The sequence below is a fragment of the Salvelinus namaycush genome, chromosome 20 (assembly GCF_016432855.1).
Source record: "Salvelinus namaycush isolate Seneca chromosome 20, SaNama_1.0, whole genome shotgun sequence".
NCBI lineage: Eukaryota > Metazoa > Chordata > Actinopteri > Salmoniformes > Salmonidae > Salvelinus > Salvelinus namaycush.
The window spans coordinates 37,929,088-38,001,176 of record NC_052326.1 but is presented as its reverse complement, the minus strand read 5'-3'; the positions used below and the strand labels follow the sequence as shown (position 1 = coordinate 38,001,176).

Genomic DNA, 72,089 nt, shown 5'->3' with positions numbered 1-72,089 from the left:
TGTGGAAGTTACCGTTGGTGCTGATGTTTAGGCCAAGATACAGTATATATATAATTGTTTTGTGTGATCTAGGGCAATGGTGTCAGGAAATAATTTGTATTTGTGGTCCTGGACACTGACTTTTTTTGGAACATTATTTTTGTCTTACTGAGATTTTCTGTCAGGGCCCAGGTCTAACAAAATCTGTGGATAAGATCTAGGTTCTGCTGTAGGACTTCCTTGGTTGGGGATAGAAGCACCAGATCATCAGCAAACAGTAGACATTTGACTTCAGATTCTAGTAGGGTGAGGCCGGGTGCTGCAGACTGTTCTAGTGTCCTTTCCAATTCGTTGATATATATGTTGAAGAGGGTGGGGCTCTTCACGGCCCTGTGGAAATAAATGTGATTTTTGCTAATTTTAAATGTGCCCTTGTTGTTTGTGTACATGGATTTTATATTGTCATATGTTTTTCTCCCAACACCACTTTCCATCAATTTGTATAGCAGACCTCATTCCAAATTGAGTCAAAAGCTTTTTTGAAATCCATAAAGCATGAGACTTTACCTTTGTTTTGTTTGTTTGTTTGTTTGTTTGTCAATTAGGTTGTGCATGGTGAATACGTGGTCTGTCGTATGGTAATTTGGTAAAAAGACCATTTGACATTTGCTCTGTACATTGTTGTCACTGAGGAAATGGACGAGTCTGCTGTTTGTGATAACGCAGAGGATTTTCCCAAGGTTGCTGTTGACGCATATTCCACGGTTGTTATTGGGGTCAAATTTGTCTCCACTTTTGTGGGTTGGGGTGATCAGTCCTTGGTTCCAAATAAGATGCCAGAGCTAACAATGATGAGAGTTTAAGCTTAGCCAATTGGAATTTGTGGTCTGTATATTTTCATCAAAATCTCCTATGGAAGAACTTTATGGTGGTAAGAGGATTGGAATCATTTCCCTGTTTGACCGCTAGGTTTTACGGGTATTATGACACCTCCGCTGTTGAGCTCTACTGTAGAGAGTTTTTGAGGCCCCCATCGTGGTGGTGTAGAAATATTTTAGCAGTTTAAAGTAGAGGTCGACCGATTTATGATTTTTAAGAGGACAATTTTTTGGGGGGGGAGGACAAAAAAAAGCCTGTACCGATTAATCAGCCAATTTGTATATATATATGTATATGTATATTGTGTGTGTAATAATGACAATTGCAACAATGCTGAATGAACACTTATTTTAACTTAATACATAAATAAAATGTATTTAGTCTCAAATAAATAATTAAACATGCTCAATTTGGTTTAAATAATGCAAAAACAGTGTTGGAGAAAAAAGTAAAAATGCAATATGTGCCATGTAAAAAAGCTACCGTTTAAGCTCCTTGCTCAGAACATATGAAAGCTGGTGGTTCAATATTCCCAGTTCTTCTATATTCCCAGTTAAGAAGTTTTAGGTTGTAGTTATTATAGGAATTATGATGCGTTGACTATTTCTCTCTATACCATTTGTATTTCATATACCTTTGACTACTGATGTTCTAATAGGCACTTTAGTATTGCCAGCCTAATCTCAGGAGTTGATAGGCTTGAAGTCATAAACAGCACTGTGCTTCAAGCATTGCTAAGACCTGCTGGCAAATGCAGTAACGTTTGAACGAATGCTTACGAGCCTGCTGCTGCCTACCACCGCTCAGTCAGACTGCTCTATCAAATATCAAATCATAGACTTAATTATAATATAATACACACAGAAATACAAGCCTTTGGTCATTAATATGGTAAAATCCGGAAACTATCATTTTGAAAACAAAACAATTATTCTTTCAGTGAAATACAGAACCATTCCGTATTTTATCGAACGGGTGGCAACCCTAAGTCTAAATATCGCTGTTACATTGTACAACCTTCAATGTTATGTCATAATTATGTAAAAATCTGGCAAATTAGTTTGCAACGAGCCAGGCGGCCCAAACTGTTGCATATACCCTGACTCTGCGTGCAATGAATGCAAGAGAAGTGACCCAATTTCCCAAGTTAATATTGCCTGCTAACATGAATTTCTTTTAACTAAATATGCAGGTTCAAAAAAATATACTTCTGTGTATTGATTTTAATAAAGGTACTGATGTTTATGGCTAGGTACATTCGTTCAACGATTGTGCTTTTGTTAAATCATCACCCGTTTGGCGAAGTAGGCTGTGATTCGATGATAAATTAACAGGCACCGCATTGATTATATGCAACGCAGGACAAGCTAGATAAACTAGTAATATCATCAACCATGTGTAGTTAACTAGTGATTATGTGAAGATTGATTGTTTTTTTTTATAAGATAAGTTTAATGCTAGCTAGCAACTTACCTTGGCTCCTTGCTGCACTCGCGTAACAGGTGGTCAGCCTGCCACGCAGTTTCGTCGTGGAATGCAATGTAATCGGCCATAATCGATTAATCGGTTGACCTCTAGTTTAAAGCAAATTTCTTGCAATTCTACACATTTTGACATGCAGCCGAGAGAAAATATAGCAGTTTTAAAGCTAATTTCCTGCAATTCTACATATTCTGACTTGGCTAATGCTGTGTTCTTTTGCTCAAACATAATAACAAAATCATTACTGCTAAATTCTAGGTCTGTTACAATACCAGTATTGCAATATTTTAAAACATGAACCAGACCAAACTCTTTGGTCCTTTATAAACCTGCTGTATGTAAAATAGAGTATTGCGACACTGGTATCGCCCTGGCCCTAGTATACTAATCAAAAATATAAACGCAACATGTAAAGTGTTGGTTTCGTGAGTTGATATAAAAGACCCCAGAAATGTTCCATATGCACAAAAAGCTTATTTCTCTCAAATTGTGTGCACAAATTTGTTTACGTACCTGTTAGTGAGTATTTATTCTTTGCCAAGATAATCTATCCACCTGAGAGGTGTGGCATATCAAGAAGCTGATTAAACAGCATGATCATTACACAGGTGCACCTTGAACTGGCGACAATAAAATGCCACTCTAAATGTGCAGTTTTGTCATACAACACAACGCCACAGATGTCTCAAGCTTTGAGGGAGCGTGCAATTAGCATGCTGACTGCCATCAGAGCTGTTGTCAGAGAATTGAATGTTAATTTCTCTACCATGCATTGATGTTAGAGGGACAATAGAGCCCTAAGTACCAGGCCGTTAGTGACCTGACCTGGCTACCACTACTAATGCATGTCCACAGTGCATAACAGGAGATTACCGTGACTGAACGGTCACGTAGAATTTTACTGCGGTGATAACTCGTGTGGCAGTAACATCCTAGTCAAGGGTAACTATGCTACTACTTAGCTTTGGTTTTCAAAACATCAAACAAAATGAGAGCCTAAGTGTAGGGATGCACGATATATCGGTGAACATATCGGAAATATCGGTATCGGCCGATGTCTAGTTTAACGGCCGATGTGCAGAACCGATGTCAAAGCTGACGTGCATACCTATATAACGAAGGTACATTACGTAATGACGCCACGTAAAATTTTGCGCTATACGTGCAACACAGCATTCCTAACCTAACCCACAATGTCTGTTGTGTGGATCAAGCAGTCAACAAGTCGAGCGGTCATTTGAAAGAGTAACAACATTTCAGCGAGACAACTCAAAGGCGAAATCCATTAAAGCCAAGATAATAGAATTCATTGCCCTTGACAATCAACCTTTCTCTGTCGTGGGTGATGTTGGCTTTCGCCGACTGGTCTAGCACCAGTTAACACTACCAAGTGCGCTATTTTTCCGATGTTTCCCTACCGGAGTTACACAGTAATAGCGTCAATGCTATTAGCTTCACGGCATACATACTATGGAACGCCCTTTGGGTCTTTGCGTGTCAAAAAAGAGACAGTAGTACTGTCGAAGCTGTACAAAAAAGTCCGCAAACACCGGCCACAAACGATGTGTTTACAATACCACGTTGGTAATAAAGCATCATTTGTTCGACCGCAACTTCTGGGGTAGCTAGCTTTAGCTTGGTACCTAGCTAGCACCAATACAACCAGCCTGAAAACGATGACCAAGAGAAACTGCAGTAATTTTCATTATTTTTAGCAATGATTTAGGAATCCTTGTAAGTATTAGCTGGGTTGCCACTTGTTGTTCTCCTATTGAAATTGAACTTCAGTTTGTGAAATTAAATAGCTAGCCAGCTACTTAACCCTGTTGCCCAAAGCTAAAGTTATAAGCAGCCAGCTAGCTTCATCTGGCTAGAGAGGCTCGACTGGAGCGGGTTATGTGTTGTGAAGCTAGCCACAATAAGGATTAGGCAAATAGTGGAATTTGCGGTTTGACTTCAAAATAAAAGTATGTCGTTGACAATAATGCAAGTTATTACAAATGGTAGAAGTATGCCATACTTTTATTTTGAAGGCTAACCGCAAAGTCCACTATTGTGGCTAGCTTCACATAGATGAGTCCGTCCACCATTAATCAAATATGAACTGTCTAATAAATTAGGGTTATTTTAGAGGATGACACCTAGCTATATAGATAGCTAGCTAACTATAGCTACTGAAACAGATTGTCGTTTTGCTATGTTTTTGAGAAGAACATTGTTTGCATCCATGAGCTAGCTAGCTTTTTTTATGACAGCACTGTAGGTGTGCGAGACAACTTTACCAGCATCATAGCATACGTATTGATGAATCGTTGTGACATATGAAATACGAGTGATAGTGTGATCAATGTGTAATAACTACATAACAAAATTATTGAACGCGTTAAATTATTAAGTGACGTGCAGTCACATTCAGGTCCTGATTGCTCAACAAACTTATTTGACACATCAAATAGTTTTATTTGACACGTCAAATAGTTTAAAATAGTATATTTTTTGACATGCAAAGACCCAAACGGCGTTCCATAGAAATCCTGGTTGAGAATGAAATGACTGAACAAATGAACAACGAAACAGCACAGCAAGTAAGTGAAAGAAACAGGTTTTGATTATGTTTTACTGGTAATGGGGACATACATAAATGGCAACAAAATAACTTTTGTGTGTGTGTGTGACCTTTATTTAAACTAGGCAAGTCAATTAAGGACAAATTCTTATTTACAATGACGGCCAAACCCGGACAACGCTGGGCCAATTGTGCGCCGCCCTATGGGACTCCCAATCATGGCCGGATGTGATACAGCCTAGATTCGAACCAGGGACTCTAGTGATGCCTCTTGCACTGAGATGCAGTGCCTTAGACCGCTGCGTCCATGTGTGTGTGTTAACTATTTAACTGTACTAGAATACTTAAAAGGCAGCAACAAAAATTTAATATCGGCTATCGGTAACGTTTTTTGGGGGTGGGACAAGTAAAATATCAGATATCGGCCAAAAATGTCATATCGGTGCATCACTACCTAAGTGTCAAGTACACCATAATGCAAGTACTTCCTAGTTTGTTACAATGTGTAGCGCAGGTTACTTCATTCCTCCTCTATTTTAAAGCTTATGTGGTATACCATGTGATTGACAGACATCACTGTCACTGACATTAGATCACTGAGGGCTACCCTTCCAGTTAACTAAACAATTAACCAAAGAGCTTAGGACCTAACATTAGCAAACATTGCTGTAATGTTGTTGACACATCCAGTAGGATTTAGGATCAGCTGTCAGACCAGTTAGTCTGGTTGTGGTCAGGTTGTTGTTTTATCGACTGTGGATATAGGACCATTACTGCTAATATAGGTATGCACTGCAGAGAACCAACAGAGAATAGGAAAGGGATTATTTATGAATTGGGAGGTGTGGATCATTTCAAAATTCTCTGAACAGATTTTTTTTGAGACAGTTACCCTACCTCACATGACCTCTGCCAAGGATCATGTCCTGTTATGCCATTTCATGTCATGTCATGATCTCCAGTACAGCAACTGTATAATCATCAGAGTACAGCTATAAACTATAATATAAATGATAAGCACCCCTTCTTCTGCACTGAGGCTGAGCAAAACAATAGGACAGTTGATCCCAGAATGGAACTGGTTAGATGGCAGAGATCTTTTGGCCATTGACATCATTGACCGATAAAAAGAAGATAAAAAAGTTAATGGACCTATATAGTTTTTTAATAATATTATCTTTGAGAATTTACAATCACCAAAATAAAAGACAGTCAGGGAGAATTGAAAGTTTTCAAAAAAATGCATTTTAAACTGAACAAAAATGTAAACACGACATGCAACAATTTCAAAGATTTTACTGAGTTCATATAAAACTCAAGCAGTTTATAAGACTAAGATGTCTGTAGTCTCGTGTCTGTGTGTGTATTTCCATCTGTGTTAACGTTTGTGTCTATGCTTACAGAAAAGAGTGAGTGGGATGTCATGACGTTCATTCTGTGGGAGAGGTGGAGGGATGACGGGGGATGAGAGAGGGACGTGTGAATGTGTGACATCTCTGTTGTGTCATTACTCTGGCATCAGCTGGCTGTAGCAGAAAGGGGTGCTGCAACTGTTGTGGCATACTTCAGCAGTTTAGTGTGTGTGTGGGTTGGGTTGGTGGGGGAGGGGGGTGGGTGTGGTGATGACAGCGGCCCCTTTGTCTCTGGACTGCCGAGCTGTGTGAACAAATCTGAGTCTGACCCTCCTCACGTGACACACACACACACAGCCCCCCTCCCCATCCTTTGTTCTTTCAATCTGTGAACCCCACCTCTAATTGAATGGGATTATATGCCTCTGGGGGACAGATTCCAGGGGGTTGGATCTGGCCTTGGTCCCCACATCCCCTAACCACCCCCACTTCATCCCTCTCCAACAATGTGGCCCCTCCTCCATTTCCACTTCTTCCCTCTCCTCGGCCCCACTCTGGGTTGCTCCCCCCGGGCTACTGGCCAGGCCGTGCCATCCCTCCTGCACAGGAGCTTCGTCACCTTAGCAACCAAATGGCTGACATTAAAGGAGATTGAAGCACAGTCAATGTATGGATAGTGTTGCCTGGTTACAGAGAGAGCCAATACATCTGGCTTTTCTAGTGTGTGTGTGTGTGTGTGACTCTTCATCTGGTAGGCCATCATTGTAAATAAGAATTTGTTCTTAACTGACTTGCCTAGTTACATAAAGGTTAAATAATAATAATCTGTTGGCGTCTGGAGCTGAGCCTGTGTTTATAAACATGTCTGGGTCTTGGCTGGCTAATTTATTAGAGGAGACACACACACAGTCTCACGCCTCGGCAGTCTTGTTTGTTAAAGTTGTGATGTTCTGTCTCTCTAATGTTTTCCTGACATCTCACCACAACCCAGAAGCTTAGAATGGAACAGGTTGTTGAAATGGAAGCTGCGGGACAAAGGTGCTGATTGATGTGATCAGAATGTTTTTCCCCCCATACCTCTCACTTTCCTCTTAACTTGCCCTTTTCACTCTCTTTCACTCACACACACACTTTGTTGAAACAGATGGGAGGAAACACACTGTATTGTTAATTATCTGCTTGTCAAATGTCCCGTAAGGGTTCTACTCTGAGTTGAGTCAGCATATTCTCTCCCTGGGCCTTGGTTTGACTGTTTGGCTGGGAAAGGGTTTATGTAATAATCTCTTTTCCATTCCTTAGGAAATAAAAGCAGCATGCTATAGAAGCGCCACAGAGCTACAGTAGGCCTGACAGACACGTTTCCCCATCAGTTGTGTCAAGCTGTCACCCAGGATAAAGGAGGTCAGAGTCAGGAGCACCATAGAAAGCTGTCTGCTTTCCCCCTATTTTTGGAGCATTCCACCACGCACACGTGCACACACACATATGCAAACACACACCCTGTGAGAACTTCCTGAAGGAAGGTATTCTGAGCGGGAGGTCACACTCTGGGTCTCGGTGGGAGTGGCAGGCCTGGTCTCCATGGTAACCGGGTCAGGAGAGGTCATAACAGAGGCAGAGGGAACCAGATGTATTGTCTCAGAGACCGGACTGTATTTTATAAAACATTTTAATCAGCTATAATATTGCAGTTAAATTGTAGTTTCATTCAATGTAATTTCCAATCCCCCATATATATTTTTGTAAATAGAAATGTCAGAATAATATTAGAGAGAATAGCTCCCAAGGATGAACCAAACTTGTGAAGGTCTACACAATTTTTTCTGAGGTCTTGGCTGGTTTCTTTTGATTTTCCCATGATGTCAAGCAAAGAGGCACTGAGTTTGAAGGTAGGCCTTGAAATAGATCCACAGGTACACCTCCAATTGACTCAAATGATGTCAATTAGCCTATCAGAAGCTTCTAAAGCCATGACATCATTTTCTGGAATTTTCCAAGCTGTTTAAAGGCACAGTCAACTTAGTGTATGTAAATGTCTGACCCACTGGAATTGTGATACAGTGAGTTATAAGTGAAATAATCTGTCTGTAAACAATTGTTGGAAAAATGATTTGTGTCATGTACAAAGTAGATGTCCTAACCGACTTGCCAAAACTATAGTTTGTTAACAAGACATTTGTGGAGTGGTTGAAAAACAAGTTTTAATGACTCCAAGCTAAGTGTATGTAAACTTTCAACTGCATACATACATACATGCATACATACATACATACAGTACCAGTCAAAGGTTTTAATTTATTTCTACTATTTTCTACATCGTACAATAATAGTGAAGACATCAAAACTATGAAATAACACATGGAATCATGTAGTAACCAAAAAAAGTGTTAAACAAATAAAAATATGTTATTTTCTATTCTTCAAAGTAGCCACCCTTTGCCATGATAAAATCTTTGCACACTCTTGGCATTCTCTCAACCCGCTTCAGCTGGAATGCTTTTCCAACAGTCTTGAAGGAGTTCCCACATGCTGAGGACTTGTTGGCTGCTTTTCCATCACTCTGCAGTCCAACTCATCCCAAACCATCTCAATTGGTGTCCTTTAGTAGGGGTTTCTTTGCAGCAATTCGACCATGAAGGCCTGATTCACGTAGTCTCCTCTGAACAGTTGGTGTTGATGTGTCTATTACTTCAGCTCTATGAAGCATTTATTTGGGCTGAAATTTCTAAGGCTGGTAATTCTAATGAATTTATCCTCTGCAGCAGAGGTAACTCTGGGTCTTCCTTTTCTGTGGCGGTCATCATGAGAGCCAGTTTCATCATAGCGCTTGGTAGGAATGCTGTGTTGCATGTGTAGCGCAAAATTTTATGTGATGTCATTACATCATGTACCTACGTTATATAGGTATGCACGTCAGCGATGTTGGCATTCTTAGCTAATATCGACTGATTCCGATATATCGTGCATCCCTACATATAACATTATATTGGTTGAAAGAATTTTGTGTAATTTAAATTGAAAAATTTGAAGTTTTGAATCCAGCTTTGTTTTTCGTATTAATTTGTAAACCATGTGCCATGAATCGGTACACCACATCTCATCCTATTTTGCAATCTATATGGCACAGCTGTCCAATTTTTTGGTCCTTAAATGAAACTGTTATATATTTTTATTCATCACAATTTTCTTAAACCAATTTTGGTCTTTAATGCAGGCCCGACAGACAAGTTCCTTACATTTGAGTGTTAGCTTGTCTGATTCAGGACCATGAAGGCTTTCCCATACACATCTCTGGCCTCTCACACAGAGAGAGAATAGAGCGGGATGTAGGGAAGAGAGCAGTCACATGACAGAGAGAGACAACCTGTAATATACATGGTCTGAGGTCATCTGCCTTTGGCCTAAAGAGCAGGAACCCAGACTTCATTAAATAAATATGAAATACAGACATTGTCATCCTATAAGAAACATGGTATAGAGGAGACAAACCTACTGGTTGCCCTCTAGGTTACAGAGAGCTGGTAGTCCCATTCACCAAACTACCAGGTGTGAAACAGGGAAGAGACTCGGGATGCTAATTGGTATAGAGCAGATCTAACCCACTATATTAAATTAGTCAAAACAGGAACACTTTACAACTGGCTAGAAATTAATTAGGGAATTATCTCAACAGAGAAAAATGTCCTTGTGGGCTACCTATATCCCCCCCAATAGAATCCCCATACTTTAACAATGACAGCTTCTCCATCCTAGAGGGGGAGATCAACCATTTCGAGGCCCAGGGACATGTGGCAGTCTGTGGCGACTTACATGCCACAGAATTTCAGCATGTTTATAGGGAAGGACACTCAACAAGCACAGCACTTACACAAATGACTGATGATTGGCTGAGAGAAATTGATGATAAAATGATTGTGGGGGATGTCTTGTTAGACTTCAGTGCGGCTGTTGACATTATTGATCATAGTCTACTGCTGGAAAAATGTATGTGTTATGGCTTTACACCCCCTGCTATAATGTGGATAAAGAATTACTTGTCTAACAGAACACAGAGGGTGTTCTTTAATGGAAGCCTATCAAATATAATCTAGTTAGAATCAGGAATTCCCCAGGGTAGCTGTTTAGGCCCCTTGCTTTTTTCAATTTCTACTAACGATATGCCCCTGACTGAGTAAAGCCAGAGTTTCTATGTATGCGGATGACTCAACACTATACACGTCAGCTATTACAGCGACTGAAATGACTGTAACACTCAACAAAGAGCTGCAGTTAGTTTCAGAGTGGGTAGCAAGGAATAAGTTAGCCCTAAATATTTATAAAACTAAAAGCATTGTATTTGGAACAAAACACTCACTAAACCCTAAACCTCCCTCAACTAAATCTTGTAATAAATAATGTGGAATTTGAGCAACTTGAGATGACTAAACTGCTTGGAGTAACACTAGATTGTAAACTGTCATGGTCAAAACATATTGATGCAGTAGTAGCTAAGATGGGGAGAAGTCTGTCAATAATAAAGCAATGCTCTACCTTAACACTCAAGAAGGCAGGTCCTACAGGCCCTAGTTGTTGTGGCACCTTGACTACTGTTCAGTCGTGTGGTCAGGTGCCACAAAAAAGGACTTAGGAAAATTGCAATTGGCTCAGAACAGGGAAGCACGGCTGGCCCTTGGATGTACACAGAGCTAATATTAATAATATGCATGTCAATCTCTCCTGGATTGAATCGGAGGAGAGATTCACTTCATCACTACTTGTATTTATGAGAGGTATTGACATGTTGAATGCACCGAGATGTCTGTCTAAACTATTTGCACAAGGCTCGAGCACCCATGCATACCCCATGCATACCCCACAAGACATGCCACAAGAGTTCTCTTCACAGTCCCCAAGTCCAAACTATGGAAGGCACACAGTACTACATGGAGCCATGACTACATGGAACTCTATTCCACATCAAGTAACTGACGCAAGCAGTAGAATTAGATTTTAAAAAACAGATACAAAAAACACCTTATGGAACAGCGGGGACTGTGAAGCAACACAAACATTGGCACAGACGCATGCATACACACACACATACGATAACATACGCACTATACATACACATGGATTTAGTAATGTAGATATGTGGTGGAGTAGGGGCCTGAGGGCACACAGTGTGTTGTGAAATCTGTGAATGTATTGTAATGTTTTAAAATTGTATTAACTGCCTTAATTTAGCTGGACCCCAGGAAGAGTAGCTGCTGCTTTGGCAGCAGATAATTGATATCCATAATAAATACAAATACAAAAGCCAGAACTGGACAAGAACCTGTCACTCTTAGCAAACAGGGGGACAGACACCTACCTGGAGGTGACAGCATTTCCTCCCAAATATGCCTCCCCCTAGACACAACTATGACAAAACAACCAACAAAAACAAGTCACAGTTCCTGCAGTTCTGTCGCGCGCTGTGTCTGTACATAGTCAATGGCAGGTTTTGAGGAATGTACACCTACAGCTTATGGTAACTTATGGTATGTACACCTACAGCTCATCCCTTGGCAGTAGTACTGTACTTTCACTGACCTCAACCCAGAGTCTCTCAGAGCGTCCAGTCAGCTCACTGACACCCCTATCAGATCACAGCAAAATCATAGTCTACTTGAACAGAGCAATACTCAATCATGAGGCATCAAAGCTAAAGGAACTGCATAATATTCAGAAATGCTATAGATGGAAGGAAAGTAGTGTAGAAACCTACCAAAAAACATTTAAGTTCTTCGGGCTAGGTGGCAGTATTCGGAAGTTTGGATGAACGAGGTTACTCAGGCCCAGAATAGGATATGCATATAATTGGTAGTATTGGATAGAAAACACTCGAAAGTTTCCAAAACTGTTAAAATAATATCTGTGAGTATAACAGAACTGATATGGCAGGCGAAAACCCGAGGACAATCCAACCAGAAAAGAAAAATTCAGCTCAAATTCAGCTCACTGTCAATGGGAATATAAAAGTAAGACCTCCCAGATTTCAGTTCCTAGGGCTTCCACTAGATGTCAACAGTCTTTAGAAAGAGTTTCAGGCTTGTTTTTTGAAAAATGAGCTAGAATTTGTAGTTTTTCTAAGTGGCTCCCATTTTGGCTAAAGTGTTTGTAGCGCGTTCCGGTGAGTGCGCGTACTTCGTTATTTATCTCCGGTTTTCTCCGTCTTAAATTTGATCGTTTATTTACATATTAGGGTACCTGAGGATTGATTAGAAACGTTGTTTGATATGTTTGTAAGAAGTTTATTGGTAACTTACGCGATTAATTTGTATGCGTTTTGAACGAGGGAAACCGGTGGATTACTGAGTCTAGCGCGCCAATGAAACTTACTTTTTTGAGATATAAAGAAGGACTTTATCGAACAAAAGGACAATTTGCTATGTAGCTGGGACCCTTGTGATTGCAACCAGATGAAGATCTTCAAAGGTAAGTTATTTATTTTATCGCTATTTCTGACTTTCGTGACGCCTCTGCTTGGTTGGAAAATGTATGTAATACTTTTGTGTGCGGGGCGCTGTCATCAGATAATCGCATGGTGTGCTTTCGCCGTAAAGTATTTTTGAAATCTGACAACGCGGCTGGATTAACAAGACGTTAAGCTTTTAAATGATGTATGACACTTGTATTTTCATGAATGTTTAATATTACAATTTCTGTAATTTGAATTTCGCGCTCTGCAATTTCACCGGATGTTGTCGAGGTGAGATGCTAGCGTCCCAATGATCCATAAGGAGTTAAGGAACAACAAATGTAATCCCTTCTAGACATCTTCCTGCACAAAACGTTTCACTGTAATAGTGAAAGTGTAAACTTGGCAGTAGAAAACCTAAACAGTATATTTGACCTCTCAGCTTCTCTAACAAATCAACAATTTCACGCAAACAACCTAAGAAAATTAGCAATGACAGGGTTTGATGAAGAGTGCAAAAACCTAAGTAAGAAATTGAGAAACCTATCCAACCAAAAACATAGAGTCCCAGAACCTGAGCCTACGCCTTTACTATGAATTTTACTGTGAATCAGTAAAACAATACAGAAATACCATACGGAAAAATAAGGACCTGCACGTCAGAAATCAGCTCAATGTAATTGAAGAATGCATAGAATCTAACCACTTCTGGGAAAATTGTAACATACTAATCAAACAACAACACGAAGACTTATCTATCCAAACGGAGATGTATGGATAAACCACTTCTCCAGTCTTTTTGGCTCTATAACAAAGGCCAACCAGCAAAAACAAGTGCATGATCAAATACAAATCTTAGAATCAACTGTTAAAGACTACCAAAACCCACTGGACTCTCCAATTACATTGAATGGACTACAGAACAAAATACAAATCCTCCAACCCAGAAAGGCCTGTGGTGTTGATGGTAACATAAATTTAAATAATAAAAATATACAGACCACAAATTCTAATTGGGTGTACTTTTAACTTTTCAACATCATCCTCAGCTCTGGCATCTTCCCCAATATTTGGAACCAAGGACTGATCACCCCAATCCACAAAAGTGGAGACAAATTTGACCCCAATGACTACCGTGGGATATGCGTCAACAGCAACCTTGGGAAAATCCTCTGTATTAATTACCTCTACTTAATCACCCTCCCGGATCCGGGATCCTCCTCATCAAAAAAGCTGACTAGCATAGCCTAGCCTAACGGGACAGGGATATCATATACTATAATTTTCATGAAATCACAAGTCCAATACAGCAAATGAAAGATAAACAAACATCTTGTGAATCCAGCCATCATTTCCGATTTTTTAAATGTTTTACAGCGAAAACACAATACAGCGAAAACACAATATGTATTTATATTAGCTAACCACAATAGCCAAACACACAACCGCATATTTTCACCATGTTTCCACCGCATAGGTAGCTTTCACAAAAGCGACAAAATAGTGATAAAATTAATCACTAACCTTGAACAACTTCATCAGATGACAGTCTTATAACATGTTATACAATAGATTTATGTTTTGTTCGAAAATGTGCATATTTGAGGTATAAATCATAGTTTTACATTGCAGCCACCATCAAAAATAGCACCAAAGCAGCCAGAATAATTACAGAGAGCAACGTGAAATACATAAATACTCATCATAAAACATTTATGAAAAATACATGGTGTACAGCAAATGAAAGATAAACATCTTGTGAATCCAGCCAATATTTCCGATTTTTTTTAAGTGTTTTACAGCGAAAACACAATATAGAATTATATTAGCTTACCACAATAGCCAAACACACAAAGGCATTTATTCACCGCAAAGGTAGCTTTCGCAAAAACCAGCAATAGATATAAAATTAATCACTAACCTTTGGACAACATCAGATGACAGTCTTATAACATCATGTTATACAATACATTTATGTTTTGTTCGAAAATGTACATATTTAGAGCTGCAAATCGTGGTTATACATTGTGAATACGTAGCAACAATTCCCCAGAATGTCCGGAGATATTTTGGACACTCACCTAATCTGACCAAAGAAAACTTTACATAAAAATACTTGTTGTATGGCAAATGAAAGATACACTGGTTCTTAATGCAACCGCTGTGTTAGATTTTTTTAAATAACTTTACCACAACATACAGCTTGGGTTATTGTGAGACAGCGCTCACCAACACGGCGGAGAATAGGCATCAACATATTACACAGAAATACGAAATAACATCATAAATGTTGTCTTACTTTTGCTGAGCTTCCATCAGAATGTTGTACAAGGAGTCCTATTTCCAGAATAAATCGTTGTTTGGTTTTAGAATGTCCATTTCTTCTGTCGAATTAGCAACCTTGGCTAGCATTGTGGCGCGAACATTCCCATCTCTTGGCGCAAAGAACGGAAAATTCCAAAAGTCCCAATAAACGTTGAATAAACTGATAAAACTCGGTTGAAAAAACCTACTTTATGATGTTTTTCTCATATGTATCAAATAAAATCAGAGCCGGAGATATTCGCCGTGTATACTGAACGCTTTTCAGAAGACAATGTCGAGGTCCCCCGCGCGCCGTCGAAGACAAAGAAAATACGGGACCTGTCACTCCAAAAGCTCTTATTCGGCCTCAGATCAAGCTAGACACCCCATTCAACCTTCCACTGCCTGTTGACATCTAGTGGAAGGCGTATGAAGTGCATACATATCGATAAATAAAAGCCAGTTGAATAGGCAGGCCCTGAAACAGAGCCTCGTTTTCAGATTTTTCACTTCCTGTATGGAAGTTTGCTGCCAAATGAGTTCTGTTTTACTCACAGATATAATTCAAACAGTTTTAGAAACTTCAGAGTGTTTTCTATCCAATAGTAATAATAATATGCATATTGTATGATCTAGAACAGAGTACGAGGCCGTTTAATTTGGGCGTGATTTTTTCCAAAGTGAAAACAGCGCCCCCCTATTGACAAGAAGCAGACTTGTAGACTTGTACATTTCCTCAGTGAAAACAATGTACTGAGTAAATGTAAAATTGTCTTTTTACCAAATTATTGTATGACCGACCACGTATTCACCCTGCACACCCTAACTGACAAACAAACAAACGCAAAGTCTTCTCATGCTTTGTTGATATCAAAAACGCCTTTGACTCAATTTGGCATGAGTATCTGCTATACAAGTTGATGGAAAGCGGTGTTGGGGGAAAAACATACATTACAAAATCTATGTACACAAACAATAAGTGTGCTGGTAAAATGGGCAAAAAACTAATTTCTTTCCACAGGGCGGTGGGGTGAGACAGGGATGCAGCTTGAGCCTCACCTTCTTCAACAAATTTGCAAGGGCACTAGAACAGTTTGCAGCACCCGGCCTCACCCTACTAGAATTTGTCAAATGTCTATTATTTACTGATGATCTGGTGCTTCTGGCCCGAACCAAGGAGGGCCTACAGCAGCACCTTGATCTTCTGCACAGATTCTGTCAGACCTGGGCACTGATAGTAACTCCCAGTAAGACAAAAATAATGGTGTTACGAAAAAGGTCCAGTTGCCAGGACCACAAATACAAATTCCATCTAGACACCATTGCCCTAGAGCACACAAACTTATTCGTACCTCGGCATCATAACTAAACATCACTACAGATAACTTCCACAAAGCTGTGAACAATCTGAGAGGCAATTCAAGAAAGGCTGTCTACGCCATTAGAATTCGACATGCCAATTAGGATCTGGTAAAAAATACTTGAATCAGTTATAGAGCCCATTGTCCTTTTATGGTTGTGAGGTCTGGGGTCCGCTCTCCAACCAAGAATTCACAAAATGGGACAAACACCAATGCATGCAGAATTCTGCAAAAATATCTGCAGTGTACAATGTAAAACACCAAATAATGCATACAGAGCAGAATTTGGGCGGTACCCGCTAATTATCAAAATCCAGAAAAAAGCCTTTTACATTCTACAACAACCTAAAAGGAAGTGATTCCCAAACCTTCCATAACAAAGCCATCACCTACAGAGAGATGACCTTGGAGAAGATTTCGCTAAGCAAGCCGGTCCTGGGGCTCTATTCACAAACAGGTAGCCTAGTGGTTAGAGCGTTGGGCCAGAAACCGAAAGGTTGCTAGATCGAATCACCGAGCTGACAAGGTAAAAATCTGTCGTTATGCCCCTGTTCCTAGGCCGTCATTGTAAATAAGAATTTGTTCTTAACGGACTTGCCTAGTTAAATAAAGGTAAAATAAAAATGTATAATAATAATTTAAAAAATCACGGCAACAGAATTAGACTTGACAAATTGGAATAATGAATTAATGATGACTTGACAAATTGGAAAGAATTCACAAAAAAACCGAGCAAACTAGAATGCTATGTGGCTCTAAACAGAGAGTACACAGTGGCAGAATACCTGACCACTGTTACTGAAAGGAAATATTTGACTATGTGCAGACTCAGTGAACATAGCCTTGCTATTGAGAAAGGCCACCGTAGGCAGACCTGGCTCTCAAGAGAAGACAGGCTATGTGCACACTGCCCACAAAATGTGGTGGGAACTGAGCTGCACTTCCTAACCTGCTGCCAAATGTATGACCATATTAGACATATGTATATATTTCCCTCCGATTACACAGACCCACAAAGAATTTGAAAACAAAACACATTTTGATAAACTCCCATATCCATTGTGTGAAATACCACAGTGTGCCATCGCAGCAAGATTTGTGACCTGTTGCCACAAGAAAAGGTCAACCAGTGAAGAACAAACACATATTTGTCTATTTTTTCCCTTTTGTACTTTTTGCACATTGTTATAAAACTGTACATAGCAATAATATGACATTTGAAATGTCTCGATTCCTTTGGAACTTTTGTCAGTGTAATGTTTCCTGTTAATTTATTATTCCTTTCGCTTTTGTTTATTATCTATTTCACTTGCTTTGGCAATGTAAACATATGTTTCCCATGCCAATAAAGCCCTTTGTATTGAGAGAGAATGCTGACCCAGCCTCTCCCTCAACCATGTTTTCCTCTGCTGTGTTTTTTGTGTGCCATGGCCAGTGTGCGTGTGCGCGTGTGTGTGTGAGGACATATTATGGGTTAAACATGCACATGGGGTGGTAAGGAATCTAGGCTGTGATTCTGCTGAGCTGCAGTTGCCTGTCTGAACCAGACAGGTCTGTTCGAGGAAAAATATGTTAGTCTTCTTTACATAAGACTTGTTCTATATATTACATTTTGTTGCTTTAATTATGGTTTATAAACAGTTCCTGCAGCCTTTTGGACATCAGGTTCAAACCGCTGAAAATACAATATTTTTACGTTTGGAAAATATATTTCACAGCGGTTTAGATAGTACAATGATTTTCTACACTGTACTTGCTTCTTTTGTCACGAACTGAAATTAGGCAAACTGTTTCGAATTTTAGCAACCCGGAAATGTCGGAGCAATTTCTGCATAGTACATCTTTAATGTTACTGTCACGTTCCTGACCTATTGTTCCTTTTTCTTTTATTTATTTAGTTGGTCAGGGCGTGAGTTGGGGTGGGTTGTCTTTGTGTGTTTTGTCTAGTTTAGGGTGTGTGTATTGTTTAAGTTTTTTTTAGTATGTATGGGGTTGTGTTCAGTGTAGGTGTTTAGGAAAGTCTATGGTTGCCTGATTTGGTTCTCAATCAGAGACAGCTGTTTATTGTTGTCTCTGATTGGGAGCCATATTTAAGGCAGCCATAGGCTTTAGGTGTTTGTGGGTAATTGTCTATGTTCTATGTTGCATGTGTGCACTTAGTTCGGTTTAGCTTCACGATCGTTTGTTTTGTTCATTTTGTAAGTGTTTGTTTTTTCCTTCATTAAAAGAAGATGTATTTTTCATGCGCTGCGCCTTGGTCCTCTCTCTCTTATCAAGACGATCGTGACAGTTACAGAGAAAATTGAAGATTAAATTAAAGGGGGTTGGTAATAGCTGTGGAATACACATTGAACTGAGAGCATTTGGCGTCTTTAGCAGAAGAGAAACATATCCCTCATTCTCCCTTTGACTTTAATTGCTATTTTTTTTACTCTTTCTGATTAAACTCTCTCTCTCTCTCTCCACAGAGCATATTCTGAGCCCAATGTCTCTTCTCTGGAAGCCCTAGCATCGGTGTCTTCCTCTCCTGTCAGTGGTGGCGTCCCCTGTAGGAGCATGTCGGCAGCACAAACTCAGAAGGATAGCGAGGGTCCCTGGGGACTGGACTCCCTGGGCTTGAGCCAGAGAGAGCTGGTACTGGCTGAAGCCCTACAGATGGAGTATGATGCCCTGTCCAGACTCAAACAGGACAAGGGGGGGGACAGCCAGGGGACCAGCAGCCAGGGTGGTGGGAAAGTACCTACGCTACCCCCTTGGGAGGGCCAGAGGCAGGTCGATCGCCCCCTCCCACCCCGCCCCAGCCTTAGTCCTCCTGGAAGGAGTTTGCTAAGAGGGTTATCTGGCTCGGACCTCTCCCTCCACCACCTCCAGCCTGAGGGGTCCCACTCCCCACAGCCCTCCCCAGCCAGGGCCAGGGAGCCCATCTATATCCTGGAGAGTCCAGGGAAGGGAGACTACTTGAGTACCAGCTATGGGGAGTCTGGGTCTAGCTTTGGTTCTTCTCTGACTCTGCCTAAAGGCTTCCCCCCTCCTGATGACCCTCCTCCTGCTGTACCCCCCAGGACCCCTCTACTCCCCTCCTCTGAGCCCTTCCTGCCCCCCCGACCCACTACGACTCCCCGAGATGTCAACCTGTTCACCCCTGAGGTGGACCAGCCCAAACTGTCGTCAGGGGAGACGCTAAACTACGAGAGCCTCAACGACGCTCTCTCCAAGCTCAATGGGGATTTGCCATCTCCAAGGGGTAGGTGGGCCAACGGGGACCAATCAGGGAAGCCGTTGGCTCGGAGCAAGACCCTCCCCCCTCAGGTGCCCCCCCGCACCTACTTACCTATCCAGAAGAGCAACAAGAACCAGCACAGAGTGTCGGCCGACCCGGTAACTACTCACCCTGTGACAGGGTTACGACAGGTTCACGACAGCTTCATTACGTGACTTAGCATGACATAGCATTAATCCCCATCTAACGTTGTTACCTCATACCCTCATTCCATGTTTCCATAGGGAAACCCAGAAACAAATAAAGAGGCCTTGAAATGTCTAGTTTTGTTTTATCCGCAGTTTACTTCAATCCAGTCAAGTCCAGCACAGCTGTTTTCCGTTACTTTGAGTTCTGTGACACTGAATGTTCCATTACCTTCAGTTGTGACTCTGATCGTTCCTGTGTCTCTGTGTGTGATTGACAGGCGTCTCTGTGTGTGATTGACAGGTGTCCCTGGGCACCAGGCTCAATGGTTTTGGCTATGAGCTCTTCCAGGTGTCAGAGGAGAGAAACGAGGAGGTGGCCGCCTTCTGCCACATGCTCGATGTGTAAGTGTATGGCCCAATCCCAAATCGAACCCTATGTACTTGTGTAGGATTTGATTGATATAAGCCACATGGTGAAACTTCCACTCACAGTATTAGAAGGCAAGATGGAGCTATTGCCATATTGCCTACACATGTCAAATCCTCTCAGAACTCCACATAGGGCGTATTGTTTAGGGGTTGATTTGGGATTGGGCCCAAATGTTACCAACTCACCCTCAGTCAGGCTGTTTAGAAACATTTATGTGTCGTGGTTGTATTGTGGTCAGGTTGTGGTCAGGCTGTCTATATGCAATTATCACCATGACTGTGTGTTGTCAGGCTATTTATTACCTGTTAATAATCATGACTGTGTGTTGTCAGGCTATTTATTACCTGTTAATAATCACGACCGTGTTGTCAGGCTATTTATTACCTGTTAATAATCACGACTGTGTTGTCAGGCTATTTATTACCTGTTAATAATCATGACTGTGTGTTGTCAGGCTATTTATTACCTGTTAATAATCATGACTGTGTTGTCAGGCTATTTATTACCTGTTAATAATCATGACTGTGTGTTGTCAGGCTATTTATTGCCTGTTAATAATCATGACTGTGTTGTCAGGCTATTTATTACCTGTTAATAATCACGACTGTGTTGTCAGGCTATTTATTACCTGTTAATAATTATGACTGTGTTGTCAGGCTATTTATTACTTGTTAATAATTATGACCGTGTGTTGTCAGGCTATTTATTACCTGTTAATAATCATGACTGTGTGTTGTCAGGCTATTTATTACCTGTTAATAATCATGACTGTGTGTTGTCAGGCTATTTATTACCTGTTAATAATCATGACTGTGTGTTGTGTTCAGATTGCGCTCAGCATATCCGTGCAGTGACCAGTCTAAGAACACAGGGTTTGTGTGGTCACCCTCAGTGGGGCCTGAAGAGCTGCAACAGGGGTTAGGGGTCAGCGTCAAGGTTACGGTCATCAGCGACCACTTTAGAGAACCACTCACCTTCACCTGTGACGGTAAGACACCCCCACACACAATGCAGACACCACAGATTCAACAGCACAGCGATCTCACCCCTATTCTAATACACACCCTCAGTGAATGTAATGTTTGCTGGCCTCAGTCCTGTGCAGAAAACTGTGGTTCTCCAAGATCAGGGATCTGGGATAAGGGATTAGGAAAAGCCTGTTGTTGGAGTTCCCTTAATGTAATTACGCTGACTTCTCAATGAAACATGACTGACTCTCATTCATCTGTCTGAGAGGGAGAGAGAGATTTAAGGGATGTTTCTCTCTCCAGCTCACCCTTTCTCCATTAGTGTGTAAGACTATGTGCTGTGGGTACCGTCAGGTCATGACCCATGATGGGGGCAGAGAGTATGTTTTCTCTCACTCAGAGAGATCAACCTGGCCAAATAAACAGTCACTATATTGCCTCATTCTTCGGTCTCTCTCTCTCTCTTTCTCTCTCAGGGTCGTCTACGGTAGACCTGTTGATCTACCAGACGTTGTGTTATGCTAATGAAGACCTCGACCACATTGATGTCGACCACTACCTCCTCAAAGTCTGCGGTCAGGCCGAGTTCCTACAGAAGTAAAGACAACCATCTAGACTTTGGCTACACACTCCTAGACTTTGGCTACACACTCCTAGACTTTGGCCACACACTCCTAGACTTTGGCTACACACTCCTAGACTTTGGCTACACACTCCTAGACTTTGGCTACACACGCCTAGACTTTGGCTACACACGCCTAGACTTTGGCTACACACGCCTAGACTTTGGCTACACACGCCTAGACTTTGGCTACACACGCCTAGACTTTGGCTACACACGCCTAGACTTTGGCTACACACGCCTAGACTTTGGCTACACACGCCTAGACTTTGGCTACACACGCCTAGACTGTGGCTACACACTCCTAGACTGTGGCTACACACTCCTAGACTGTGGCTATACACTCAAATCAAATGTTATTGGTCACATACACATGGTTAGCAGATGTTAATACGAGTGTAGCGAAATGCTTGTGCTTCTAGTTCCGAACATGCAGTAATATCTAACAAGTAATCTAACAATTTCACAACAACTAGCTTATACACACAAGTGTTAATGAATGAATAAGAATATGTACATAAAGATATATGAATGAGCGATTGCCGAACGGCATAGGCAAGATGCAGTAGATGGTATAGAGTACATATGAGATGAGTAATGTAGGGTATGTAAACATTATATAAAGTGGCATTGTTTAAAGTGACTAGTGATACATTTATTACATGCAATTTGTTATTATTAAAGTGGCCAGAGATTTGAGTCAGTATGTTGGCAGCAGCCACTCAATGTTAGTGATGGCTGTTCAACCGTCTGATGGCCTTGAGATAGAAGCTGTTTTTCACTCGCTCGGTCTCAGCTTTGATGCACCTGTACTGACCTCGCCTTCTGGAGTCTCAGCTCATAGTCTCAGCCCTGTGTTTGTGTGCGTGTATGCATGCATGGCTCAACCTTACGTTTCTGTGTTTGTATGTGAGAGGCCCAGGCTATAGGAATGTGTGTGTTTAAGCTTTGTCATGAATGACAGGGCAGTGAGTTGGGGGTAGACTGTGGGAGGGAGAGAGCTGGAGTGTGTGTGTGTGGTTTGTGGTGCAGATGTACACACAAATGTAACTGAAGGACTCAATTGTGGTAGTTTTTAACAAGCTCTGCTGATGTCTGTGGGCCGACCTAAACCGCCCCTAAAACACAGACTCTTCTAGACCCTTTTCCCACACATACACACACTCACAAACTCACGGACAGAAATGGTATGTCTGTGGGCCAGCTTAGCCACAGTGGGTTTCCCCTAAAACATGTCCTTTCCCTCCGCACCACACACACACCCTGACACACACACCCTCCCTCCCACTCCCCTATGAAGTCTTCTTTCTTTCAGAGGAATACAGCCAGACAGGGTTGAAATGTATTTTACAGCAAGCTTCATTCCGGTCCAGTGCAGCTGAACGCGTGTGTGTGTGTGTGCATGTTTTCTGTCTCTGTGCACCTGTGTGTTTAATTTCTGTCTCAGAGCAGCGGCACATGTACAGTTGTGGCCAAAAGTTTTGAGAATGACACAAATATTAATTTTCACAAAGTCTGCTGCCTCAGTTTGTATGATGGCAATTTGCATATACTCCAGAATGTTATGAAGAGTGGTCAGATGAATTGCAATTAATTGCAAAGTCCCTCTTTACCACGCAAATGAACTGAATCCCCAAAAACATTTCCACTGCATTTCAGCCCTGCCACAAAAGGACCAGCTGACATCATGTCAGTAATTCTCTCATTAACACAGGTGTGAGTGTTGACATGGACAAGGCTGGAGATCACTCTGTCATGGTGATTGAGTTTGAATAACAGACTGGAAGCTTCAAAAGGAGGGTGGTACTTGGAATCATTGTTCTTCCTCTGTCAGCCATGGTTACCTGCAAGGAAACACGTGCCGTCATCATTGCTTTGCACAAAAAGGGCTTCACAGGCAAGGATATTGCTGCCAGTAAGATTGCATCTCAATCAACCATTTATCGGATCATTAAGAACTTCAAGGAGAGCGGTTCAATTGTTGTGAAGAAGGCTTCAGGGCCCCCAAGAAAGTCCAGCAAGCGCCAGGACCGTCTCCTAAAGTTGATTCAGCTGCGGGATCGGGGAACCACCAGTACAGAGCTTGCTCAGGAATGGCAGCAGGCAGGTGTGAGTGCATCTGCACGCACAGTGAGGCGAAGACTTTTGGAGGATGGCCTGGTGTCAAGAAGGGCAGCAAAGAAGCCACTTCTCTCCAGGAAAAACATCAGGGACAGATTGATATTCTGCAAAAGCTACAGCGATTGGACTGCTGAGGACTGGGGTTAAGTCATTTTCTCTGATGAATGCCCTTTCCGATTGTTTGGGGCATCCGGAAACAAGCTTATCCGGAGAAGAGAAGGTGAACGCTACCATCAGTCCTGTGTCATGCCAACAGTAAAGCATCCTGAGACCATTCATGTGTGGAATTGCTTCTCAGCCAAGGGAGTGAGCTCACTCACAATTTTGCCTAAGAACACAGCCATGAATAAAGAATGGTACCAACACATCCTCCGAGAGCAACTTCTCCCAACCATCCAGGAACAGTTTGGTGACGAACAATGCCTTTTCCAGCATGATGGAGCACCTTGCCATAAGGTAAAAGTGATAACTAAGTGGCTCGGGGAACAAAACATCGATATTTTGGGTCCATGGCCAGGAAACTCCCCAGACCTTAATCCCATTGAGAACTTGTGGTCAATCCTCAAGAGGCGGGTGGACAAACAAAAACCCACAAATTCTGACAAACTCCAAGCATTGATTATGCAAGAATGGGCTGCCATCAGTCAGGATGTGGCCCAGAAGTTAATTGACAGCATGCCAGGGCGGATTGCAGAGGTCTTGAAAAAGAAGGGTCAACACTAAAAATATTGACTTTTTGCATCAACTTCATGTAATTGTCAATAAAAGCATATGACACGTATGAAATGCTTGTAATTACACTTCAGTATTCCATAGTAACATCTGACAAAAATATCTATTAATATTTGTGTCATTCACAAAACTTTTGGCCAAGAGTGTGTGTCAGTCTTTCTGTTTGTTTGTTTTTCAGGCTCAGAGCAACTGTGTGTTTCTCTCTCTCTCCTCTCTCCTCTCTCCTCTCTCCTCTCTCCTCTCTTCTCTCTCCTCTCTCTCTCTGTGTGTTTCCGGCCTGCAGCAGAAAGTGTGTTTCTCTCGCTCTCTCTCTCTGTGTGTGTGTTTCCGGCCTGCAGCAGAAAGTGTGTTTTCCCCCGATAACCTGCGGCTGTTAAAGTGGGCGGGACTTGCTCTGTGTGCTGAGGTCATTGCTTGTTACCCAGCTGTCAATCACAGGGCTGGACAGTAGTAGGGTTTTAGCTCTCTCTCTTTATTTGCCCTCCCGTCTCTCGCTCTTATTTATGGAGCAAAACAATCACCTCACAATGAACCCCCACGCCCATATTGTAGTGGGTTTTCCCCTGTGTGTGTATTCACTAAGTACAGCTGCACCACATCATTGTGTAGGGACATGGCTTATCCACTTGAATGGCATACTTGTCCTACAAATGTTTTTATTTTTATGAGTAATGTCTTTGTTTTTCAATGCTTTGTTATTTGTATTTTTTTGGGGGGAAACTTTACAATAAAATCTCTGTCTCTCTGTCTCGCTCTCTCTGTCTCTGTTTGTCTCTCTGTCTGTCTCTGTTTGTCTCTGTCTCTCTCTGTCTCTGTTTGTCTCTCTCTCTGTCTCTGTGTGTGTGTCTCTCTGTGTGTGTGTGTGTGTGGATCTCTCTGTGTGTGTCTCTCTGTCTCTCTCTGTCTCTGTCTGTCTCTCTTTCAATTCAATTCAAGGGGCTTTATTGGCATGGGAAACATGTGTTAACATTGCCAAAGCAAGTGAGGTAGATAATATATCTTTCTCTCTCTCTCTGTCTCTGTTAGTTCCCAGACGTTGACAGGGTTGGAGCATATCCAGCTGTGTGTGAAGTTTGACTGGGACATTCGTCTCTTCCTCACCAAGAGAGGCTCTGTCAACACAGAACTGGGCCGCACGGTGAAAACACACACACACACACACACACACACACACACACACACACACACACACACACACACACACACACACACACACACACACGCATGCAGTAGCAGAGACGCACACACTCTTGTTTGATTATGTGGTTGTGTTGTGCTTGACAGGAGGAGGATGATGAGACGGCCTCTACGATGAACCACAGCATCCTGCTGCAGGAGCGACCAATCAAACAGACAGTTACTAGGTGAGGGGAGGGGCCTAGAGCTCTCACGCCACTGATCACATTAGAGATGCAACCTTTATCAAGGTGATTCCTAATCTGATTGGATAACTTGGATGATTGGAAGTAAAATAATGTCATCTGGCTACCAACTTGGACGGATTAGTCAAGTCTTTTTGGAATATGTGAAAACTTCTTTAAAAAGCAATAGAAGGCCTTAGGCTGGGACTTTGATATCCTTAACAGTGTTGTTGATATTTCCTTGTTTGAACAGGGAGGCTTTGACTCTGCTCCTGGACACCTTTCACAACGAGGCTGAGTCCTTCCTTCTATCAGAGGTAACCTGGTACATATACGCACATAAAAACACACAAGAAGGAACACAAACATTTTAGGTTTTTTTATTCTTAAAATGGATGTGTAAGGTTGAATTCTCTATGTTCTTTCCCTCCCGCCCTCTGTAGGTGGAGCTTGTGTTGCACGTAGAACGGCTCGTCCAATCAGTGAAGGCTCTCTGCAGCTCGCTGGCTGCTGTGGAAACGCCTGACATCACTTCCGCCCTCAACCAGCTTCCAGCATGCCCCTGTCGTCTGCAGCCCAGAGTCCAGAAGGTAAACACACACACTCACAATCACATCTACCATGCTTCAGATACACATATCTAGGATCAGTTTACCCTCCCCCAATCATAGCCTTAAATATTATGGTCTAAATACAAAACTGATCTCAGACCGGTACACAAGGATAACTTCATGAATTACTGTACTCCTGTAACTCCAGAACCAAAGGTTGGTTGATTGGATTCTGTAACTGTGTGTGTCTCTTCACAGGATTCATCAGTGCTGGCCATCAGAGAGAACAGAGGTAAGTTCCACACTAATTGAATGTCCTACAATAGCACTGAATAATCCACACAGAGATACTGGCTGGTAGGGGATGACAGAGAGGACAGACAGAAGAGGGGAAGGAGGATAGGAGACAGACAGACAGAGAAAGGACAGGACAGAAGAGGAACTGAGGATAGATAAAGAGGAGTGATGAGATACTGTAGATGGAAGAGAGGAGCAAGGGAGGGGTCCAGGTCAGGTCTGTACAGTAGTGTAACGCAATAAAGATTGTACCGTAAGCTCCACAGCTGAGTTGCTAGCTTTTCGGCGGCACAACTGGCTAGTACGTTGTCAAGCGGGCGGTCACGTGTGTTTGCGAGGCAGAGGAACCTGGGTCGAGCCATTGTACAGACAGTGCACCCAGATAGGGAGGAAGCTATACTGCTAAGCAGGCACACTGGTCCGTCACAGTAGCACTACCTCATGTCAGAGCGGAAGTGTCCGTGACTTGTTGTGATGCACATCCGTGATGTAGGATATCCCCACTCTCTACCTCCCTGCCACACTCAAACAAACAGGAAGGATGGCTAGCTTCGTACAGGATACACCAAGCACCACCACCATCCATCCGCCGAGCTCCATCTGTCCATCCGCCCTTGAAAAGAGAGGGATAACATTTCAGAGAGTTGGGATGTTGTTTCCCATGTAGGGCTAAGCTCCTTCCCATGTAGGGCTAAGCTGCTGCTCCAATGGATGTATAAAGAGACACAATGTAAACAGTGGAGCCCAGTCAGCTGAGCTGTGTTGACATGGAGCAGCCATGTTCTGTGTCCCAAATGGCACCCCTAAGAGCCTTGGTCAAAAGTACTGCACTCTATAGGGAATAGGGTGCCATTTGGGGCACAACCATGGAATGATGACAATAACTAATGTTTGATATTCCTCTGGTTTGAGAAACAGACGCCTCACAAGTCCTCAACTGGCAGCTTCATTAAATAGTACCTGCGAAACACCAGTCTCAACGTCAACAGTGAAGCGGCGACTCCGGGATCCTAGCCTTCTAGGCAGAGTTCCTCTGTCCAGTGTCTGTGTTCTTTTGCCCATCTTAATATTTTATTTTTATTGGCCAGTCTGAGATATGGCTTTTTCTTTGCAACTCTGCCTAGAAGGCCAGCATCCCAGAGTCGCCTCTTCACTGTTGACGTTGAGACTGGTGTTTTGCGGGTACTATTTAATGAAGCTGCCAGTTGAGGACTTGTGAGGCGTCTGTTTCTCAAACTAGACACTCTAATGTACGTGTCCTCTTGCTCAGTTGTGCACCGGGGCCTCCCACTCCTCTTTCTATTCTGGTTAGAGCCAGTTTGCGCTGGTCTGTGAAGGGAGTTGTTCACCGTGTTGTACGAGAGCTTCAGTTTCTTGAAAATTTCTCGCATGGAATAGCCTTTATTTCTCAGAACAAGAATAGACTGAGTTTCAGAATAAAGTTATTTGTTTCTAGCCATTTCGAGCCTGTAATCGAACCCACAAATGCTGATGCTCCAGATACTCAACTAGTCTAAAGAAGGCCAGTTTTATTGCCTCTTTAATCAACACAACAGTTTTCAGCTGTGCTAACATAATTGCAAAAGGGTTTTCTAATCATAAATTAGCCTTTTAAAATGATTAACTTGGATTAGCTAACACAACGTGCCGTTGGAACACAGGAGTGATGGTTGCTGATAATGGGCCTCTGTACACCTATGTAGATATTCCATAAAAAATCTGCCTTTTCCAGCTACAATAGTCATTTACAACATTAACAATGTCTACACTGTATTTCTGATCAATTTGATGTTATTTTAATGGACAAAGAAATGTGCTTTTCTTTCAAAAACAAGGACATTTCTAAGTGTCCCCAAACTTTTGAACGGTAGTGTATGTAAATAGGGCAGCAGCCTCTAAGGTGCAGGGTTGCGTAACCGGGTGGAAGCTGGCTAGTGATGGCTATTTAAGTCTGATGGCCTTGCAATACAAAACAATACATACATAATCCAAAAAATACGTTTTATATAGGATGAACCATGACTAGAATATATACAATGAGTTGACGTTGAGGTAGAGGTTATTTTCCTGGCACCACTCTGTCATCAGCAAACTTGATGAATGATTTGGAGACGTGCGTGAGGTGCTCAATTCTGCACCCTGATTATTACTAACATTCAGAAAGTAAAACTTTTAATGCTTGTGTTAAGTGGTTGTTTAGCCGTCCTTAATTGAATGCACTTAGTGTAAGTCTGTCTGGATAAGAGCGTCTGCTAAATGAAGGTGATATGAATCTAAATGGTTTCGAAAATGTTGCAGAGAAAGTGGTGGAGAAGCTGACGGTGGCCATTTTAGATCTGGTGGAGCTGTACTGCAGCACATTCAATGCTAACTTCCACACCACGGTGCAGAGCAACCGGCACACGGCGCCCAGACAGGAAGCAGGCCTGGTCACCAACGTCCTATCCTTCAGCGTCTACGCTGCTCACCGCATCCCCATCACATGGGCGGCCAGGTAACACACGCACACAGGCAGCTGTTCAGGCTGGATTTCCCATAATCTGAGGATGACATTGTGTTATGGAGCATTGTGTTATCCCTCTCCTTTTCAGTGGTGGAAAAAGTACCCAATTTTCATACTTGAGTGAAAGTAAACATACCTTAGAGAAGTAAAAGTGAAAGTCACCCAGTAAAATACTACTTGAGTAAAAGTCTAAAAGTATTTGGTTTTAAATAAATGTAATTGCTAAAATATACTTAAGTATCAAAAGTAAAAGTATAAATAATTTTAAATTCCTTATATAATGCAGACCAGATGGCATCATTTTCTTGGTTATTTTTTATTTACGGATAGCCAGGGGCATGGTCCAACACTAAGCATGTGTTTAGTAAGTCCACCAGATCAGAGGAAGTAGGGATGACCAGGGATGTTCTCTTGATAAGTGTGTGAATTAGACAATTTTTCTTTCCTGCTAAGCATCCAAAATGTAACGAGTACTTTTGTGTGTCAGGGAAAGTGTATGAAGTAAAAAGTACATTTTCTTTCGGAATGTAGTGAAGTAAAAGGTGTAAAAAAATATAAATAGTTAAGTACAGATACCCCAAAAAACGACTTAAGTAAAACTACTTGTAAGTACTACTTAAGTACTTTATACCACTGCTTCTCCTTCTCCCTCTCTTATTCTCTGTCCTTCTATTTCTCGTTCCTTCTCCCTTCATTCCCTCTTCACTTTCTATCTCATTCTCTCTCCCTTCTCTCTCTCCTCTCTCATCCCCTTCTCCCTCTCCCCTTCTCCCTATCCTCTCCCCTTCTCCCTATCCTCTCCCCTTCTCCTTTTCTGTATCCTCTGCCATTTTCCCTATCCTCTCCCCTTTCTCCATATCCTCTCCCCTTCTCCCTATCCTCTCCCCTTCTCCCTATCCTCTCCCCTTCTCCATATCCTCTCCCCTTCCTCATATCCTCTCCCCTTCTCCCTATCCTCTCCCCTTCTCCCTATCCTCTCCCCTTCTCCCTATCCTCTCCCCTTCTCCCTATCCTCTCCCCTTCTCCCTCTACTTCTCTCTTTCCATCACCCTCCATCCCATTTTCACTTCTCTTACTTTTCCCATCCTCTCTTCCATCTTGTACCTTTTTTCCTCCCTTTTCCCTTCCCATCACATCCCTCCCTCTATATTGACCTGAGTGAATTCAGTTCAGGCCAAACCCTCCCCTTGAATCTCCATGAATCTGTCTTCTGTCAGCACCTGCCCTTTCTTCAACTTTCCTCTGGCACTGACACATATGCAGGGGTTTATGCACTGCCATCCCACCATTCCCATACATTCTATACTCAACTCCTTACCCTACCCATTCCCCCACACTCACCCTGCAGCCCTATTGCCCTTACCATTGACTCTGCTCCTAGAATTTCCCCTGTACCATCCCTATCCCCACCGCCGTGTACGGCCCTCCTTCACTCCCCCACCCCCTTCCAGCCACATGAATGGTTCGCTCTGCTCCACCCCCTCCCCTCTCCAGACCCCAGTTGGCTGGCTCTTTTGTCTTCCCCTGAAACTGATGCTGGCACGTGATTGATTGACAGCCTGGGAACCCTGCCTGACCTTTGAACCGAAGGGGCGGGGCAGAGCTCTGGCTGGTCACTCGGCACCTGTCCGGCGGTTTCACATGCCATCTGTGTGTGTGTGAAGGTGTGTCTTTGTGTGCAGGAAGACAGATCAATTGATACCAAAATATCAGCTAATCTCCCACACAATGGATATCCTCTGTATTGATAAGGTCTTCAGATAGGGATTTAGGTAGCAATGAGGAATGTGCATATTTCCCTTTCCAGACGATTCGATATGTATCTAGATACATGGGCTTCGACACGATACAGGAACGATACGTTTTAGTTGGAATCGATTCGGTGCAATTTGGTTTGATTACAGAACGGATCAATGCAATGTGGTTCGATGCGATACGATTCGATGCACTAACGTTTTTTGCATAAAAACATTAATTTTACCTAAGTCCTTACCCTAACCATTCCCCCACACTCACAGGCTATAGCCAGATCAGAGTTGTCTCCGTTAGCTTAACTTTTATTCCGGTAAAACACAATTTTCAACATGGTAGAGATAACAATAACCTAATAAGCCTAATATCACGCAAGCCATTTTTGCATTTGAATGCTGAAGGTGCAGATGCTCAAGATCTGGAGCAGGCCTCATACCTGCCGTTGGTCAGTGCGCAAAGCTGTGCTCAGTTTGACTAGGCTACTGATATTCCCTAGGGTTTTTCGGCATGCAAAATGACTTGTTGATCAATGACTCAACACAGTTACATGCTTAGTTCCACACTGAAGGAATGGCCGCATCAGTTGTCAAACTATGAGGTATTTTTGGAAGGTAGAAAAAAAGTCATGAGCAAAATTTTGATCAGTTTGGGGTCCGATGGAGTCCTGTCTAAAACATTTAGAACGGGCGCTGATGGGTATCGGGCGCTGATGGGTATCGGGCGCTGATGGGTATCGGGCGCTGATGGGTATCGGGCGTTGATGGGTATCGGGCGCTGATGGGTATTGGGTAATCATTACTTCCCTAGTAGCAATAGCACTCTACTGTAAGACAAATTACATGGTAACATTGTTAACCAATGTTATTACCCTTTAATTACTATTCAGTCTTGGGGATTAATAATATAAATAATTACAGCTAAATAAGTTTTTACCAAGTAGCTAAAATACCAGATATATAGTACTGTAAAATAAAATGCTATGAATTTGTGAATATTGCTCATTTGAATCACTGTTTCTCTATGTAACGTTTAGAGTTTCCCCTGCCTGGTCCCAGTGCCTCACGGATCTGCTATTCATTTTATACCTCCTCTCTAGAGACCAGCCTCCTCTTATTCCCCCTTTATAAAGTCCCCCGGCCCTAGCTCCAGTACCAGATTAATAATGCAGGACTGGGTTACAGATTAGGGGAGAGGATGGGAGAGAAAGAGGGAGAGAGACAGGTTGGTTGGGTGGGTGGGAGTGAGAGGGATAGAGATTTATTTACTAGGCTTTCTCTCCTGTAAAGTTAGCTAGCTTGACCCACATTCCAACATGAGAACCATTTTTATGCATACTCTAACAATTACATTTCAGTCAATCACTCTTATATATGAAGCCCTTTTTACATCAGCAGTTGCCACAAAGTGCTGCACAGAAACCCAGCTTAAAACCCCAAAGAGCAAGCAATGCAGACGTAGAAGCACAGTGGCTATGAAAAACTCCCTAGAAAGGCAGGAACCTAGGAAGAAACCAAGAGAGGAACCAGGGGTGGCCAGTCCTCTTCTGGCTGTGGCAGATGGAGATTATAAGAGTACATGGCCATTAAGGCCAGATCATTCTTCAAGATGTTCAAATGTGCATAGATGAGCAGCATGGTCAAATAATGATCAAAGTGGTTATAGAGGGTGCAAAATGTGAGCACCTTTTGGCTTTTCTTAGCCGAGCATTCAGAGGTCGAGAGAGCGACTAATACATGCTATACAACATACACACACTCACATCAGAATATACGGTCAGAAGACCAATGAAGAATTGTCTTTATTTGTTTTTCAGAAGTTCACTTGACTCCAACTTGGTGCTCAGTTACTTGTAATTATGCATTTCCAGGCGTAGTCATTATGAAACTCCATTGGCCTATCATCTACACTGAGTGTACAAAACATTAAAAACACCTTCATAATATTGAGTTTGCATTTAACCGGTCTCCTCCCCTTCATCTACACTGATTTTAAGTAGATTTAACAAGTGACGTCACTAAAAGGATCATAGCTTTTACCTGGATTCACATTGTCATGGAATTGGCTGATCTCCTCTCTGTTATCCCATTGGCTGATTTCCACTTCCTCTTCCTATCAGCTATGAGGGCTTCTTCCTGTCGTGCTCTCTGACCCATGGAGGAGCAGAGCTTTGTGCCCCCCAGCACACCAGCAAACAGCAGGTCAGCAAGTACCTGTTTCACCTGGTAGTCTGGGACCAGAGGTACGTACCCAATCACAGCCTGTCACAACAGACCTTATAGGCACCTCAACCAACCTCACAGAGATGTTCACCAATCAGAGTCTATGTATCCTTATATTACTTGATGCTTAACATTTAAAAGCAATATAGATATTTGCTATCCAAACAACCACTTCTAACAACATGTACTCATAACATACACATGTTAGTGTTCCTGCCATCCCACTCTAGTACCAGGTGTTCTGTTTGTGCACCTACTTTCCCCTATATGTGTCTACTGGAAGGAGCTGTTGGTCGTGGGTGTGGACATGTGTGGGTGGACATGTGGGTACTTATTGAAGCAGATGGAAAGTGTTTACAGTGGGTTGTTATTTGTGGGTTGTTACTAGTCTCCTTGGCTTTGTATGCAGCATCCGGTATCTATTTTCTGATCTTTGTACCTCCTGTCCTTGATGCGTTGTCCCTGGGGTTATTTTAAAGATATTATTTTTGCCTCTATTGTAATAATATTTTAGTCCTCCGGTATCTGGGTGGATTTCTAAAGCGTTGTTGAGAAACATGTTTTTGTCAACCCGTGTAGGCCTGCCTAACGGCTCCTTCAGATGTGACAACAATTTTGCAAAACCTTGACCCTAAAACAACACTTCCCGAGAAGACTGCTTGACAGTGTCCAGCTTGTTGAAGCTTCTTGAGATGGAATAAACACAAATAGGCCTGGCACAAATACCAAATAGGTCATGTTTCATTATGGCTGGAGTACATTGGAGTTTGGACAGGGAGTGCAGCAGGCTACAGCCTTGTAAGGTAGACTTCCTCAAACTGTTCTTGGTTTGTTGGTTGTGTGTGTAAGTCTTCAATGTACATGTTTGTCTTTTTGGCTGGACGACTCATCTTAATGTCCTACTCCATTCTCCTTTTCACCTCTATCAGCTGATTTCTTTAACAAAAGGCACATAGGTGGTCCATGTGTCTCATGACCTCATGTGTCCTTTGGGCTCCCAAGTGGCACAGCGGTCTAAGCCACTGCATCTCAGTGCTAGAGGCGTCACTACAGACCCTGGTTTGATTCCAGGCTGTATCACAACCGGCCGTGATTGGGAGTCCCATATGGTGGCGCACAATTGGCCCAGCGTCGTTAGGGTTTGGCCGGGGTAGCCCGTCATTGTAAATAATAATTTGTTCTTAACTGAGTTGCCTAGTTAAATGAAGGTAAACAAAAAAGACATGGCACAAGTTGGGGGGTGAGCCATTCCCCTTTTGTTCTCTATTGTTCCTCAAGTATCTATTCCGGGGCTCCCGTCCATAGTGTACAAACAGGCCCCGTAACTGAACATGTTGTCTTAGTTAGCGAAGCATGCTAGCAGATCCACCAGTGGGGTTTAGCTCAGAACCAATGGTGTTTGTTAATCACACTACTATTTTTAGTTGGCTCGATGCTAGCTTCTTTCATGCTAACGAGTCTTTGAAGTTTTAGGATTCCAACAGAGTTCTTAATGTGTTATTCTCTTTCATGTGGGAGACGTGTTGAAAGCACACGGGTCCCATGTGGATGACAGAGGGCTAAATATAAATGGAAAGCTCGTTTACTAGCTCTATAACGTTACTCTGCTGTTCAGTTACAGTGAGGGATCGTTTACTAGCTCTATAACGTTACTCTGCTGTTCAGTTAGTGAGGGATCGTTTACTAGCTCTATAACGTTACTCTGCTGTTCACTAGCAGTTACAGTGCCACTCCCAGTCTACTCTCTTCTAAGAAAATGTGTATTTATATTATAGCTACTGCATTTCACATTTCACAATTCAACTACAACTGATTCTCTCTCTCCCACTCTCTCAACCCCCCACGCTTTCTGTCCTTCTCTATTCCTCTCTTCCCCTTCAATCCTTCTCTATATCCTCCTCTCTCATTGCATTTCTCTCTTCCCTCCCTCCCTCCCTCTACCCCGCAGGGTGTGCTTCCCAGTGCAGATCAACCAGTTGCCAAGGGAGACCCAGCTGACAGTGACTCTGTATGCCAGTGCTCTGCCACCCCCTGGAGGAGTGGAAGAGAAGGGTAGTAAGCAGCGCCGCAGCATCGAATCCCTGGGCTGGGTCACCATGCCCCTCTTCAACTTCAGACAGTGAGTATTAGTCCACAGGAGGGTGGGTGGGTGGGTGGGTGGGTGGGTGCGTGTGTCTGAGATTATGACCATCACCCTCTCCCTCAGCATCCTGACATGTGGGAGGAAGCTACTGGGTCTGTGGCCTTCCAACCCAGGAAGTAACGCTCGCTCCAGCTTCCCCAACTTCAGCCAGCCTGACAGCGTCATCCTGCAGGTAACTGACCTAGTCTCTCACACACACACACACACACACACACACACACACACACACACACACACACACACACACACACACACACACACACACACACACACACACACACACGGCATATGTGCGCACGCACACACTTTTTCCTCCTCCTCCTCTTCCTTCCTCTCTTTCTCTTATTTCCCTCTATTTATTTTTCAAGGTGTAGTTCCCTATTACCTAGTGTCCTCCTTTTTCACTCCCTCTCTTTTTCTCTATATCTGTCTTTTACAGCTTTCCTCCCTTTCCTCTCCGCCCTCCCTCTTCCTCACTCTCTCCGCCCTCTTTCCTCTCCAGACTGGCCTGTCTCAATAAAACATACACCGTTGCTCCTGGTCAAAAGAACAGCCTATAAAAGGCTTATTCACACACTACAGGTACAGTAGGTTTCCTGCCTCCGTGTGTAACATGAACGTTGGCTGTCTTTTGACCCGTTTTAGAGCTGTGGAGCAGATGGGGGTTTGGACTTCCAAAGTGCTCTGTCTGTCTCTATGACCAGAATCCTCTCCACACATGTTAAAGCATAGGCAGAGGGACTCTCACGCACATTGGTAGTCATGCATGTAGTACACACACACAAACACTACAACTGCTATCTGCAGAAGGGACCTGAAAGTAGGTCAGTTGGATCTGCTCTGGCCAAAAAAACTCACCCTGGATATTAGAGTGCCCTGCTGTCTGCCCTCCCTTCTGACACACACGTCCTCCTCGCTCTCACTCGCTCATTCTCTCTCTCTCACGCACGTAGACACAGGGTTTCTTCTCAGCAGTATTGTATTGTAAACCCAGTCCCTCATGCAGTGCCAGCCCAGTGTGTGGCAGTGCCAGCTGGCCCATGGCGCTGGTTCCCAGTGGCTCTTTGTCTCAGTGCTGTGGGCTGCGTTAAAATGGGATCTGTGTGTGTGTTCTATTGCAATCGGTCTCCTCATTAACGTGGCGACATCATTTGAGGCTTCATACTTCATCACTGATGGCAGAACAACATATGCTTACACACACACACACACACACACACACACACACACACACACACTCCCCCAGCATCGCATAAGACATAGCTGGGGCCTGGCATACATCTATCACTCATTAATCCGAATCACTCACTCACTCACTCACACTCACACTCACACTCACTCACTCACTCACTCACTCACTCACTCACTCACTCACTCACTCACTCACTCACTCACTCACTCACTCACTCACTCACTCACTCACTCACTCACTCACTCACTCACTCACACACACACACACACACACACACACACACACACACACACACACACACACACACACACACACACACACTGCCCCAACATCGCATAAGACACATCTGGGGCATGGCATACATCTGTCAATCATTAATCCGAATGTAACCCCCTCTTTCTCTCACACACATTTTCTTCTGCACACCGTCAAACATTTCAATGCCAAAACAAACTGAGTGGATGATACATAAGAATTGATTTTCTATCTGACCTAATTTTGGTTATATTCCTCTCTGTGTTCCTTCATCCTGAAGGCTTTCCCTCAGTGGCCTGCCATGACTTCACATTTCTTCTCTCTTGGATTTTCATGTTATTTTTTCCCCTCCTACTTTCCTTGTTAATTCCTCACTTCATTCTGTTCCTCTCCTCTCCCCCTATCCCCCCTTCCATTTCTCCCATACACCCGTTACCTTGTCCAGCTGCTCTATAACAGTCAGTATTTTTACTCTCCATACACCTGTTACCTTGTCCAGCTGCTCTATAACAGTCAGTATTTTTACTCTCCATACACCCGTTACCTTGTCCAGCTGCTCTATAACAGTCAGTATTTTTACTCTCCATACACCCGTTACCTTGTCCAGCTGCTCTATAACAGTCAGTATTTTTACTCTCCATACACCCGTTACCTTGTCCAGCTGCTCTATAACAGTCAGTATTTTTACTCTCCATACACCCGTTACCTTGTCCAGCTGCTCTATAACAGTCAGTATTTTTACTCTCCATACACCCGTTACCTTGTCCAGCTGTTCTATAACAGTCAGTATTTTTACTCTCCATACACCCGTTACCTTGTCCAGCTGCTCTATAACAGTCAGTATTTTTACTCTCCATACACCCGTTACCTTGTCCAGCTGCTCTATAACAGTCAGTATTTTTACTCTCCATACACCCGTTACCTTGTCCAGCTGCTCTATAACAGTCAGTATTTTTACTCTCCATACACCCGTTACCTTGTCCAGCTGCTCTATAACAGTCAGTATTTTTACTGTGCATACTCGATGAGTGTGTATTGCGTGTATACATATCTGTGAGAGTAACAACCATATTTAGTTATTGAAGTACGTTTGCCTCATCACAACACTTCATGCAGAATCTTGGTGTGGTTGTTAGTGTGACCTCTGACCTCTTTCTCTAGGTGGACTTCCCAACGTCGTCATTTGAGGTGCTCTTCAGTACCCCCCCTCCTGCAGAGTTCAGTCCCCAGTATGACTTCTGCAGACTGGACCAGCACAGCCAGAGACAACTACAGGACGTTCTGCACAAGAAGTCACTTTTCTGGTGAGACAATTATTCTGGCTGGCCGTCTGTCTGGCTGGCCGTTTGTCCATCACTTGCTCTCTATCACGCTACCTTTCTACTCTCTTTCCATGAGAGGACAGAACAGTCCTGTCAGACTAACATCATCCACTACATCATTATAAAGTCACTCTTAAAGTCACTCTTAAAGTCACTCTTGCATTAGAACAGTAAGAGTTGTTGTGTACTGTATGTTCCTGTGCAAGTGTGCAAACCCAACATCGTAGCATTCAGCTGTATAAGTTGTTAAAGGGTGTTAATGGGTTCGTAGTGGACAGAACAGGAAGGGAGACAGGAGATATATGGGCAGTGTGGTGCTCTGGGGATGGTATTGGGAGGGGGGATGGGGAAAGAGGAGTGGGTTTAAGTTGATGTCATAGCAGCAGCTGGTGGTGAATCCGCCCCAGATTATATTATACCCCCATCCTTTCTCCTCTCCCCTCTATTCTCCCCATCCCCCCTTCTCTCCCCCCTTCTCTCCTTTCTTGTCGTCTGTGTGTGTGGGGGGGGGGGGGTTTGGGGTATTTACTATCCTTGTGGGTATCAGAAGTCCTCAAAAGGATAGTAAAACAAGGAAAAACCAGACAAGTGGGGACATTTTGCCAGTCCCCAAAAGGAAAAGAGCTATTTTAGGGTTACAATTAGAGTTTGGAGTTATGTTTAAGTTATGGGTTTAAGGTTAGAGTTAAGGGGTGGGGTTAGGGTTAGGAAAACAGGATTTTGAATGAGAATCAATTGTTTGGTCCTCACAGTGTAGTGTTTAGTCCATTAGACGTTGTCATAGTTTATGATCTTTCTTGTGTGTTGTAAGAGAGATAAACGAACCATGTTTATCTTGGACCAGTGTTTTGATGTTTACTTCCAAGCATGGTTCTGTAAATGGGGCTTTGGAGCGTACCTTTGAAAGATGGAAGGAAAGGGAATGTGCTGTTTGTGTTTTGATGTTTGTTTAATGTTTACTTTGTGCCTTTCCCTCCACTCTCTTGACCTCTAAATAACCAGGAATGTCTTAATGTCAACCTATGAGGCTTTTGACTAGAATGTGCACTAGGGCTGGATGATGTGGCCAAAATATCATATCACAGTATTTTTCAAATTTATGATGGTATTTCATGTTTTGAATAATACAATTTTAAATGTGCTTGTGTGTGACCCAAGGGTGGCAACACATACATTTTAAGTGATATGATGGGTCTTTCTCCATTCTGGTTGTTTTATACTGTTCAATTAAACTTCCACCAACTTTTTCTGCATTTTCATCAATTTCTGCATTTCCTGCACTAATTTAAGATAATTTCCACACTGCCACGTAGGGCTGTGCGATACGGGCAAAAAATCTAGGCCTTATTTTTTACCGACTGTTGCAGTTTAGCCACAACTTGCTTAGAAAAGACAAACTAACTGTTTGCAGATGTAAGAAACACAAACTAATAGTGTTAGTCTGTGGGGCGGGACTAGGTCTGTGGGGCGGGACTAGGTCTGTGGGGCGGGACTAGGTCTGTGGGGCGGGACTAGGTCTGTGGGGCGGGACTAGGTCTGTTGGGCGGGACTAGGTCTGTGGGGCGGGACTAGGTCTGTGGGGCGGGACTAGGTCTGTGTGGAAAGCGGCATGGAGCGAGAGAGAGAGCGGAGAGAGGTGACTCAAGTAGCGGAGTAAACTATAAAAATGGACATTCCACACAGCGTATCACATTTAACGAGTGAAACATTCAAATACCATTATAGAAGGCAAACTAAAAACCAAAACTGGTCCGTGCATCAATACCGGTATAAAGGAAAATACGGTATACCTCCCAGCCCCAATGTGCACACATTCAAAACTTCAACAAATGGTGATTAATGGTCAGGATCAGTTTAATATTATATGGAAAAACACTAGATTTATCATTGTTGATGATATGAACCTGTGTCTGTTGATTGAGACAGGGATACAAACATACACAGACGAACCTGTGTCTGTTGATTGAGACAGGGATACAAACATACACAGACGAACCTGTGTCTGTTGATTGAGACAGGGATACAAACATACACAGACGAACCTGTGTCTGTTGATTGAGACAGGGATACAAACATACACAGACGAACCTGTGTCTGTTGATTGAGACAGGGATACAAACATACACAGACGAACCTGTGTCTGTTGATTGAGACAGGGATACAAACATACACATAAGAACCTGTGTCTGTTGATTGAGACAGGGATACAAACATACACAGACGAACCTGTGTCTGTTGATTGAGACAGGGATACAAACATACACATAAGAACCTGTGTCTGTTGATTGAGACAGGGATACAAACATACACATAAGAACCTGTGTCTGTTGATTGAGACAGGGATACAAACATACACATAAGAACCTGTGTCTGTTGATTGAGACAGGGATACAAACATACACATAAGAACCTGTGTCTGTTGATTGACACAGGGATACAAACATACACAGATGAACCTGTGTCTGTTGATTGAGACAGGGATACAAACATACACAGATGAACCTGTGTCTGTTGATTGAGACAGGGATACAAACATACACAGATGAACCTGTGTCTGTTGATTGAGACAGGGATACAAACATACACAGATGAACCTGTGTCTGTTGATTGAGACAGGGATACAAACATACACAGATGAACCTGTGTCTGTTGATTGAGACAGGGATACAAACATACACAGATGAACCTGTGTCTGTTGATTGAGACAGGGATACAAACATACACAGATGAACCTGTGTCTGTTGATTGAGACAGGGATACAAACATACACATAAGAACCTGTGTCTGTTGATTGAGACAGGGATACAAACATACACATAAGAACCTGTGTCTGTTGATTGAGACAGGGATACAAACATACACATAAGAACCTGTGTCTGTTGATTGAGACAGGGATACAAACATACACATAAGAACCTGTGTCTGTTGATTGAGACAGGGATACAAACATACACAGATGAACCTGTGTCTGTTGATTGAGACAGGGATACAAACATACACAGATGAACCTGTGCGTGTTGATTGAGACAGGGATACAAACATACACAGATGAACCTGTGCGTGTTGATTGAGACAGGGATACAAACATACACAGATGAACCTGTGTCTGTTGATTGAGACAGGGATACAAACATACACAGATGAACCTGTGCGTGTTGATTGAGACAGGGATACAAACATACACAGATGAACCTGTGTCTGTTGATTGAGACAGGGATACAAACATACACAGATGAACCTGTGTCTGTTGATTGAGACAGGGATACAAACATACACAGATGAACCTGTGTCTGTTGATTGAGACAGGGATACAAACATACACAGATGAACCTGTGTCTGTTGATTGAGACAGGGATACAAACATACACAGATGAACCTGTGTCTGTTGATTGAGACAGGGATACAAACATACACAGATGAACCTGTGTCTGTTGATTGAGACAGGGATACAAACATACACAGATGAACCTGTGTCTGTTGATTGAGACAGGGATACAAACATACACAGATGAACCTGTGTCTGTTGATTGAGACAGGGATACAAACATACACAGATGAACCTGTGTCTGTTGATTGAGACAGGGATACAAACATACACAGATGAACCTGTGCGTGTTGATTGAGACAGGGATACAAACATACACAGATGAACCTGTGCGTGTTGATTGAGACAGGGATACAAACATACACAGATGAACCTGTGCGTGTTGATTGAGACAGGGATACAAACATACACAGATGAACCTGTGCGTGTTGATTGAGACAGGGATACAAACATACACAGATGAACCTGTGTCTGTTGATTGAGACAGGGATACAAACATACACAGATGAACCTGTGCGTGTATGTGATGACTATGAATCTACTATATGAATTGATACTGTTTATTCTCCCTTCTACCAGTCACCTTATCTCCCTTATTTTTCTTCCTCGTTATCTCTCTCTCCTTCACTCCCTCTCTCTGTCTGCCACTCTCTCCCCCTTACACACACCTTCCAAACATTGTCTTTTTTTGTGTTTGCCTGTTTCAAATTTAACGATTGTTCTTTATTGGCGTAACTATGTTAGAGTGAGTATTGCCAAAGCAAAGAGAAACAGAGCAGTGTTATCGTGACAGAGCAAAGAGAGCATTGATACGTGTTGGCCACATTTGTACGAGGGTTATCTATCTCTTGATCTGTAGTGGATAGGATAGATGAAACGATAAGTATCTGTCAAGGCCCACGTAGAATGTGATTACAAGCAGCAGTAGTTCCTGGTTTTTGGATTTCGTCATTGATCATTTGGAAAATCAAGATTGGGAGAAGGCTGTGCTTAAACTGGTGCCGTGATTTTCAAGCCTGTGTGCGGATGATAAATGCTTTCCACTAGATTCCACAGCCACAAAGTCAAAATAGGCTGAAATTCCTGAAAACAGAACCTTTGGCCATGATAAACACGGGTGAAATTAGCGGAACAGAGGAGTTTGGCCGATAGTTTCCGTTTACGAGAGAGGAGACTTCACTTCCTTTCTTCACACAAAGGTAATCACAATTGTTAACGGCATCCCCCCAGAAGTAAAACAGGAAATGACAAACTTTCGCAAAATAATTTTACTTCTGGGTAACCAAGATTATCTATATCTTTATTACAGTGGAGAGAGGCCATCTAATGCTGCTGAGAGCAACACCAAAATATACAGTATTTCCCCTTTTATTTCCAACCTTTCACTCTTTTTACCCCTCCCTTCTCTCCATATCCCCCTCTCTTTCCCCCACTCTCAAGCTAAATATTAATGTCAGCTTATATTTATTCTCTCTGTTTCTCTCTGTGTCTGTCTCTCTCTCTCTCTGTGTCTGTCTCTCTCTGTCTCTGTGTCCAGGTTGACTCCAGAGGACAAGCGTCTGTTGTGGGAGAAGCGTTCGTTCTGCCAGTCAGAGAGTGGTGCCCTGCCCCTGGTGCTGGCTAGTGCCCCCCGCTGGGAGTGGGCATGTCTGTCAGATATCTATGCCCTGCTCCGCCAGTGGGCATGTCTCAACCACCACCACGCACTGGGCCTGCTGCATGCCACGTAAGGGGACTGTGTGTTTGCATGTGTGCATGTGGTTGCCAGGCAATGGTTTCTGGGGCAACACTGGCCAAGGAAACAGTCACAACCTTGTCATGATGTGTTCAGACTGGAGGTGTTCATGTGGACCACAGACATGCTGGCAGTTTGGGGTCATGGTCAGAGATGGGAGTGGACCTGACAGGCTTAGAATCCTGTTCTGGAACATAAATACCAAATACCAACCAGCAGGACAACATACATGACATCACATGCATCATCCTCTTTTAAAAATGACAGTTCAATGATTAATGAGGTCCAAGCTTGATCTCTCAAATCTTTATTTATTTTGGATTGAAACAATTTAATAATATAATGCCAAATGTATTGAATGTGTATTAGGTTCCCTGATCAGGAGCTGAGGCATACTGCAGTACAGTGGATGGACTCTATCTCTGACCCTGAGCTGCTGGACTTCCTACCACAGCTGGTGCAGGTAACACTGTACCAATGCCTTATGATTACCATACAAACACCTCGTTAGAGGGCTATGTGGAGCATCTAACCAACTCTCTCAATCGTCTCTCTCGCCCTCGCGCTGTCTCGCAGGCTCTGAAATATGAGTGTTACCTGGACAGCCCGTTGGTGCGTTTCCTGCTACGGAGAGCCATAGGGGACATGCGCATCGCACACTATCTCTTCTGGTGAGACTTACACACATATCAGCTCATGCATCAAGACACACTCAGCCTTCCTTTTGTCTTCACACACAACCTGATGTAGGCTCACAGACACACAACCTGATGTAGGCTCAAAGACACACAACCTGATGTAGGCTCACAGACACACAACCTGATGTAGGCTCACAGACACACAACCTGATGTAGGCTCACAGACACACAACCTGATGTAGGCTCACAGACACACAACCTGATGTAGGCTCACAGACACACAACCTGATGTAGGCTCACAGACACACAACCTGATGTAGGCTCACAGACACACAACCTGATGTAGGCTCACAGACACACAACCTGATGTAGGCTCACAGACACACAACCTGATGTAGGCTCACAGACACACAACCTGATGTAGGCTCACAGACACACAACCTGATGTAGGCTCACAGACACACAACCTGATGTAGGCTCACAGACACACAACCTGATGTAGGCTCAGACACACAACCTGATGTAGGCTCAGACACACGCGCAGCCTGATGTAGGCTCACAGAAACACCACCTCTTAACATAGACATGAGGCAATTCATGACTCACATTCGCTCACAGAAACACCCAATAAAAAAGTAAAGTACAGCATTCCATACATGACAATGCTCTAATGTCGGACAATGTCATTGATGCTCTGTCTTCAGTAGGGCAAACATGTTTCCACCTGCTGGACAGATTGGGAAATACTTAAACAAACTCACTGGATGATGCATAAAAAAATATTCTTAAAATGTAGTTAACACGATTACATCAGGGCCCATATTCATAAGAAGTAGGATTGCTGATCTGGGATCAGGTCCACCCTGTTAACCATTATGATTTAAAGGCTAAATTGATGCTAGAGGAGCACTCAGAGATGCTTCATGAATACGGGCCCTGAACACAAAGTACACATTTGTTAAATGCTGACATGTATAAATGTACACAGTACTGCACAGTGGACCACATAGTCAGATACATTTCCTCTGTCTCCCAGGTTGTTGAAGGACACTCTGCAGGACAGCCAATTCAGTGGGAGGTACCAGCACCTGTTAGCAGGCCTGCTGTGCTGTGTTGGTCGGGGTTTCCGAGAGGAGTTTGACAGACAGTGCTGGCTGGTCACCATCCTGGCTAAAGTAGCCCAACGTGTCCGGGACACCTCTCCCTCCAGCAGACAGGCCATCCTTCGAGAGGGACTGGAGGAGGTCAGGGAGTTCTTCTCTGTCAGTAGCAGCTGCCGTCTCCCCCTCAACCCTGGCATGCTGGTCAAAGCCATCAACATACAGGTACGTGTTTGTGTTAGTGTGCGTGCGTACGTACGTGTGTGTTTGCTCCTGTGTGTTTTACTGTGTGTGTGTGTGTGTGTGTTTTACTCCTGTCTGTATGTGAGCTCGTGTCTGTGTGTGATCTCTGTCTGCAGTTGTGTTCTTACTTCAACTCCAACGCCGTGCCGCTCAAACTGTCCTTCCAGAACCTGGATCCTCTGGGAGACAACATCAATGTCATCTTCAAGGTAAACATTTCAAACACCACTGAATCAGAGAGCCACTTAAGACTACTGAGATGCAGCCACTGTTTTACTCTACTGAATCAACAATCCACTTAAATGTGCCTTTCTGAACCCTTGTTGACCTTCGACCTCTGTGACCGCTGTATCTTCTGACCTCTGCTCTCAAGTCAGGTGACGACCTGCGCCAGGACATGCTGACCCTGCAGATCATCCGCATCATGAACAAGATCTGGATCCAGGAGGGGCTGGACATGAGGATGGTGATCTTCAGATGTTTTTCTACCGGACGAGGCAGAGGTAAGGAGGGAGGGGGAGAGAGCGAGAGGTTCCTGTTTTGATTGATTTAATAAAGTGAGTTAGGTCTGCTTTATACCAAATTAGCATACCCCCTGAGTCTCTTCCCTGTTTTACTTCTGGTAGTTGGGTGGATGGGACTACCAGCTCTCTCTAACTTAGAGGGCAACCAGTGGGTTCATCTCCTTTTTACCATGTTTCTTGTAGGTTGACAATGTCTATAGGATGACAATGTGTGTATTTCTGATTTATTTGGGGAAAGTAGAATAAGCTTTTTCAGTCACTCCATTGAGTGCTGTGGCCTGCCTTTCCTCCTGTGCTCTCACGTCATTTTTGCCTGTGTGTATTATTATCAAATCAAAATAAAATCAAATTTTATTTGTCACATGTGCCGAATACAACAAGTGTAGACTTTACTGTGAAATGTTTACTTACAAGCCCTTAACCAACAGTGCAGTTCAAGAAGAAAATATTTACCAAGTAGACTAAAATAAAAAGTAATAATAAAAGTAACACAATAAGAATAACGAGGCTATATACAGGGGGCACCGGTACCGAGTCAGTGTGCGGGGTTACATGCTAGTTGAGGTAATCTGTATGTAGGTGGGGGCGAAGTGATGATGCATAGGTAACAAACAAACAGCGAGTGTACAAAAGGTAGGGGGGGTCAATGTAAATTTTCCGGTGGCGATTTTATTAATTGTTCAGCAGTCTTATGGCTTGGGGGTAGAAGTTGTTGAGGAGCCTTTTGGTCCTAGACTTGGCGCTCCGGTACAGCTTGCCGTGCGGAAGCAGAGAAAACAGTCTATACAGACTTGGGTGACTGAAGTCTCTGACAATTTTATGGGCTTTCCTCTGACACCGCCTATTATATACAGTTGAAGTCAGAAGTTTACATACAACTTAGCCAAATACATTTATACATTTATATAAATACATTTAATTCACATTTATTCACAATTCCTGACATTTAATCCTAGTAAAAATTCCCTGTTTTAGGTCAGTTAGGATCACCACTTTTTTTATTTTAAGAATGTGAAATGTCAGAATAATAGTAGAGAGAATGATTTATTTCAGCTTTTATTTATTTCATCACATTCCCAGTGGGTCAGAAGTTTACATACACTCAATTAGTATTTGGTAGCATTGATTTTACATTGTTTAACTTGGGTCAAAAGTTTTGGGTAGCCTTCCACAAGCTTCCCACAATAAGTTGGGTGAATTTTGGCCCATTCCTCCTGACAGAGCTGGTGTAACTGAGTCAGGTTTGTAGGCCTCCTTGCTCGCACATGCTTTTTCAGTTCTGCCCGCAAATGTTCAATGGGATTGAGGTCAGGGCTTTGTGATGGCCACCTCAATACCTTGACTTTGTTGTCCTTAAGCCATTTTGCCACAACTTTGGAAGTATGCTTGGGGTCATTGTCCATGTGGAAGACCCATTTGCGACTAAGCTTTAACTTCCTGACTGATGTCTTGAGATGTTGCTTCAATATATACACATACTTTTCCTTTCTCATGAAGCCATCTATTTTGTGAAGTGCACCAGTCCCTCCTGCAGCAAAGCACACCCACAACATGATGCTGCCACCCCTGTGTTTCACGGCTGGGATGGTGTTCTTTGGCTTGCAAGCCTCCCCCTTTTCCTCTTAACATAACGATGGTCATTATGGCCAAACAGTTCTGTTTTTGTTTCATCAGACCAGAGGACATTTCTCCAAAAAGTACAATCTTTGTCCCCATGTGCAGTTGCAAACCATAGTCTGGCTTTTTTATGGCGGTTTTATAGCAGTGGCTTCTTCCTTGCTGAGCGGCCTTTCAGGTTATGTCGATATAGGACTCGTTTTACTGTGGATATAGATACTTTTATACCTGTTTCCTCCAGCATCTTCACGTCCTTTGCTGTTGTTCTGGGATTGATTTGCACTTTTCGCACCAAGGTACGTTCATCTCTAGGAGACAGAATGTGTCTCCTTCCTGAGGGGTATGAAGGCTGCGTGGTCCCATGGTGTTAATACTTGCGTAATATTGTTTGTACAGATGAACGTGGTACCTTCAGGCGTTTAGAAATGGCTCCCAAGGATGTACCAGACTTGTGGAGGTCTCCAATTTTTTTTCTGAGGTCTTGGCTGATTTCTTTTGATTTTCCCATGATGTCAAGCAAAGAGGCACTGAGTTTGAAGGTAGGCCTTGAAATACATCCACAGGTACACCTCCAATTGACTCAAATGATGTCAATTAGCCTCAGCAGAAGCTTCTAAAGCCATGACATAATTTTCTGGAATTTTCCCAGCTGTTTAAAGGCAGTCAACTTAGTGTATGTAAACTTCTGACCCAATGGAATTGTGATACAGTGAATTATAAGGGAAATAATCTGTCTCTAAACAATCGTTGGTAAAAATATTTGTGTCATGCACAAAGTAGATGTCCTAACTGACCTAAGTCAGGAAATTTGTGGAGTGGTTGAAAAAATAGTTTTAATGACTCCAACCTAAGTGTATGTTAACTTCCGACTTCAACTGTAGGTCCTGGATGGCAGGAAGCTTGGCCACGGTGATGTATTGGGCCATTCGCACTATCCTCTGTAGCGCCTTACTGTCAAATGCCGAGCAGTTTTCATTGTTGGGGTTCGTTTCCTTGTTCCTTGTCAATCATTGGTGAAATCAGCATTATGACAATATCTTTAATTAAATCATTAGAAAATCTTTATTAATGCAATTGCAGACAGAAGTTGACAACAGGAAGATAACGCATGTTTCCGAGTAAGTTCTGCATCAAAGAAAAGGTCCCATCTTATTTTATCAAACCTGAAATCCTGCCCTCGTGATGTCACTGCCTACGTCATTATCTTTTACTCATGAGACCAAAACCATGCCTACAAAGCTATATAAACAAGGCTTTTAGTGTGTTATCTAAAAGCTTAGCAGTAAATGTCCAAGTTGATTTATAGTGGAGTGTCTGAGTAGTCTTATCTCCTACACTCCCCTGCAGAGTTCTGTCTGTCACACATTTCTCAGACAGTTTCTTTATAAGAGAGAGAGAACTAGAAAACCACTGTGGAACAATATTAAAACCTCATAATGTGTATATATATTGTTAATCTGTAGTCTAGGACCCTATAAATGTAAAGAGGGAGGGGTCTTATAACCCCTGTTCTATTAATACAACATAAGCATAATAAATGATTCTAATACATCAATCATTTGGTACAGCCCCAATCATGACCCCTAGGTGAACTTCTAACACCATACCAGGCGGTGATACAACCGGTCAGGATGCTCTTAATGGTGCAGCTGTAGAACTTTTTGAGGATCTGGGAACCCATGCCAAATCTTTTCAGTCTCCTGAGGGGGGAAAGGTTTTGTCGTGCCCTCTTCACGACTGTCTTGGTATGTTTTGACCATGATAGTTCGTTGGTGATATGGACACCAAGGAACTTGATACTCTCGACCCGCTCCACTACAGCCCCGTCGATGTTAATGGGGGCCTGTTCGGCCCGCCTTTTGCTGTAGTCCACGATCAGCTCCTTTGTCTTGCTCACATTGAGGGAGAGGTTGTTGTCCTGGCACCACACTGCCAGTTCTCTGACCACCTCCCTATAGGCCATCTCATCGTTGTCGGTGATCAGGCCTACCACTGTTGTGTCGTCAGCAAACTTAATGATGGTTTGGAGTTGTGTTTGGTCACACAGTCGTGGGTGAACAAGGATTACAGGAGGGGACTAAGTACACACCCCTGAGGGGCCCAAGTGTTAAGGATCAGCGTGGCAGACGTGTTGTTGCCTACTCTTACCACTTGGGGGCGGCCCATCAGGAAGCCTAAGATCACCTTGCGCAATGCCAAGCGTTGGCTGGAGTGGTGTAAAGCTCACCGCCATTGGACTCTATAGCAGTGGAAACACGTTCTCTGGAGTGATGAATCACGATTCACCATTTGGCATTCCGACGGACGAATCTGGGTTTGGCGGATGCCAGGAGAACGCTACCTGCACCAAAGCATGGTACCAACTGTAAAGTTTGGTGGAGGAGGAATAATGGTCTGGGGCTGTTTTTCATGGTTCAGGCTAGGCCCCTTTGTTCCAGTGAAGGGAAATCTTAACGTTATAGCATACAATGACATTATAGACGATTCTGTGCTTCCAACTTTGTGGCAAAAGTTTGGGGAAGGCCCTTTTCTTGTTTCAGCATGACAATGCCCCTTTTGCACAAAGCGAGGTCCATAGAGAAATGGTTTGTCGGTGTGGAAGAACTTGATTGGCCTGCACTGAGCTCTGACCTCAACCCCATCGATCACTTTTGGGATGAATTGGAACACCGACTTACTCGGCCAACAGCAGTCCCCGACATCACTAGTGGCTGAATGGAAGCAAGTCCCCGCAGCAATATTCCAACATCTAGTGGAAAGCCTTCCCAGAAGAGTGGAGGCTGTTATAGCAGCAAAGGGGGGACCAACTCCATATCAATGCCCATGATTTTGGAATGAGAAGTTCGACGAGCAGGTGTCCACATACACTACATAACCAAAAAGTATGTGTCTCTCTCTCGCCCTCCTCTCTTTCTCCTCTCTCGCTCTCCTCTCTTTCTCATCTCTCTCTCTCTCTTCTCTCCTCTCTCTCTCTCAGGTATGGTGGAGATGATTCCCCAGGCTGAGACTCTGAGGAGGATCCAGGGGGAACATGGAGTGACTGGTTCCTTTAAGGACCGACCCCTGGCTGACTGGCTACAGAAACACAACCCCACAGAGGACGAGTATGAGAAGGTACAGTCAGACACATGTGCACGCATGCACAAACTATCACCCACTCGCCCACTCTCTCAACCTCCCACCAACACTCTCGTCGTACACACTTTGACCTGTAACCTCTGACCCTGTGCTGTGTCCTGCTAGGCTGTGGAGAACTTTATCTACTCGTGCGCAGGCTGCTGCGTGGCCACCTACATCCTGGGTATCTGTGACCGCCACAATGACAATATCATGCTAAAGACCAGCGGTCACATGTTCCACATCGACTTTGGCAAGTTTTTAGGACATGCCCAGATGTTTGGCAACATCAAACGGTGAGCCCGGGAGGGCGCTGGGAAATGTATGCCCAACTTCAATTTCAAATCTAGATGTAGTCCCTATTGTGAGGACAGAGGAACGTAACTTTTCCCACTGTCTTTGTTTTTGGTTTAGTCTTTAGCTGATTGGCAGACAGACAGATGGTTCTGTTCCTGTTGGTAGAGACCAATGGCCCTGTGTTCTGATTGGTATTTATCTGTGTGTATTTGTGATTGGCAGAGACCGTGCTCCGTTTGCGTTCACCTCTGACATGGCCTATGTCATCAACGGAGGAGAGAAACCTTCCAGTCGTTTCCATGACTTTGTGGACCTGTGCTGTGAGGCCTACAACCTCATCCGCAAACACACACACCTCTTCCTCAACCTACTGGGACTGGTACGTATACATACACGTGTGTGTGTGTGTGTGTGTGTGTGTACGAACACACACACACTGATGTCTTCCTTTGTGTCCTGTATAGATGTTGTCGTGTGGCATTCCTGAGCTGTCAGAGCTGGATGATCTGAAGTATGTCTACGACGCCTTGAGACCTCACGAGTCTGAGGCTGACGCTACAATGTACTTCACCAGGTACACGCACACAGTATATTCTATATATTTTTTATTTAACATTTATTTAACTAGGCAAGTCAGTTAAGAAGAAATTCTTATTTATAATGACGGCCTAGGAACAGTGGGTTAACTGCCTTGTTCAGCGGCAAAACGACAGATGTTTACCTTGTCAGCTCGGGGATTCGATCTAGCAACCTTTCGGTTACTGGCCCAACGCTCTAACCACTAGGCTACCCGCTGCCCCTATATAGACTTACAGTATAAACTGTACAGACATAGACTGTGTGGTCTCTTGTCTGACTCATCTCTCGCTTTCTCTCTCTCTCTCCCTCCTCTCTCTGTCCCTCTCTAGGTTGATAGAGTCCAGTCTGGGCAGTGTTGCAACTAAGTTGAACTTCTTCATCCATAACTTGGCCCAGATGAAGTTTGCCTCATCTGAGGAGCATCCTGTCCTCTCCTTTGCCCCTCGAGTTTACACCCTCAAGACTGATGGACTCATCCGCAACCTCTTTGTCTGCCGACACATACGAACGTACAGTTCCAGCAAAGGATACGTAAGTCTACAGTCATATACACCTACAGTCCTCGTAAATTAAACCTATGTGTAAATCAGTTACATGTTCATATAGGCCCAGCAAGGGATATGTCCACTATACTACATACGCACATACAGCCCCAGCAAATGATAAAATAATACGTACGTCTACAGTCATACAATATACTACGTATCCACACACAGCCCCATAAAATTAATGCTATGTAAGTCTACAGTTAGCTACACACACATGCACCTACACTTTAGTATAAGCCCAGCAACAAATACAAAAGACAAACTGTCTCTCCCTAACCCTAACCCACAGCCTTCGTAAAGGATGCATCACGTAAGGCTGGAGTCATGTACGATCAACTGTATAGTGTGTGTGTGTCTCTCTCCCCACAGGCATTTGTGGTGAAGGTGGAGCGAGAGGGCGAGCAGGGGTCAGTGTTGGTCCAGAGGAGCTTTGAGGAGTTCTATGAACTACACAGTAAACTACGCCTCGTCTTCCCCTCATCCAAACTACCCAGGTAACACACACACACTGATCATGTACAGAACATCACCCTTCTCTTGAAACAACAACAGTAACTAAAACTAGTAATAGAGGAATAGTGATAATCATTGGAGTCTAAATAACCGTAGGAAATGATGTCACTGGTATCTGTAACTATCCACCTCATTTTCCAACACTTTTAAAACACGGAAGCCAAACGCGGCAACTATGGATACAACTTCCTCCGCGCTCGCACATTATCATAATTCATATGTGCGCCACTAGAAATCCCTGTATTTACCTGTTTCTGTTAACTGATATATCATGACAGAATACACCATATTACTGTCCTGCTAATGTGTCTGGACCTTGTGAACTGCAGTGAATAAACCCATAACTGATCCAAATGGTTTTTCCAATCAGGCAGGCTAGATGGAGTTATTTCTAAATGAACATGCATTCTATGGTAGAAAATGGCAAGATTATGTTTTAATACTGTTTATGAATCGAATAAGATTTCTCAGTGCTGTCTCATCTGTGTCTGTGGGACTGAGTTGGGGCTTGGCGCTAGCAATTGATTTATGATGGCTTGGTGATAGAGCCTGCAGTCCATTGAATGATTAGTGTCTGTGTAATGCTGGCCTGTGTGCCAGGGCCAGGTGAACCCTCCCTCCAGTTTCTCTCTCACATGCAGATGAACACTGGACTTGTTGCATTAGTATCTGTGTGTTAAGGAGTGTGAAACTGAAAAAATAACCCTGTATAAACAAGCAGTAAATGACCTAGTGGCAGAAACCTGGCGCAATGTAAATCTTGCTGTCCGTTGATTGATAGCACAATGTACCTTTGTATAATTCTACACATCTGTTGTTTGTCATGAACATTCAGGAGGATGTACTTTGCTATAAAGAGCTGTAACCCAAATCTGCTCGTTGGGCTATCAACGATTATCGATGGGTGGTCGTTGACCAGCTCAATTATTGCAATTCTTCATCGATAATAAAGGTTGATTATTTGAAGAAATAACAAAGTCTCTCTCACTTGGTTAGAATTTCCACCACAATTAAAAAAACAGGCTTTTGAGCAGTTATTAAATGACAGGCTATTCACTGCAGTTTACAGCCTAGACCAGAGTTTTGTTACTCACTTAAAAACAATAATAACATTCTTCATTTCATTGTGTTCTAGCCTAGGTAGAATACATTTCTTGTCCCTAAAAACTGAAACAATAGGGTGTGTTTTCTAGCTGTTAGCTGGGGACTGGGAAGGAGCGCTCAGCACAGCCTCAGGAGCACACAGTGTAGGCAGCTACCTAGGATTTCTTTATCTGATAAACCTTTTTTTACTTTCACTGTGTAAATTGACTGGATATATTCACTTGTAGTGTGAAGCCTAACATTGAGCTAATGAATTATTGGCTAATATGCATCCACTTCTAACTTAGTCTACAGCCTGTCTGTTTTCACTGTTCTGTTGCGCAATTATGCACCTGGCCTTTTCACTGCCACAGCTATTCCTTTTAATTATTGTAGAGTCCCAGGAAAAGCCAGACTACAAAAGCTTGTTGGACACATTTCAACGTATTTTCTTTAGCCTACTAATAGTCTATTGGAGGGGAGATGCACGTTTGCTCTTGCTGGCTGAATATAAAATAGGCTACAGCATTCACGGGCAGGGAGTTGGAAAGGAGAAGCCAATATTTTACTACAGTAGGCCTATCTTAACACCAGGCTACATCCTGACAAAATACACTGTATGAGTCACCTGCTAATGTACCTTTCTAGACCTTCTAAACTGTCAAGAAGAGACCCAAATAGTTGCATACTCAGGCCTAGGCTGTTGGCCTATGCAGTTATTTCGGCATGAGCAGTTATTCAAATTAGCCTACATCACATCAGTTTACAGCCTATGGACAATATATATAGTATTCACTTGATAACAATAATACGTTCCTCATTGCGCTGTGTTGTTGTAGCCCAGGTATAATAATTGTATTGTCTAAAAACGTAGGCCACAGAGCACAGGCTGGAAGAACCCACTACAGATCTGCCATTTCATAATCTGTCAAATTATTTGTCTTGTACTTTGACAGGTAAATATTTAGCCTATAGCCCTAATATTTAGCTAATTATTAGCCTAATATCGAGCTAATGTTTAGCTTCTTACTTTGGCTACACATCACTAGACTTTCTTCCAGCTGTTTCCGTGTGCAACAGGCTATTGGCTATGCAAGCCTTTCCACAATAGGCCATTTCTCTTCTCGTAAAATCTCAGGAAAAGATACAGTAGGACATTTATTTTCATTTTTTATATTAGGCCTAATAGCCTATTTGGGGAAAGAAGCAGGCTTGGTCTTGCTGAATGTAGAACAAGCCTACAGCATAGAATATGCATGTCGGGGAAATGTGATCACTTTTGGCCGGTTATGATTACATTGTTGCACTGATACATTGCAAATAATTGCACAGGACATACAGAGATGAGCACAGTGAAAAGTAAGAACCAAAGGAATTGACAACTATTAGAAAAATGGAAATCACTTCAAACCACTTGAGCAACAAGGCAATGACATGCTGTAAAAGATGCACAGGCTAAACAGAGTTTGTTGAATTGCTACATTTCAATACAAGTGAGTATATTATTTTTCATTAGACCTCCATGTACATTGAAGTATTGTTTGCAGTTTTCACTATGACAATGAACACACCCTAAAAGCACTGAATGGTCTGAACCAGTATCTGTGTTAGAGACCCCATGAATGGTCTTGTTACCACCTTAGTATAAGCAGTGGAATGTGTTGATCAGTTGATTGACAGGTGTAGGACTGTAGAATGATCAACTATAAAATGTCCTCTTGTGTGGATGCTCACCAGCGTTTTATAGTTATGTAGCCTATAGTTTATCATTACAATTATGGTTATAGTTATTGGCTTGGTGTATGGCCCGGGCCTTAACTCTGACAACTAACGTTATTATCACAACAGAACTAGCCTACCAGTAGGACTAGTGAACTTAAATGAAATAAAATTACACTTATGCTTGTTTACTTTACTTTTATACTCTATGAATTGACTTTCAAATAATTTCCTCTGGCAAGTTTTCCACTGGCACGGGAAGTAAAGTGGAAGTGAAATCCATCACTTCCGTTATTTGGCTGTGCCCATAGCAATGTTTGAAAATGAGGTGGATACTAACTAACTGTAACAACTGTAAAGTGAAATCATAGCAATATCCTTTGATCAGTGGTGGAAAAAGTACCCAATTGTCATACTTAAAGATTTCATTTATCCCTTATTTACCAGGTAAGTTGACTGAGAACACATTCTCATTTACAGCAACGACCTGGGGAATAGTTACAGGGGAGATGAATGCGCCAATTGTAAGCTGGGGATTAATAGGTGACCGTTGTTTTTATGTGAATAACTTACATCGGAGAGTTTGGTAAAGTTCAAACATAATCCTTTACTCAGGTATAACATGTTACAGGTCACGACATCCTAATCAGACATTCATAATGCACCTGTTTATATATCCTAGATAGGTGCCCCACTAGTGCCATCTCTGGGTTGGCATTATGCCCATTATCTTAACAAACGTGATGGTATGAGGGCCAGATTGGGAATTTCTCCAGGACACCGGGGTTAACACCCCTACTCTTACGATAAGTGCCATGGGCTCTTTAGTGACCACAGAGAGTCAGGACACTCGTTTAACGTCCTATCCGATGGACGGCACCCTACACAGGGCAATGTCTCAAATCACTGCCCTGGGGCGTTGGGATATTTATTTTTAGACCAGGGGAAAGGGTGCCTCCTACTGGCCATCCAACACCACTTCCAGCAACATCTGGTCTCCCATCCAGGAATTGACCAGGACCAACCTTGCTTAGCTTCAGAAGGAAGCAAGCCAGCAGTGGGACGCAGGGTGGTATGCTGCTGGCAAGTTACCTTAATAGAAAATGAGTCAAGTAAAAGTGAAAGTCACCCTAAAATACTACTTGAGTAAAATTCTAAAAGTATTTGGTTTTAAATATACTTAAGTATCAAAAAGAAATGTAATTGCTAAAATATACTTAAGTATCAAAAGTATAAATCATTTCAAATTCCTTATATTAAGCAAACCAGACGGCACAATTTTCTTGTATTTAAATTTTTTCTCCCCAATTTTCGATCTTGTCTCATCGCTGCAACTCCCCAACGGGCTCGGGAGACGAAGGTCGAGTCATGGGTCTTCCCGAAACATGACCCGCCAAACCGCGCCTGCTTAACCCGGAAGCCAGGCGCACCAATGTGTCAGAGGAAACACTGTTCACCTGACAAACAAGGTCAGCCTACAGGCGCCCGGCCCGCCACAAGGAGTCGCTAGAGCGCGATGATCCAAGTAAAGCCCCTCCAGCCAAGCCCTCCCCTAACCCGGACGATGCTGGGCCAATTGTGCGCCGCCCTATGGGACTCCTGATCACGGCCGGTTGTGATACAGCCTGGGAAAGAACCAGGGTCTGTAGTGATGCCTCTAGCAGACCGCTGCGCCACCCGGGAGCCCCTCTTGTATTTTTTTCAATTTACGGATAGCCAGGGCACACTCCAACACTCAGACATCATTTACAAATGAAGCATGTGTGTTTAGTAAATCCGCTAGATCAGAGGCAATAGGGATGACCAGGGATGTTTTCTTGATAAATGTGTAACTTTGACCATTTTCCTGTCCTGCTAAGCATTCAAAAAGTAACGAGTACTTTTGGGTGTTTGGGAAAATTTATGGAGTAAAAGGTACATTATTTTCTTTAGCAATGTAGTGAAGTAAAAGTTATAAAAAATATACATAGTTGAGTAAAGTACAGATACCCCCAAAAATATCTTAACTAGTACTTTAAAGTATTTTCCTTACTTTACACCACTGCTTTTGATGCCCCCCCCCAGTTTCCCCAGCCGGTTTTTGATTGGGCGGTCTCGAGGAGAGGCGATGGCTGATAGGAGGAAAGACGAGCTCAACGGATACGTCTGGCATCTGGTGCACGCTGCGCCCGAGGTCGCCCAGGTAACCAGTCACCTCCGACCTTTGGTTCAGGCACTCAGTGACCCCTGTTGTGTGTCTGCCATTCTATTTTAAGGTCTATTTAAAGCACTGTGTTATCACTATATTCACTAGACCAGTGGTTCTCAAACCTCTTGGTTCCCCCAGACGTGATTCCCTTACCTGATTTACCTAGTCAGGTGTTGACTCTGTTCAATCAGGTGTGCTAACTCTGGAATAGATCAAATACATGGAATGACTGGGTGTCCCAGAGTACAGGTTTGAAAACCACTAGACTGACCATGAATGTCATCCTAATTTTATATTAACAGTTAATTTTTAATGCAAATGACTACAGTTGAAATCTGAAGTTTACATACACTCTGTTTGGAGTCATTAAAACTTGTTTTTCAACCACTCTACAAACTTCTTGTTAACAAACTATAGTTTTGGCAAGTCAGTTAGGACATCTACTGTGTGCATGACACAAGTAATTTTTCCAACAATTGTTTACAGACAGATTATTTAACTTATAACTCACTGTATCACAATTCCAGTGGGTCAGAAGTTTACTAAGTTGACTGTGCCTTTAAACAGCTTGGAAAATTCCAGAAAATTATGTCATGGCTTTAGAAGCTTCTGATAGGCTAATTGACATCATTAGAGTCAATTGGAGGTGTGCCTGTGGATGTATTTCAAGGCCTACCTTCAAACTCAGTGCCTCTTTGCTCAAATACTAATTGAGTGTACGTAAACTTCTGACCCACTGGGAATGTGATGAAAGAAATAAAAGCTGATATAAATCATTCTACTATTATTCTGACATTTCACATTCTTAAAATAAAGTGGTGATCCTAACTGACCTAAAACAGGGAACTTTTCCTAGGATTAAATGTCAGGAATTGTGAAACTGTGTTTAAATATATTTGGCTAAGGTGTATGTAAACTTTTAAACTGAATTGTTACTGTATTATTTATATAACTGCCAGTTATTTATGTGCACGGACACAGGCTCATTAAAGTGGAGGCAGAATGATCTGTGTGGAGTCAAGTCTACGTGGTTGTGGTTTCAGTATGACTGGAGTGTTTCTTAGAATTCAGCTCCTTCCTTTTAGAAGAAGCCGCATATCAGTGTTACAGCCTTAGACATACACACACAATCTGTCAGGGCGGGTACTGTAGTCACTTACCAGAACTGTCCTGCCTCTGATTGCTGGCAAACTTCCCTCTACTGTATCTCTAATAGAACAGTTTGACATCACACACACAGCTCAACTTCCATGTCAAACTTAAACACAAGCTAGAACTGCTCATTTCTTTTTTTCAGTTTGGAAATAGCGCCCACAGTGTTGGTGTGAGTTGATGTTCCACCTAGGAATGAATTAGGTCTCGTGGAGGTGTCATGTTGTTTTCTGTCATTAACTGAATGTACCTCCTCCTCCTCTTCCCCTTTCTTTCTGTCTCTCTCTCGCTCTCTCTCTGTGTCTGTCTTTCTGTCTCTCTGTATCTCTTTATCTCAGTGTGACCTCATCTACACTTTCTTCCATCCTCTGCAAAGAGACGAGAAACCTGGAACAGTGGTGAACACACTGCAGAGCAAACCTGCAGGTACACCCACCCACCCACCCACAGTGTGTGATGCATCAGGTGACTCGCTGAGAGGAGATGGTTATCTATTGGAAGCCTGATTTTAACAAGATGTAATGCACAGCATATAGCTACAGGGTTAACTTTATCACTTTCTAAAACAAACAGCCACACCAAGCAGAGTCCAATGTATAGAGCCCGTGACACACTCTGTGTCCTTGGCCACCGGAATAGTAGCCTATGTGATAACGTAACCAATCATAGACATTTTACATTTTAGTCATTTAGCAACGTTCATGGGTTAGAGGTTAAATGGAACTCCAGCTTTCAATCTGGCTGACTGGCGTTCTAATGAAGATGTATCTACAGCACATAGTATATACAGTGGGGCAAAAAAGTATTTAGTCAGCCACCAATTGTGCAAGTTCTCCCACTTAAAAAGATGAGAGGCCTATAATTTTCATCATAGGTACACTTCAACTATGACAGACAAAATGAGAGAGAAAAATCCAGAAAATCACATTGTAGGATTTTTTATGAATTTATTTGCAAATTATGGTGGAAAATAAGTATTTGGTCACCTACAAACAAGCAAGATTTCTGGCTCTCACAGACCTGTAACTTCTTCTTTAAGAGGCTCCTCTGTCCTCCACTCGTTACCTGTATTAATGGCACCTGTTTGAACTTGTTATCAGTATAAAAGACACCTGTCCACAACCTCAAACAGTCACACTCCAAACTCCACTATGGCCAAGACCAAAGAGCTGTCAAAGGACACCAGAAACAAAATTGTAGACCTGCACCAGGCTGGGAAGACTGAATCTGCAATAGGTAAGCAGCTTGGTTTGAAGAAATCAACTGTGGGAGCAATTATTAGGAAATGGAAGACATACAAGACCACTGATAATCTCCCTCAATCTGGGTCTCCACGCAAGATCTCACCCCGTGGGGTCAAAATGATCACAAGAACGGTGAGCAAAAATCCCAGAACCACACAGGGGGACCTAGTGAATGACCTGCAGAGAGCTGGGACCAAAGTAACAAAGCCTACCATCAGTAACACACTACGCCGCCAGGGACTCAAATCCTGCAGTGCCAGACGTGTCCCCCTGCTTAAGCCAGTACATGTCCAGGCCCGTCTGAAGTTTGCTAGAGAGCATTTGGATGATCCAGAAGAAGATTGGGAGAATGTCAAATGGTCAGATGAAACCAAAATAGAACTTTTTGGTTAAAAACTCAACTAGTTGTGTTTGGAGGACAAAGAATGCTGAGTTGCATCCAAAGAACACCATACCTACTGTGAAGCATGGGGGTGGAAACATCATGCTTTGGGGCTGTTTTTCTGCAAAGGGACCAGGACGACTGATCCGTGTAAAGGAAAGAATGAATGGGGCCATGTATAGTGAGATTGAGTGAAAACCTCCTTCCATCAGCAAGGGCATTGAAGATGAAACGTGGCTGGGTCTTTCAGCATGACAATGATCCCAAACACACCGCCTGGGCAACGAAGGAGTGGCTTCGTAAGAAGCATTTCAAGGTCCTGGAGTGGCCTAGCCAGTCTCCAGATCTCAACCCCATAGAAAATATTTGGAGGGAGTTGAAAGTCCGTGTTGCCCAGCAACAGCCCCAAAACATCACTGCTCTAGAGGAGATCTGCATGGAGGAATGGGCCAAAATACCAGCAGCAGTGTGTGAAAACCTTGTGAAGACTTACAGAAAACGTTTGACCTCTGTCATTGCCAACAAAGGGTATATAACAAAGTATTGAGAAACTTTTGTTATTGACCAAATACTTATTTTCCACCATAATTTGCAAATAAATTCATTAAAAATCCTACAATGTTATTTTCTGGATTTCTGTTTCTTATTTTGTCTGTCATAGTTGAAGTGTACCTATGATGAAAATTACAGGCCTCTCTCATCTTTTTAAGTGGGAGAACTTGCACAATTGGTGGCTGACTAAATACTTTTTTGCCCCACTGTAGGTATACAGTCACCTATCTCTGTAGATCCAGCCCTCCTTGCTCCCTGGGCCGTCACACATAAACACAATACATGTACACACACCTCCTGCCGCTATAAACACACACACACACACACACACACACACACACACACACACACACACACACACACACACACACACACACATACTGTATAGCCTTATTAAAATCCTACATTGAGACAATAATTCTGCTATAATCACATGCTCTGTCTCTGTCTTTCTCCCCCACCTGCAGAGATCTGTTGGGCTCCGGTCTCAGGCAAAGTGGTAGGAGAGGTCAAGCTCTCCATCTCCTACAAGAGTGACAAGCTCTTCATCATGGTCATGCACATACGAGGCCTGGTGAGTGTGTGTGTGTGTGTGTGCGTGTGCGTGTGCATGCATTCTGTGTGCGTGTGTACTTTCAGCATACTGATGCTAATTGAGAATGTAATGGTGTTGAAGACTTCTACTGTAGACTGTTATTTTAGATATATACTGACTATCCTTCCTCCTGTGTATTTCCTAGCAACCCTTGCAGGAAGGGACAGACCCTGACCCCTATGTCAAGCTGTACCTCCTCCCAGACCCCCAGAAAACCAGCAAGAGGAAGACCAAGGCCGCGCGCCGCACTTGCAACCCCACCTACAATGAGATGGTGAGACCTAGTTGATGTGTGACTGTGTATGTAACTTTGTGTATCTCGACTGTCCCTGTAGCTGGTGTATAACTCTGTGTGTCTTCTCTCTCTCTCTCTCTCTCTCTCTCTCTCTGTAGCTGGTGTATAACTCTGTGTGTCTTCTCTCTCTCTGTGTAGCTGGTGTATAACTCTGTGTGTGTCTTCTCTCTCCCTGTAGTTGGTATATGACCGTATCCCTCGCGGAGATCTGCAGCAGAGGGTTATCCACCTACGGGTACTGGGGGATGGTGCATTCTGGGAAAACACCCTGCTGGGCGAGGCCTTCATCCCCCTGAACACTCTGACACCTGGACAGTGCTGGGCAGACTGGCACCAACTGGGCACGCCCAGCACCGACTCCACACACTGAGTGAGAGAGAGGTGGAGGGTGAGAGAGAGGGCGAGAAATTACTAATCAGGTTGGCGTGTGTGTGTGTGTGTGTGTGTGTGTGTGTGTGTGTGTGTGTGTGTGTGTGTGTGTGTGTGTGTGTGTGTGTGTGTGTGTGTGTGTGTGTGTGTGTGTGTGTGTGTGTGTGTGCACGCGCATAGGTCTGTTCAGTTGTGAGAGTTGGTCTGGTTTATTCCCCCAATGGGGGTGTGTGTTGACTCCTATCATGCCCAGTGGGGGTGTGTGTTGACTCCTATCATGCCCAGTGGGGGTGTGTGTTGACTCCTATCATGTCCAGTGGGGGTGTGTGTTGACTCCTATCATGCCCAGTGGGGGTGTGTGTTGACTCCTATCATGCCCAGTGGGGGTGTGTGTTGACTCCTATCATGCCCAGTGGGGGTGTGTGTTGACTCCTATCATGCCCAGTGGGGGTGTGTGTTGACTCCTATCATGCCCAGTGGGGGTGTGTGTTGACTCCTATCATGCCCAGTGGGGGTGTGTGTTGACTCCTATCATGCCCAGTGGGGGTGTGTGTTGACTCCTATCATGCCCAGTGGGGGTGTGTGTTGACTCCTATCATGCCCAGTGGGGGTGTGTGTTGACTCCTATCATGCCCAGTGGGGGTGTGTGTTTTCTCCTATCATGCCCAGTGGGGGTGTGTGTTGACTCTTATCATGCCCAGTGGGGGTGTGTGTTTGTGTGGGTGTCTGTAGACTCACCGACGGTCAATCGTCACTGGACACTGTATCCATGGGACTGTACTATATGGACCTATTGTTAGGCAGGCTGGCCTCTGACCACCATAAAAAGGGATAACTACGGACCATGTGACCAGAAGGGAAGATTACCAATCTGTATCTCTGGTGACTGACTACCAGAATACCTTTCTCTGGTAACAACATGGCCTCCCAAGACCAGGTCACGAGGACCATGGGAGGAAGCAGAAGGCATTGCTACTCATTGAAAACATGGGGAGAATCTCAATTGCATACTCCTCTTGTCCTCTCTCCTCATCTCCTTCTCTAAACCCATTGGATGAGAAAGCCAGAGGTCCCTCCCCTCTGACCTTCTCCTCCAATGGGTTTTGAGAAGTAGGTGAGGAAAGAGGACGCGAGGAGTATGCAATCGATATTCTCTCATGGACCACATCTTTATCTAGGGCCAACAGATAGCCGTCCGTCTTTTCGCCTGATGAAAAAGACTTTGAAACAGGTTTAGTCCCCTTGGAAGTCATGTATTTCAAAAGAAAACCGTAAGTTTGGTTGTGTGGTATATGTATATTTTCATTTCTGTGTACCCCAGAATTATGTAAATTGTGATATGTGAATTATGTTGGGTCAGTCTTTCTGATTTGAGAGAGGGAATGAATGCTTTTGTACTGTTGTGGTGTAGAGATGTACAGTACCCACTGGACCTGCCTATGGTATGGGTCTACCCAAACACGTTACGGTGTGGGTCTATCCAAACACGTTACGGTGTGGGTCTACCCAAACACGTTACGGTGTGGGTCTACCCAAACACGTTACGGTGTGGGTCTACCCAAACACATTAAAGACTCTTTTTTTTGTCCACTCAGTCAGTGACTGTAGCTACTCTACTGTAGAACTTGTTGGACCGTGCTCTGTGTGTTTGTCTTCCATTGTTGAGTAGCTGTTGTTAACCAAGCTGTACCTAAGCTTCATTTGCCTATTTGATAATCGCTATTTGCATTTCAAATGTCTTTCAAATGTCTATTTTTAGCTTTTATCAATGCCTTCACTAATATTTTTTGCATCAGTGCTTCTACACAACACATACGTGAATGTTGGGAAAATCTAACTGTTTGCTGGGGCCAGAGATGCACTGTATATCACAAAGAAAATGCTCTTTCAAACACAAAACTGAAACACCATTTAACTGCACCATTTAACTGAATCCAGTGGACATATTGCACTTGGATTTATTTATCTTGCATTTTTCACTTACATTGGACTTTCATGTTGTTTCAAACTACAAAGGGATCCTGCCTATGTATTATCCAGTACTGTAGCTATAATAGAAAACACAACAGCATACTGACAGGATAAGGGCAAAACAAGGATTGTGTGTTTGATTTCATACATACCAGGGAAAAAAACTCAACTACATGTACCTACAGCAGCATTGCTCTACCCATTTGTATCTTGTCTTTGGGAAGTGATTTGTCATTTTCTTCTGTAAGAGGCTTACACACTGGTCCTGTTTCACTCTGGCAGACAGACACTGTGACCTCTCGCAATGTAAAAGGTCACTTTTCATTGGAGTAAACTGCTTGTGGGCAGTGTACTATATCCACACATAATCAATGTCTTAATTCACAGGTGAGAGGGAAAGATCAAGATTAACTCATGAATTAGGGCTAGGAGTTTTGACCTGACCAAGAAATGACCTGACCATGAAAAATTGCCAATACCTAGGACCAGGTTTATTCCTGGTCCAAGTCACTTGGTCTGGGAAAAAAACTACTTCTGGTCATATAGTTTCTCTGTGAAGGAAGTTTCTCAAATAGAGCAGTTATTGGTAAGATATCATAACATCTTGGTGTCTGACGTTTTCAGATCACAATACAATTACAGACAGGCTAATACAGGTTAAGGCTGGCTTTCATAGGTGCTGAAATGTAACATGTAAAATGGAATATTTAGATACTATTTGGTTTGGTTTCCTTTGACATCACATACTGTTCAGCATACTCTGCCTAGGAGTTACTGACCAGTTCACCAGCCCTGTACAGTTATTTATTAATTTATGTCTGATTTAGCACATGAAGAATTGATAACTCTGAACATGTTTATTTTCCAGTTCATTCATGATTCATAAAGAGCACAGTTTTAGAAACAGGGATAGGTAGTCTGAACAGTTGTGTGTTGAATGACTAGAGGTTCGCCTCCCTGGGGCTAAAGAGCAGTAATCAAACAGCACTGGTATGCCTAACCCGGAACAACCCGGAACAACCAGTTTAACCACTGAACTCATTCAAAAACAACACATTATTTGACTGCCTTTTGAATGTGTCTGGTGGATATCTGCCTCTTTCTGTTTGGTTTCTAGAACATGAACAACATTTCCTCTGAGTTTCACAGCAGTCTGGATGGCTGCACTGTAGCTTTAGGCTCTGCAGTGTGAAGTTACAAGGTAAACTATATGATTGAAAGAGGACTTTCTCCATGTTGAGAGTGTAGGTGTTTGTTGTGTGCTATAAAGCTGATGACAGACATTGAAGTGAAAGTGTCTGATTTATTTTATGTGTGTCAGTTGTACCACTTTGGGGGAAAGGAGACTTCCTCGTCTCCTTTCCTTTCTGGTCTTGATACTGTAGCTAAGAGGAGAGTCGTATAGCTCTGGATCTCTATACAGTATATTACTCTGGCTAAAAGGGATATGATCAAAATATTGCTCTTGCCTCTCATGTTTAAATACAGACCAGTGATTATGAATGGAAGGAGACTGGGAAAGGGGTTCATTTGAAGGCATTGGGACTCCCAAACCTAGCCCCTAGCACCTAGCTGCTATGTACTAAGTGTAGATCTGAAAGGATATGAAGCAATATGGTGATCATTTCACCTAGTTTACCAGGAGGCACCTGTCTAAATCTTTTAGATCTATGTGAAGTGCCTATCTGGTAGGGACTAGGGGTAGGGGTCTATTTGGGACTGGGTAAGGGTTTTACCTGGATCCTTCCAGGTCAAGGGACTGAACTCTGACCTCTATCATCCTGGGAAAATGGGACAGAATGTAACTTTTTAAAATGAACTGGATCTTGTGTACTGTAAATACTGAGAATATCATTAATGTGACCTATTTCTTTAATTCAGTATATAGTTCTAGTTGTTTTTCTTAATTTTTGACCATGTTATGTAATATAATTTGCACTAAATAACAAAATAAACTTGAATTGAAAAGACGTTTGTGTATTTTTGTGAGCGTAGCCGATGCGTGTTTCATTTGATGAAAGCCCCATGTAAGATTAAACAGCCACTGACTCAGAAGCTTTTGTCAGTAACAATCCAAATCATTGCACCATCTTGTTTTTATGGAAATAACATTGAAATATGTCTAATTACAATGGAAACCTAACTATTTGGTTTATCTGTTCATCTCAGTGTAGCTCAATGGCCGGACCCTGATAATCATGTTTACTTTGAGGCAGGGAGGATTTGTCTCAGTCAGTCTGCGTACCTCTGTGTTCCATCACACCCATCCACCCAGGCCTCTATCCTGTCCCCATACTGAGGTAACAATTACATTAGATCAGGCTAAGTGTGAATCACCCTGGGTTAACCTCTGTGGGGAAACAAGGGTCATCATTGCAGGAGTGTTGCTCAGACAAGATCTGCTGGCTAAAGCTAAGAGACCACAGATGACCACATAGAAACATAAACACAGATGATGAGAATCTACAGTAGAATATTAATTTGAGCTACAGCAGGAAAATGATCCTGCATCAACAGGAAACATGAATTATGTGGATTATAATTAATGGACATTTTTGTATGGGTTGATATATTTTCGTAAGGGAAAATCAAACTTCAGAAGCCTTTTTATTATAAACCTCAAATACACTACACGTTTAAATGTCCTGCATTGCAGGAAAGTTCTCCTGCAACAGGGTGGACAAATTAAGATCCTACCTCTGTATGGAATTCGACCGCTAGGAGTCAATGCCCCATACCAGTGTTATACTATATATGGGAAAGATTCAAATTACAGTCTGGTATCTAGGCACTCTTATAACAAACTAGGGCCCCCCAACTGAAACAACCAATCAACTGTCGTGTCTTTGGCATCATTAAAAGTGAAGACTGTTATTTTATTAAATCAATTCTCTGTAATTATTATTACGTGATTAAACTAATCATGTAAATGTAATTAACTAGGAAGTCGGGGCACCACGGAAAATCTTCAGATTACAAAGTAATAATTTTCAGAATATAACTCTTCAGATATTTTAATATCTGATCAATTAGGCTTCTATTATTGAATTATTCTTTACCTCACGTCAGTCTCATTCCAAACATCGTAAATTGTTGCCTATCTGCTTGAACCCAGCCTTTACTATAAATCGTCCATACACCAATTGACTTAATCATTTATTTACTGACTAACTAAATAATCACAGAAATGCATAAACAAACAAACAGTAGATATGTTACTAACAAATTATAGGTAAGATTCCCTAGTGGGCTAAGCCGATATGACGGCTTGGTGGACAAAGGGAAGTGGGTGTGGACTGAGAAAGAGCGGGAAAGACAAAATGGATCACTATACATAGTTGATAATTATAATGGTTGAACGGCTAATCCTAAGCACATGAACGCTCACTCATTCGGGAATAATTGCAATCAATATATATTTACGCCCATGTGTCTTAATCTTCCCTGTTGGAATCCGGTCCGTCTGCTGGAGAGTCAGTTCATCCGAGTCTCTCTCTCTCTTTCTGTTTCCCTGTTTTCGTGGTTAGAATGGATACTTCAGAGTACCATTCAGAAATGTTCTCATAGATAGATGTTTCAGCAGTTGTCGGTATTCTCGTCTCAGGTTTACATCATTTCTAGCTGCAGACTAGTAATTAGTATATAAGATTTGCTCTTATTCTGTAGCGATCTATAGTCTCAGAATTTAACCATTTCCAGCCGTGTAGCCAATGCTCCACGTGGTATGGTTAGGAATTGAATAACTATTCGCAATCACAGCTCACGCTGTGGGTTTGCTTAGTCTAAACTCAAACCTGTGCTACCTTAGTTTACGCCGAGATATGCGTGGTCTGAAGAGGATTTCCTCAGGAGGGTTTTTTATTTGTAACAGTAGAAAAGGTGATTCTATCACGCCTGATCATGTCTGTGCTCACGGGGGTGGGCCAATGACTTACTTAAACTTTAAAGGGAATACAATTCTCTCATATTAAAGGTTCAACATCGCATTACACCATTTCACAAATAGTTTGATCTTTACTCATTCCTTTTATACAAGAATTAGAAACAAACCCCATAATTGAGAAATGTACCCATTCAGACATATAGTGATGTGTGTTTCCTGTCTTCTCTGAGGTCACCGAATGAAACACTCGTCATACCCGTCCCTTAAGTGTCCACGGACCATTCCTACAAGTGGACATTTTGTTTCATTTTCCCATTTTGGGGATTTAGGAGTTCCGCCACGTGAAATCCTAGGTTCACTCTGTGGTCTCTCTGCATGAAAAGGGGGAGAGGGTCTCCTCCAGGAATTTACGACCTGAGATAACAGAACCTGGGTGTAGGAGAGAGTGAGGGGGGGAGCCATGATTTATACCCAGAAAGGACCACGTCATGACACAAACTAGCATGAGACACTCTCATAAGTATTAAAAGCTCAATCCAGGCACGCGGCACACACAAAAGCATTGACAATCAAGTTGGTCCAATCTTCTATTCTTAAGACATTCCCATGAGTTGTGCATTTGAGCCAGTGGGGGCTGCTGAGGGGAGGATGGCTCATAATGGCATCAAACACATGGAAACCATGTGTTTGATGTATTTCATACCATTCCACTGATTTCACTCCAGCCATTACCACAAGCCTGTCCTCCCCAATTAAGGTGCCACCAACCTCCTTTGATTTGAACCATGCGATATACAATGCCTTGCAAAAGTATTCATCCCCCTTGGCTTTTTTTCCTATTTAGTTGCATTACAACCTGTAATTTAAATGGATTTTATTTGGATTTCATGTAATGGACATACACAAAATAGTCCAAATTGGTGAAGTGAAATGAAAAAATTACTGAAAAGTGGTACGTGCATGTGTTTTCACTCCCCTTGCTATGAAGCCCCTAAATAAAATCTGGTGCAACCAATTACTTTCAGAAGTCACATAATTAGTTAAATAAAGTCCACCTGTGTGCAATCTAATTGTCACATGATCTGTCACATGATTTCAGTATATATATATACCTGTTCTGAAAGGCCCCAGTCTGCAACACCACTAAGTAAGCGGCACCATGAAGATCAAGGAGCTCGCCAAACAGGTCAGGGACAAAGTTGTGGAGTACAGATTAGGGTTGGGTTATAAAAAAATATCCAAAACTTTGAACATCCCACGGAGCACCATTAAATCCATTATTAAAAATGGAAAGAATATGCCAAGAGAGGGCCACCCACCAAAACTCACGGACCAGGCAAGGAGGGCATTAATCAGAGAGGCAACAAAGAGACCAAAGATAACCCTGAAGGAGTTGCAAAGCCACCACAAGGGAGATTGGAGTATCTGTCCATAGGACCACTTTAAGCCATACACTCCACAGAGCTGGGCTTTACGGAAGAGTGGCCCAAAAAAAGCCATTGTTAAATAAAAAAATTTGCAAACACGTTTGGCGTTCGCCCAAAGGCATGTGGGAGACTCCCCAAACATATGGAAGAAGGTACTCTGGTCAGATGAGACTAAAATTGAGCTTTTTGGCCATCAAGGAAAATGCTGTCTGGCGCAAACCCAACACCTCTCATCACCCCGAGAACACCATCTCCACAGTGATGCATGGTGGTGGCAGCGTCATGCTGTGGGGATGTTTTTCATCTGCATGCACTGGGAAACTGGTCAGAATTGAAGGAATGATGGATGGCGCTAAATACAGGCAAATTCTTAGGGGAAACCTGTTTCAGTCTTCCAGACATTTGAGACTGGGATGGAGGTTCACCTTCCAGCAGGACAATGACCCTAAGCATACTGCTAAAGCAACACTCGAGTGGTTTAAGGGGAAACATTTAAATGTCTTGGAATGGCCTAGTCAAAGCCCAGAACTCAATCCAATTGAGAAAAGATTGCTGTACACCAGTGGAACCCATCCAACTTGAAGGAGCTGGAGCAGTTTTGCCTTGAAGAATCCCAGTGGCTAGATGTGCCAAGCTTATAGAGACATACCCCAAGCTGTAAAAGGTGTCTCTACAAAGTATTGACTTTGGGGGATGAATAGTTATGCACCCTCAAGTTCTGTTTTTTTGTCTTATTTCTTGTTTGTTTCACAAAAATATTTTGCATCTTCAAAGTGGTAGGCATGTTGTGTAAATCAAATGATACAAACCCCCCAAAAATCTATTTTAATTCCAGGTTGTAAGGCAACAAAATAGGAAAAATGCCAAGGGGGTGAGTACTTTCGCAAGCCACTGTAGGTAGGCTATTACTATTAGCTATGTTTGGAGACAGTGTGTCTGTGTTATCATATGGACAATATTGCACAGTGAAATTTAAGGATGTCCATACAGTACCTGCTGCATTGTATGTTATACATCATGACTAACAACATAAGTATTTTGGGAATCAGGAGCAAAAGGGACAGTCTCTCACAACAATTTAGCTGTATACAGTGCATTTGGAAAGTATTCAGACCCCTTGACTTTTTCCACATTTTGTTACTTTACAGCCTTTTTCTAATATGGATTAAATAAAAAAAAATCCTCATCAATCAACACACAATACCCCATAATGACAATGCGAAAAACAGTTTTTTAGACAATTTAGCAAGTGTATTAAAATTAAAATTAAAACACCTTATTTACATAAGTATTTAGATCCTTTGCTATGAGACTCGTAATTAAGCTGAGATGCACCCTTTTTCCATTGATGAAATTTGTCACATGCGCCGAATACAACAGGTACAAAAATGCTTACTTACAAGCCCTTAACCAACAATGCAGTTTTAAGAAAACACCCCCAAAAAAGTAAGAGATGAAAATAACAAATAATTCAAGAGCAGCAGTAAAATAACAATAGTGGGGCTATATACAGGGGGTACCGGTGTCGAGGTAATATGTACATGTAAGGTAGAGTTATTAAAGTGACTATGCATAGATAATAACAGAGAGTAGCAGCAGCGTTCCAGAGGGGACAATGCAAATAGTGGGTATCCATTTGATTAGCTGTTCAGGAGTGTTATGGCTTGGGGGTAGAAGCTATTTAGGAACCTCTTAGACCTAGACTTGGTGCTCCAGTACCGCTTGCCGTGCGGTAGCAGAGAGAAAAGTCCATGACTAGGGTGGCTGGAGTCTTTGACAATTTTTAGGGCCTTCCTCTGACACCACCTGGTATAGAGGTGGCAGGAAGCTTGGCCCCGGTGATGTACTGGGCCGTACGAACTACTCTAAGTAGTGCCTTGCGGTCGGAGGCCGAGCAGTGATGCAACCCGTCAGGATGCTTTCGATGGTGCAGCTGTAGAACCTTTTGAGGACCCATGCCAAATAATTTCAGTCTCCTGAGGGGGAAAATGTTTTGTCGTGCCCTCTTCACGACTGTCTTAGTATGCTTGGACCATGTTAGTTTGTTGGTGATGTGGACGCCAAGGAACGTGAAGCTCTCAACCTGCTCCACTACAGCCCCGTCGATGAGAATGGGGGCGTGCTCGGCCCTCCTTTTCCTGTAGTCCACAATCATCTCCTTTGTCTTGATCATGTTGAGGGAGAGGTTGTTGTCCTGGCACCACACGGTCAGGTCTCTGACCTCCTCCCTATAGGCTGTCTCATCGTTGTCGGTGATCAGGCCTACCACTGTTGTGTCGTCAGCAAACTTAATGATGGTGTTGGAGTCGTGCCTGGACGTGCTGTCATGAGTGAACAGGGAGTACAGGAGGGGACTGAGCACGCATCTTTACTTTTACTCAAGTATGACAATTGGGTACTTTTTCCACCACTGGTAGCCATGCAAAAACCTGTAACTGGAGAGCAACACAGAGTGGAACATGAACTTGATTCTCAACACACTAGTAGGCCTATATAATCCCAAGGGTTAATAATGTATATATATTTAGAAAGACTGCCGAATGCATTCGACTCCTGCAATATTTCTAACTATTGAGTTTATCTTGAAACCCAGTATTGTGATATTATTTGTGTGAACTATCACCATCTCAACACCTGTCACACTGAGCTTTTTCCATACACTGTAGTATGCTGCAGGAGTCAGGATATTCACTTTCATTATATGACAGGGTAATTTCGTGTCATGTCATGCATAATCGCCATGTGGATTACTGAC

General features: G+C 42.9%; 1 protein-coding gene across 1 annotated transcript; it reads left to right on the top strand.

The window, feature by feature from the left end:
* The first annotated feature begins 18,833 nt into the window (after window positions 1–18,833).
* Window positions 18,834–62,104, top strand: LOC120064609 (phosphatidylinositol 4-phosphate 3-kinase C2 domain-containing subunit beta-like). The gene is made up of 31 exons (XM_039015211.1): window positions 18,834–19,740; window positions 20,072–20,172; window positions 21,028–21,188; window positions 21,645–21,765; window positions 25,670–25,781; window positions 25,928–26,007; window positions 26,258–26,321; window positions 26,448–26,594; window positions 26,814–26,847; window positions 29,151–29,346; window positions 33,224–33,346; window positions 35,275–35,445; window positions 35,533–35,641; window positions 38,078–38,220; window positions 43,101–43,289; window positions 43,668–43,761; window positions 43,875–43,969; window positions 44,973–45,261; window positions 45,396–45,488; window positions 45,653–45,782; window positions 50,398–50,534; window positions 50,664–50,833; window positions 51,057–51,213; window positions 51,299–51,408; window positions 51,743–51,944; window positions 52,331–52,455; window positions 57,341–57,458; window positions 58,955–59,042; window positions 61,262–61,368; window positions 61,535–61,663; window positions 61,863–62,104. The coding sequence occupies exons 1-31, from the start codon at window positions 18,919–18,921 to the stop codon at window positions 62,052–62,054; spliced, it is 4,809 nt and encodes a 1,602-aa protein (XP_038871139.1). The 5' UTR covers window positions 18,834–18,918; the 3' UTR covers window positions 62,055–62,104.
* The last annotated feature ends 9,985 nt before the right edge of the window (window positions 62,105–72,089 follow it).

Excerpts from the sequence above, each read along its gene's own strand:
- LOC120064609 (XM_039015211.1), top strand. The coding sequence starts at position 18,919 with ATGTCGGCAGCACAAACTCAGAAGGATAGCGAGGGTCCCTGGGGACTG. Across the intron at positions 45,262-45,395 it reads TCAAAGCCATCAACATACAG|TTGTGTTCTTACTTCAACTC; the intron begins GTACGTGTTTGT and ends CTCTGTCTGCAG. Across the intron at positions 50,834-51,056 it reads ATGTTTGGCAACATCAAACG|AGACCGTGCTCCGTTTGCGT; the intron begins GTGAGCCCGGGA and ends TGTGATTGGCAG.